Source organism: Bacillus rossius, chromosome 18 (assembly GCF_032445375.1).
Source record: "Bacillus rossius redtenbacheri isolate Brsri chromosome 18, Brsri_v3, whole genome shotgun sequence".
Lineage (NCBI taxonomy): Eukaryota > Metazoa > Arthropoda > Insecta > Phasmatodea > Bacillidae > Bacillus > Bacillus rossius.
The window spans coordinates 4,190,970-4,263,058 of NC_086345.1; the positions used below are offsets into that span (position 1 = coordinate 4,190,970).

General features: G+C 35.9%; 5 protein-coding genes across 5 annotated transcripts; 4 read left to right on the plus strand and 1 right to left on the minus strand.

Moving 5' to 3' along the window:
• The first annotated feature begins 3,697 nt into the window (after window positions 1–3,697).
• Window positions 3,698–7,372, plus strand: LOC134541420 (cuticle protein 16.5-like). Its single transcript, XM_063384862.1, has 2 exons — window positions 3,698–3,761; window positions 6,907–7,372. Exons 1-2 carry the CDS (start codon window positions 3,750–3,752, stop codon window positions 7,246–7,248), a joined length of 354 nt encoding a protein of 117 aa, XP_063240932.1. The 5' UTR covers window positions 3,698–3,749; the 3' UTR covers window positions 7,249–7,372.
• Window positions 7,266–21,203, plus strand: LOC134541354 (cuticle protein 38-like). The gene is made up of 4 exons (XM_063384777.1): window positions 7,266–7,272; window positions 8,624–8,822; window positions 11,514–11,598; window positions 20,919–21,203. The coding sequence occupies exons 1-4, from the start codon at window positions 7,266–7,268 to the stop codon at window positions 21,201–21,203; spliced, it is 576 nt and encodes a 191-aa protein (XP_063240847.1).
• A 5,169-nt stretch (window positions 21,204–26,372) lies between these two features.
• On the plus strand, window positions 26,373–33,011 carry LOC134541355 (cuticle protein 38-like). Its single transcript, XM_063384778.1, has 3 exons — window positions 26,373–26,418; window positions 29,316–29,410; window positions 32,626–33,011. The coding sequence occupies exons 1-3, from the start codon at window positions 26,373–26,375 to the stop codon at window positions 32,854–32,856; spliced, it is 372 nt and encodes a 123-aa protein (XP_063240848.1). The 3' UTR covers window positions 32,857–33,011.
• A 12,608-nt stretch (window positions 33,012–45,619) lies between these two features.
• LOC134541288 (cuticle protein 38-like) lies at window positions 45,620–50,760 on the plus strand. Its single transcript, XM_063384601.1, has 2 exons — window positions 45,620–45,651; window positions 50,427–50,760. The coding sequence occupies exons 1-2, from the start codon at window positions 45,640–45,642 to the stop codon at window positions 50,658–50,660; spliced, it is 246 nt and encodes an 81-aa protein (XP_063240671.1). The 5' UTR covers window positions 45,620–45,639; the 3' UTR covers window positions 50,661–50,760.
• A 13,680-nt stretch (window positions 50,761–64,440) lies between these two features.
• LOC134541228 (cuticle protein 38-like) lies at window positions 64,441–65,955 on the minus strand. The gene is made up of 2 exons (XM_063384492.1): window positions 65,920–65,955; window positions 64,441–64,792 (listed from the first exon to the last, which is right to left on the minus strand). The coding sequence occupies exons 1-2, from the start codon at window positions 65,929–65,931 to the stop codon at window positions 64,541–64,543; spliced, it is 264 nt and encodes an 87-aa protein (XP_063240562.1). The 5' UTR covers window positions 65,932–65,955; the 3' UTR covers window positions 64,441–64,540.
• Window positions 65,956–72,089: the final 6,134 nt, after the last annotated feature.

The following is a 72,089-nucleotide window of genomic DNA, read 5'->3' on the forward strand; positions in this document are numbered from 1 at the left end:
ATAAAAGTGAATAATTTTTATTTTAAAAATAAAAGAATAAATACTTGAAATTATACTAGTAATCACATTTTTAAAATGCAAGAATAATTAACTTTTATTGCCGAAATTGTTGCTGTAATAAGCAATAAAAACCACATTAAATTTTCACTTCACTTTATAAACAGTCGACGAAACAGTTCACGTGTAGATGACTTGTAATTAATTAAAAAAACTGGCGTTTAGCTATAAAGTTTAAATATAATTATGAACAAGTTTTCATATAAATAAAATGTAATCAAATATCTATCATCAATTATATGAATCACCATAATTTTTTAGTCAGTTGTAACATAACCTATTATTAACTGCACTTACCGAAATCGTAACGAAATTAACATTTGATCTGAAACATTCCATTCAAGTTTTATTTTGCAAGTATTTACGGGCCCACCCAACGGATAACGTCACATGTTCGCGCCAAACATGGGTTTCATTTCCCAACGTGCAAGAGTCTCACTTCTATATCTCCCTCCTTGTTCTGTGGAAGGCATCTATCAAAAGTCGACTCTGAGGAATTTACTCGTCTGGAACGATTCCCACCCGCCGCCGCCGCCGGACACTTTCTCGCCCCGAGTCGAACGCTCGGGGGTGCGCGTCACGCGCGCGGACAACAATGGCCGCCCGCGGCGGCGCGTCTGTGTCCCGCGACTCACGCTCTCGCGAGTCACGCGGTGCGTGATTCCGTGAGTCACGTCTCGTCACGCGGGGAGAGAGTCCGAGTTCCACTGACCCCTGATCAGTCACCGATCACTGTCCGCTCGAGCCTGCGAAACCAGGTCTTCAGCGGCTGTCCTACGGTCCCTCCCACTTCATTTACCGTAATTCCTAATCACCAAGGTCACGATCAAGGTCAAAGGTCAAGGTAATCCAAGATGGCCGTCGTGACGTCACCAAATCAAAGATGGCGGAAAACACTACCACCACCACAGCCTGAAGCCTGGCGCAGGACCGGCCAATACATACTACTTAAAATCAAAATATTTCTTATTTACAAAACATTTACTCAGGTGTCCTTGATTCGTAAACAGCTTGAATAAAACTGTTTCAATTATTTCCTTTTGCAGACTTTTTTTTTTAAGTGAAACTTCTTTAGGGCGCGACGAGAGTAAAATTTAAAGGCCGGATTTTAATGCAACGTTTTCTTCAAACATTTTTTGTGAGATTTTGCTGACGATTAAAAGGACAGGGAATAATACGTGGTCAGAGCACTATGAAATATACGTTGCTGGGCTTTTTACTTTTTTTTTGTTCTCCTTCTGGGTGTGATGATTCGTCCCCGGCTCAAAAAAAAACAGAACAGAGGGAGATAGATGAACGACAGATTAAAACTGACAGTGTCCACATGAATTAAATAAATAGATATAGGTATCGTATAGGTATAGTCAACTGTGAATACCTTCAATTTTATATTTGCTACCAGCGCTCTCGCGTTCCTCCTTGTTCAACCAGCAGCGTAGAGAGCACCGTTGAGACAGTCCCTGCATTTCCCGAATACATAGCGCTAATTGTTACGAATTTCATATTTATTTCAGAGATTTGGTGTGCTTCAAATAGACGAATGGTTAGAAAAAAATGTAACACGCGCAAGATTTCTTTATAGTATGACTATTAACAACAGTGAGTATTATTTTATTTTAATAAATCAATATTATTATTGATCAATAATCATTGATATCCTGAGGAGTTATTTTAAAGTGAGTAATAATGTTGTTAATTCCTGTTAACTATTTATTTTATAAAATTGTCTTATTTCTCTCTCTTCCTCAGCTGTTTTACCCATTACAAATATACTTACGACTTGAGGTTTGAATTTTTCCAAAGATGTTTCACATCCATCACATGTATTGAGTTACACGCACTCTTTTTTTCATATATATACTGTTGGTTTTGTTTGACTTCTTATTGTATAAATTTTGGTAACGTTTTTCCATTGATTAATTACAAAATGTCAGAATTGCATTAAAATACTTTTAAGATGCAGCTATTTTTCACATTATGGTATATATATATTATATTCTCTCCGGTCATGTTTTGCTGTTTACTCCTTGACATTTTAATCTTGGTCCACTACTTTTCTTGGTCTTAGGAAAATAAATCTCAACGTTGAGTAAGAATTATTATATTTTCAAATCTTAGAAAATTTTTAATTTCGCTGACCTAATGCAACAAAACGTTATTTTAGTTAATGCTTATATTTTGTCATCCATTTTCAAATCAAAACACAAATTGTTTATCAATAATCAATCGGGATCTTTAAAAAAAACAACATATATATGTATTAGCAATATTTATGGTAAATTATATATACATAAGGAAGGAATACGATAAAAAAAAGGTTTTTTACTCCACCATGGACCGATAGACCGTGGAGGTATTCCTATAAGGAAAGGTGTGTCGCCAGCTGAAAAAGATTGGAAACCACTGGTCTAATGCATACAGAAGTTATAAAATACAGTATGTCAATAAAATAATGTCCCAGTTATAAATTTTAATGGAATTAACTGTAAGCGTTGTAGGATTTAGGTTCAAGGTCACAATTAAAAAGTCTCTCAAACATTTTTAGATAAGCGTATGTGCGAATACTGCTTTGATGTTTTCTCGCTTGCAGCGCCACCTGTGCAGAACGACGACTCCTGAGCGTAAATAGTTTTGTGTTCTGCTATTCGCTAAGAGTGAACCTGTAATTTCAGAATGGATTCTCTCCCCGTGGGAAACTCTTTGTGCGAGGGTGGATGAACGTCGAAGATTTTTTGACGACGACTGGCTGAACCGTAAAATATTGTGCATTTTCACTCTTTTTCAACAGATGCGGAAAAAATGGTAAAGCATTATTTTTTATCATGTTCAGCCATTGAGAGGTCCGCATGGCATTGTAGGGCCATGAAATTTTCGCGAACAAGATTTTCCGACCAGCTGTGTGTTAAAACTTTGTAGCATTGTCTGTGTCTCGTGGTTGGCTGAGGTTGTTCCAGGTGCATGCATGTCTACTGTCGGCGCACCAATCACAGTGAGTCAGTGCGGAAGCAAACTCGTCCTGAATGGCCCGGCCAGACAGGGCGATGGCTTGTCTCGCAGACGGCCGCCAATCACATGGGAGCAATAGCTGACTCAGGCATATCTTGTTGCAGTCTAACGACCGACCAGATTATTTCGCGAAATGTGCATGCCTCTAGGCATTAGTAGAGACCAGGAAAATTCGCGGATTCATTTCACGATATGCTAGAATCCAAACAACTGTACATTTATATTGCTTCTGTGATTGGCTTACAGTTTTTCTGAAGGACTTTCAGCCAATGGAAAACCTTCGACCAAAAAATTATCGAATCACAAGCGTCCCAGTCGACAGGTGTCACGAGTCAATAGCCAATGAGCAGGTGGCATTTGCCTGGGTATGTAGGGGGTTGTGGAGTCTATCCTAGAGGTCATCGAAAGCGCGAATTTTTCCGGTCTCTAGGCATTAGTTATGTGGCCGGTGATCCGGATATGGCTGAGTTATGTAACGGATGTCGGGATTGGTGGAACTGGGGGCAAGGTGCCAACTGTGGCCAACTGCCCGACAAGAAATGAAAGCCGGCCGCTTAGAGGGAGGGGTGGCTGGCGACAGCTTCCCTGCAGACGAGGCTCGCCTATATAAGACGTCCTGCTGTAGCCGGACGTCACAAGTCCCTGCAGGTCGTCCAGTGTAAGGTCTCCCGCACTCACGAGTCAACATGTACAAGCTGGTGAGTGTCTTCAGGGGGCTGCCCAACTACAGAGCGGGGGGAAAAGGAGGGTACCTGTTTTGAAGGGCTATTAATAGGGGCATGCAGATTTCGCGAAAGGATTTCGAGACTAGATGAAAGTTAAAACACTGTAGCATCGTCTGTTTTTCGTGATTGGGCGAGTTGCTACCCAGGTACACATCGATTGTAACAACTCCAATCAGAGTGATTCATCGCGGAAGTAAACGCGTCCTGAGTTTCCTCGGTCAAATAAGGCAACGACTTCTCTCGCTAGACGGCCGCCAATCACAAGGAAGAAACCACAGGTGCGGATACACCTTGATGCAGTCTAATAACTGTTCAGATCTTTTCGCGAAACATGCCTGGCCTAGCTATTAAATAAAAAAAAACCTAAGCAACTTACAGAAATTAGGTTTGTTTTATTTGAATCAGCAAACATTTTCATTTCTTCAAATCAAGTTCTGAATACCAAATAAGGAAGATGGTGGCCATCAGTAGCGATGAATTGATGAACGTGATATCGGTGATATTGATCATTTTTCGGCACATATCGATGGGTATAGTGGGATCCTCCCGAATTTGCATCTTCACTTCTTCCAAGATGTGAGGACGATGTTTTTGGAAACCTTCTCCTTGGGATTATCCCACAGGAAGAAGTGACAAACGCCCATATCCGGTGATTGTGACTTCTTCCTGTGGGGTTACCGTGAGGAGAAGATTTCCAAACATCGTCCTCACACCTTGTAAGAACTGAAGATGCGAATTCAGAATAAAATCACCGCTACACCACTCGAAATGTGCCGACAAGTGGTTGAAGAGTTCCGAAATCGAATTCATCAATGAATCGCTGCAGATGGCCACGATTTTCCTGATTTGATCTTCACAACGTGATTAAAAAATGAGGATGTATAATGATTAAAATAAAACAAATTTCATTTCCGTAAGTAACATTTATTTTTAAATATAGACCTTCAAAACAGATACACGCCTTTTGCTCCATCCTGTATCTTCACGGTCGGTCCAAAAGTCCTGAAACTTCTTAACGGCCGCTAGGGCAAAGTGGGTCGAGTAGAGTGTAACAAAAACTTCAACGCTTAACGACTAACGAAAAGTGCAAAGTGACATTATCAATACCTAATATTTTAGCTGTTAAATTATTTTACTTTAACACAAACTGCCGCAGCAGACGCTCGATGACATGCTAGTATTAAAGACCAACTGCATGCTTAAGCACTTTAAAACTGTTTCACTTATGCATACTTGCAACCTCGTGTACTTGTGAACTTGCATACTTACTCCCTCTCAAACCTCCGCACTTCAGCACACGCATAATTATACACAAACACATACATGTACACTCACTCTTGTACGCTTGTATGCTTGTACACTTATACGTGTGTTTCAAATATCCCTCTATTTGCGAAGTTTCACTTCTAACGCGCGTTTTGGCCAAGCACACTCACCCCTCCGTCCACCGTTACTTTTTGATAGTCGTTCTTCGTTTAGACTCATTTTGGGTTCCAGAGCAGCTACTTAACATGTAGGCCTAAATATCATCAACTTGCTTCCAAAATTCTAACCAATAATTAGCTTTGAACTTTAAGGTTTTACCAAAATTAATAAAAATGATATCATTGGTCTTGCAGATTTTTCGAAGCAGCAATTAAAAATGCTTTTTACGAAATCAATTTTGACTGCGTGAATATTTTTAACTCGTGGATTGTATCAATGTAATACAATTATAAGTCAAGGTTTTTAATTTTTCGAAGGGATAACATAATATCATAGTTTATTAGCTTGTTTTATATTCTCACTCAAGTTTTGTTTTTACAGTCTAAAAGATTTTTACTAAAAAAATATTTTTTGTGAATCTTTAATTTTTATAATTAATAAAGATTAATTGTTACCCGAAGGAAGCATATTATTCGTTCACTGGTATACTTATTTTTTTAAACCAATAATGACTTTTTACCTATGACATGTTTTTCTTGTTTCTTGCACATTTCACTGGAAACTATTCGTTTAAAAGAACGTAATGGAATTGTATTTATACTTCATACGCCACTAATGATTACAATGACAGTAAAAAGAAAAATTTATAAACACACAGCCTCCAGAGAATGAATGATATAACATTATCGAGAGCTTTCAAAACTATAATAATTTTGAATTTTTTGAGATAATCCTAAGTTGGAAAATGGTGGTGCGAGATTATGTGGCTGCTGTAAATTGTGTAATACGTCCTGTATTAGTAAGCGCTATACTGTAAACACAAAATAAATATGTATTCAACCACTGCATAAATACAATCTGTGCTACATTTGTTTGCATTTAACATGTAAATGTTTCATTACGACGCAATGAGCTACTGGAACAGTTTAGCGCATTTATTACGCTGTATTTGTTAGTTACTATTTTAAGTTTTGTTATTTTACTGTGGCATATTTGGAATGGAATAATGTGAAAAAAATGAATTGGTTAGTAATTTTGAAAGGGTTTTAAAATATACTTCACCATTATTTCTATGGAGTAGAAATTTTGCCTCATTTTGTAATTTAAATTATACTTACACTATAAAAACATACACGGTTATATAAAAATAAAGATGTAAGCAATGTTTTTAGTTAAACCGGTCTTTACCAAAGAAACGCAGAATATAATTTGTAAATTCCTATAAGTTTTGTTTAGTAAACATTATAATGTTAAATATCTTTAAAAGCTAAGCAAGTAAAAACAATAAATTGCACATTTTACTTTTTTTATTTAAGCATGTTATAGCCATTTCAATTTAAAATAATTTATAATTTAATTTTGATCGTATTTATTTATCGTTTTTGATTAAAGTAATGATTTCATAAGTTATTATTCCAGATGCTTATATTGCTTATAAAATTAATAAACATTATAAAAAATAGCGTATTTGTTACTGAAAGGGACTGCATTTAATTTTTAAATATAGAATTGATGTTGATGAAAATTAAATTTTTAGCTGAATTTAATTACTTTCATTTGAAAGAATCATAAAGCTATGTTTGGTAATTATATATTAAGAAAATAAACTCGCTAATTTTGTTTTAATAGTTACAGTTGATTATTAGAATGTATTGTGTTGCGAATATCAGACATTAGGCCTTCTCTTGTCCAGGTCATCTTCGCCGCCGTAATGGCCACCGCCGCCGCCGCCCCCAAGCCGGGCTTCCTGGGAGGCGCCGCCTACGCCGCCCCTCTGGCCTACAGCGCGCCGCTGGCCTACGCCGGCCCCGCCTACCACTCGTACGCCGCCCCCGCCTACATAAAGTCGTACGCCGCCCCCGCCTTCATCAAATCTTACGCCGCTCCCACGATCATCAAGTCGTACGCGGCCCCCGCTCTCATCAAGACGACGTACGCCGCCCCCGCGTTCATCAAGACGACTTACGCCGCCCCCGCGCTCATCAAGACCTCGTACGCCGCCCCACTGGCGCTGTCGGCGCACTCCATCTGGTGAAGAAACCAGTAACTGCGATGTCTGGTCACACATCAAGTTGCCTGCGTTAACATCGTTGTCCCTTCTCAACCAGCTTTAATTTTTGTACTGTTCAAGTTTTGTAAGTAAAACATTGTTTATCAAATGTAATTGTTTTCTTTTTCAACAATCCTCACCTCTGAAACTTGCTGATAACAATGTTACGACGCTCGATTGTGTGAGATTGTTGTCAACAAGTCAACAGGTTATTTCTTATTGATAAGGACTGTCAGACGTAACGGTAAATTCACTGACTTTTCTAAAAGTATTTCACCTAAAATAAACGTAATGTTGTTCATATTTTTAGATAACTTTATCTTCATTTAAACCCACGCAATCTTCAGACTTCCGAACACTTATTCTATTTTAACCACGCACGTGAGAAAAAACAAAATGTTCTTACTGAACACTTAGTAAGGTATAATGTTTTAAAACATTTCAATTTTTTTTCCGAGCAATAAAATCAATTAACTAGCTCACAGCCAAAATTTAGTTTAAATTTGAGCTAGTACAATATTATGATATGCAAAAAAAATATTTGATATGTGCACTTAGCCTAAATTTATTGATGATAATTATGGTATTGTGTGTAGCATCAGGAATGATTAATTATGCCAAAAATGAGTGCTGTGCGAATGTCGAAAACTTGAAAATACTAAAAATATATATTCGTTTGCAGAATTATTTCATGTTAGACACTTTAAAGTGGTTGTATTTGTGTGACTGTTATAAGGTGTAGATGTATATATGGTGCACGAGAATAACACATTAAAGAGTTTAAAAATTGTTGATTTAAATATGCACTAATATTACTTAAGAGAATATATTTTAAATTGCAGCTAACAGAGCAGATATGAAGTTGAAACCAAGTTCAGTAAACAAAAACTGTTTGGATTGATAAAATAATTATGTTATTAATTATTTTAAGATATAAGACTAGCACAAAATAATAACCCAGTCTTCATTAATCTTTAATAATAAAACAAAACAATGCTCTGTGTCTTCCACGACGATAAGTGTAACTTCAGGAATACGATGAACATAAAAGGGACTGTGTGACAAAGTTGAAAACCAATAGGGATGATTTAATAATGTTCGCAGGCTTTCACGGCCATTGTCTGAAGTAGCTTGGCTTCTGGGTTGTAGCCGTGTCCTTGGCGAATAATTCACCGACGTTACGTTTCGGTAGACATTGCAGTCGCCATCATCAGGGAGTAGTAGTTACCCAGTAGTAACTGTAGGTGACTGCTCCCTGATGATGGTGACTGCAATGTCGACCGAAACGTCGGGTGAATTATTCGCCAAGGACACGGCTGCATCCCAGAAGCCAAGCTACAATAGGGATGATTCTTGGCAGGGTGTGGAAGAGAGGTGTTCCCCAGAACCAAGGACGCTAAAACACCACAAACACTCGACAAGCGTGGCAAAGAAGGAGGAGGGTTCTGCCTGCTCGGCGAATCAGGACTCGGCCTCGTTGACTGCAGGCTCTCCTCTCCGGTTGGCTGTGAATCCACCAATCAGAAGACAAGCGAGCCTGTGACGGGGAAGGCGATGTCGTAAGTTTCGAACACCTCGGACCAGAGCGCCGGTTGCTATAGAGCTCACGTTTTTCGACACAAGCCACGGTGAAGTATTAAAGGTCGTGCAGGCCAACGCAGGAAGAAGCTTTTAAACTCCGGCCATGAAGACATTCTGACCTTAAACAACGTAAACTCTGAATTATAACACACATTACGGAAGGTATAGCCTTTGCTAGTGCCACAAACAAGTCTTGTCATTAAGATTGTTTACTATGTGTATAACAGGTTGATGTGTAATTAATGTTATTTTACTATCATATTTTTGAGCAGGATTAAATAAATATTTTATAATAGTGACACGGCAGAAAGCAGAGTAATTTTTTTTTACAATGGTAACCATGACCATAATAGTGAGTTTATAGTATTTTTTGGTGTTTTGTTACTAATTTTTTTATATATTTATGTTTATGTTTATTTGCCGGCGCAGAGCATGGATACACTGTATGAGTGCAAGTGGGCTAGTGTAGCCAAAGCCTAGACAGTGATTTTTGCGTGGGTTGGTAACCCTGACAGTGAAGAGCGAGATAGAGGGACAGCGCAAAGTGCCCAGCAAGTGTGTCTGGTCAGAGAGAGAGTCGAAATAAGCGGTGCAGTGCACAATAGTCACGCGCGGAGTCCGTGACAGTAGTGTGGACCACAGTGGTCACGGGCGGAGCTCGTGACAGCAGTGCGGCAATGAATCAGTGGAAATTTTTGAAAATAATATTGCAACAGCGACATGCTTGTTACTTGAAAGTTTTCACCACTGGCCTCAAAACTGTAGGTTAATTTTATTGTCTGTTTTACAATTCTGGTTCAAGTCAAGCCTATCTGTACCATGGAGGACTCTACAAGTTGTGACAACGCCATTTCCGTTAGACTTGGTGTGAAATATACTTTAATCGTCGAGCCGAAGATTTTACAATTATAAATAGTGTAAATTTTGGATGAATGCAGGGAGTTGGTCAGTGAGCGTATTTACAAATAAAAAAAAACCATTTGGGAATAATTAATATTATCAGCTTTATTCAGCTTTAACTGGCGTGGAAAGAGACACGTTTAGCTTTTAATTTTGTACTGCAACTTTTATTTTTTGCACCCATTGACATTTATAAATAAACTGGCTATAATAAATTAATTTCAAAGAATTATATTTATCACATTCTCGGGGGAAATGTTTTGTAGCTCACGGGCATAATCTTGCCATTGTTCCCCATTGGGACAACAGAAAGTGTGCCGCCAATAGTGATTTTCGCCATAATTTAAAATTTAAGTTTGAACCATCATTTTAGCAGGAATTTTATAACCAAACTTTAAACTTGTCTAGCCCACTGTACACTCCCACTTAATTTTTGTTCGGCTAGTTCCTCGAGCCGTTCCCAGCGCCGTATCTGAGTCTTTGCTGATCTTTGCGAGGCTAGCTTCTTGGTCTCGTATTTTTCCCGCCCCAGTGCACGACCGGCGATTGAAATTCACTCCACCTGTCGTGACTAGGACTGTTTGTGGCTGCAGCTTCACAGGACACCTTGTTTCTCAGAGCTTGCCTGAGGCGAGCACTTCCAGTCAGCCTCTGGAGTCAGTTTACCTAACCTCCAGTCACATATCCAGGCTCAGTAGAGCACATTTCCCACTGCCCCTGCAAATGTCCACCCCCCCCCCCTCCGTCACTCTTTTCCACGAATCACCGCCCATAGCATTGACCAGTGCTTAACCCTGGCCAGCGCTGGCCTATCTCAAGTTCTGTACACGAGTTTTCCAACGTACCGCCTCTCACCTCTAGCGGCGGAGTTATCAACTACTCCGAGTCTTGGCCAAACACATCCTGCCCCCTAGCGACTCATGCAACCAACACTTTCCTGCCTTTCTCTTCCGAGCCAGCAGAGCGCTCCACCAGTCTCCTCCATAAGCCCAATGATTTTGAAGTAGTCTCGTGCGGTATGTACGAGTAGACTTCTCTGTTTCGGACACTCCCCAGTAGATCGCGTTGCGATCTGGCACTAACACCAACATCGAGATATCGAAGTCAGTATTTCTCGCTCCCTCCTTCGGACATCGTCGGAACTTTTCGGCCCCGGAAGACGAAGTACCTCCTTCTTCCTCCAAGTTCCTTTAAAATGTTCCAACAAAAAAAATGAAGTCTCGTTGGGGCAGCCTACACACAAAAAATTTTAAATAATTGTAACTTGCAAAAATTCTATAGATCCTCGAAAGTTTGCGGCGTGGACTTCACGTTTCCAAATGTACTGACAGACTGGTCATCGTTAAATCACGTGCACCTCGTAATATTATTTTTTGAAATTGCTCTCACTAAAGTGCTACCAGCTGGTTAATTACATGGCAAATCGCTAGAGACATGCAAAATTCGCGAATTCAATGACCCCCAGGATAGGCTCTACTACACTCTACACACTCGCGCAAATGCCACCTGTTCATTGGCTGCTGACTTGTGAGTCGTCTCGACCGAGTGTCTGTGATTCGACACTTCTATGAGTGAGGGTCTCTAATTGGCCCTCAGTACTCCAGATTAACAGTGAACCAATCGCAGAAGCAGCGCTAAGGTATAATTATTTGAATAGTAGCATATTACGAAATGAATCCGCGAATTTTGCAGGTCTCTACAAGTCGCTGGCCGGCGCGCCGGTGATGCGCGAGGGCGTAAAATTGCGACACGCAATTTTACTCCTGCAGGTTCCAAGCACCCAGTTGCCTGGCCGCTACACAGACGTTCCTCGTAGCAGCAGAAACACCTGGCTTGCTTTGCAACGAGAACTTGGTGCTACACTTTACGAACTGCAGTGCGCTGACAAATTCAGTGAAAATTTTTAACACACCGCTTTGCATTCGCCGGGCGGTGCATTTTGCGGGAAAATTAAATTACGTCTTTAAAAATTTTATGGTGACACTTTTCAGTAAGCACCGTTCTTACGTTAAACACCCGGTTAAACGTACAGCACACCCGGACTAATACACGTCATGTCGTTGATATTTTGCATGACGATTTTTGCGCGGATCTTGCTTCGCGACCGCACGAGCCAAGAGTGACTTCTTTCCGCCTGTCCGCGGCTTGCCCGTCGCCAAGCGCCACTGTCGTGCACCAAAGAAAATAGTTCCAGTCTTTATTGTCTCACACTTATGTAAGCATGCTCAATTATGTATATGTGTGCTGCCCATAGAAAATTAAATCTAAATTAATACTTAAAATCTGGTACCACTAAGAAAATAACTTAAACTTTACAAAAAATATACATTAAAATCTTGGAGTCTATAGAATGTTCTCGTTAGTACGGCAATCATGTTTTGCCAACCTGATAGTCTCAGATAACAATAATACCATTGAATTAAATCATGGCAAATACAAAAGAAAAGTTATTATAAAACTTAACTTAATAATTAAACTGAATAGTTGTTTTATTCGTGTGATCAGTGACACTGGTCACAATCTTTATCTTTGATTTTGTTAATTTCTTTTAAATTAATACTCCGTGTTGCTTTAAACAATGCAAAGGTTTCTTAGTTTTCAATCTTATAATGTAAATGCCATTTTAGGCATTAGGTAGGTGTCAAGCATCTTTTCTTCTGAGAATTTTTGTAAAGATTTATGAAGGCGATTGTAGAAATTTGCCTATTAAATGATTTGAAATAATAGGCTATACAGGTTATTTAAAAAATCTGTACAGCCATTTGTAAAAGAAATTATTTTTAATTTTATGGGTTTTCTTATCATAATAAATTTATTTAACTGTTTTCAATTTAAAGAAAATTTGTGATTTAAATAAATCCACGCATTCTCCTTCGATTTTCTATAGGGATTGATAAGCTCTATACATAAAAATCAATTTCCGTCGTTAGTCTCGGTAAAACTAGAAAACGGCTCGACTGAATTGAATGATTATTTTTTTTTTGTTTTGTCCGCCTTATTACAGGGATGGTTAAGGAAAAATTAATTAGGAAAAATCCAAAGGAACAGCCTAAAAAAAAGAAAAAAATGATTTTGGTAATTTTGTATGGGAATTGCCACTTCGAATCACTTTTGAATGTTTCTATGTTTGTCCTCTATGCATTCATAAACTACTGAGCCAATCTCGATGAAATTTTGCACTCTTGACCTTCAAAAGACAAGGAAGGTCACTGTCTAGGTGAGATTACGATAACTTCTACCCTTAAAGCAGAATATAAGGTTGCGCACGAGTTGTATAGATAGTTGTTACCTGTAAGTATTTTATAGTATTTCTTCTTTGCTATAGTCCGAATAATAATGGAGGGAGGGTGTGACAGAAGAAGATACAGGGGGGAAAGAGTGAGAAAGGGGTAGAGGGCGGGAGAGAGGGAGAGGAAGGGAGTGGGATGTATAAAGAGATAGAGTTAGGTATAGAGAGAGGTATACAGATAGAGATAGAGATATATAGAGAGTTACAGAGAGGTATAAAGATAGAGCGGGATAGAGACCCACTCACACAAACTCTGTTTATGTATACCTACTTTTAAAAATTTGGGGAAAAAAAATTAAAGCGGCATTGCAACGCATGCAGGGCAATAGTTTGTCTCTATATATAAAAATCAGTTGCAGTGCGTTAGTCTCGCAAAAAGTCGAAAATGTATTTTTTGTTCGCCACAATACTGGGGTGGTTTAGGATAAAAGAACACTAGGAAAAACCCATAGAAACAGTCGAATTTATGAAAAAAAAAATCGAAATTGATAATTTTGTATGGGAATTGCACTTCCGGTTACGTGACGGACCTTTGGTTGGAACGCTGCGCCATGCATAAATGTTTTCCTCTGTGTGCTTTTCATTTCGTGCGGTTGTGTGAAATCTATTACATCCTACTGCAAAAGCAGTTGCGACTGTCACAGTGAGACTCACTACGACAGATAGGGTTTCTTGTAATGATTTGCACATGCAGCTCACGTGCTGGTTGGATGTACAATGAAAGTGACCAATTTTAAATATTCCCAGCTGTGTAACCAGCACATCACCGCTGTATCTAATGTGCTTTGAACTTTCAATACTTATAAGTAAACTGTCAGAATTAAAGTGTGTAGTGAAATAAACTAACAATAAAGATATAAATTGTCATTATTGCAGGTGTTGTCAGATTATTTATAGATTTAAAATGACATAATTAACGCATCTACTATCTACTGACAAAAACAATTCCTGTATTTCTGAGTGGTATAAAATTGATATTTTTAATGCAAGTAATAATAAACACATATGTTTGGCTCTAAACAATTAATGTATTCCTTTAAAATTGTATTTGAAGACAAACTGATAAATTATATGTAGGGACTGGAAAAATTCGCGGGTTCAATGACCTGTAGGATGAACTCCATAGCTCTACGTACACTCGGTCAAATGTCACCCACTCACTGGCTGCTGTCTTGTGAGACGTCCCAACGTAGCAGCCTGTGATTCGATAAAGCTATGGTTGGGTGTTACTCATTGGCCCAGAGTCATCCAGGTGAGTTGTGAACTAATAGCAGAGGCAGCACTGAGGTATAACTATTTGTATTTTAGCCTATCGCGAAATGAATTCGCGATTTTTTCCGGTCTCTAATTATAGCTATTCAGTGGTCGAAACAATAACATTAAAGGTAATCGTGCAAAACTAGATGTGACTGTAACTTAAATGTTTAACGTTAATTTGTGAGCCAACTCTTCATTAATATATACGAGCCAATATTGATGACGTGATATGTCTCTTGATATGATAGATGTCATTCGAGACAGAACACACACAAATGCCAAGCGACTAGCTGCTACGCTACGGCAGAGAAGATTCTCTGCTTCCTTCAGACCTCTGGGTAGTCTCTTCGACGGCAGTAACTTAACCGGCAGCTGCAAAAACCAACTACGACTATGGATGCTGGAACGACGTCAGTAATCAGTGATTTCTGTGGCTCCTGAAAAGCCTAAGATGATCTAGCAGGAACCAAGCTCAGTAACACAGTCATCTCATCGCATTCTGAAACGATTGCGACCGACACATTAGACCTATTGGGACGTTGATACTCCCTAATTCTGTTACTATAAAAATCAGAATTACCTACAACTAGCAATTGGCCGATGACTGTTAGCTAAATCGCAGAAGTCACGTGTCTTCATATCTCCCGCGCGGGTCCCGAGTGTTCAGCCAGCCACACGCCACACGCCACAGGAGACGACTTCTTCTGGTGATGGCGTCCTCTATTCTAATTTCGAAGCCCTCCTAAACTTGGTTGGTTGTAGCAATCAAGGCACAACGAAACTATGAGAAGTATTTGCAACTGGAGAGTTTATGAAACTCGTGGAATGATAAAAATGACTATGAAATGTGTGCCTGGTGAATAGATAAGTTTAGAAACGGAATGACAGCTTCAAAGAATATACAGTTGAAAATCGAGAAGTTACCTTCCATCAACGTCTAAACCAAGGTGAAATGGAATGGCTTACATAAAGTTGGCTCCATCCAGTAATGTTTAACTCTATACATTTAAATCAATTATTAATAACATTAAAAAACTGAAATTATTTTGGAATAATAATTCCGACAATATAATAAAAATTGTAAACAGCTGGACTTTTTACACGACTTTTCGGGAAATGGCATGCATTCCCGCCATCAGAAACAAGGAGACTAATGTATATAATTAATTAATCTTGTTCTCTGTGGGTTTATGTTTTCATTTTTATTTATTTATTTGCATTCTGGAGTTTCTTTCCATGACAAAGAGTCAAAACTGAAAAAATGTTTGTACAAAGAATTGTTTTAATTCAAAATTCCTGATTGCATAAATCATTAAAGAACGTAAAAAAATTATGTAAATAAATGTTTTTTGACAATTAACATGCACCACAAAAACTCCTGCCATCAACGTTAACAGGTTGTTTATTCAACACGTTTCAAAGAGCTTTTATAAACATTAAAAGTTCATTCGATAAAATAAAAAATTATTGCGGGCAATCACGTTTCAATTTGTTAAACCAAAACTTAAAAATTACCCAAATAAATCATACAACTAGTGCGTTATATTCTTTCTATAATCACATTGCGACGCTTATTTCAATAACGTCAACCCCCCCCCCCCCCCCGATGCGATGGAAATATAAAAAAAAAACATTTTTCTATTATTAATGGGATTTTTAACGCCCTGTAACTACTATAAATAAATGTTATTGTGTGTACGTGTTCATTTAAAATGAGGCGGAATTCTTAATATGGCTTCCTAACTGGGTCGCCAAACGGCAGACGTAAAGACGGCATGAACATTATTAGCTAGAACATTTAGATAAAGAGGATATCTTGGATACAACACATCCAGGGAGACATATAGGAACAGAAAGGTGGCATAGTAGTTTTAAATTTTTTTTATAGGCTACATTTTCTTAAAATTTTGTACCAATCATCCTCGTTAAGGCAGATATCATAAATTAAGAGATTTAAAAAAAGACTTAAACATAGTTAATTTTAACAGTGTTGTAACGGTTTCAGTCATTTCCGAATATGAATTCAATTTCAAATTCCAATTACATCACTGGGATACTATTATACTTAATGTGCTATGATTATTAGAGAAAGGAAAAATTCACGGGTTCATTTCATGATATGCTATAATCCAAACAACTATATCTTTATATTGCTTCTGTAATTGACTCACAGATTATCTGAAGGACTACGAGCCAATGAAATACCTTCAACCAAAAAAGTATCGAATCGCAAGCGTTCCAGTTGGCAGGTGTCACGACTCAGTAGCCAATGAGCAGGTGGCATTTGCCTGAGTGTGTAGAGGGATTGTGGAGTATATCCTGGAGGTCATCGAAATCGCGAATTTTTTCCAGTCACTAATGTTTATGGAATGCGAAACTGTGAAGGAAAAAAAAAACTATAAAAAATATTATGGCCTGAAATGTGTAACTGGAATGAAGTCTTGTAGTCCATGTCCCTCCTACGCAATTGAAGTTCGTGACATAACCTGGAGAACGGGCAGTAGAAGTAGACGAGTTGGTGCGTGGGAGCGGAGAGTAAAAGCGGACATGCCACATGCCACCGCGCCTTTTTAACATTGGCGGCCGCCCCCCGGGTCTACAGGGGGGGGGGGTAGGGTCTTCCTGCTTGGCCGGCTTCCTTCTGGTAACTGGTACACCGAGTCCCCACCTGAGCGACAGAGTCCACAGCGGCTCGGTATATAACCCCGTGGTCGCTGTCCGACAGACAACACAGTGCCACCTCAGCGCTCCAAGAACCTCTACACTACAGCCACCGATCCATGATGTTCAAGCTGGTAAGCGGCCGCCGAATAAATCACGAGTGATTTACAGTTTAACAATTTCAACAACTTGCAAACTATTCCGCGTTCAATGTGTCCGGATAATTTATTCACTAATTTTTTTATTGACGTGATAACGTCTTATAAATCGATGAACACAGCGGCTGCACGCACGAAAAAAAGCATGACTCATTGTCACGTTCCGCCTGAGCCGAGCGTGCAAGAACAGGCCAACCACCGTGCGAGAAAATCTTCTATAATATCAAACAGGTTAAAGGCGGGCTTTTTAAAAGCAGCCATTTAAAAAAAAATTGATTTATTTTTCCAATTTTGTCATTTCAAATTAACAATTTATTTACATTGATTGGATTTTAATTTATTTATATAACTAATTGCTTGTGAATATATTTAAACAAATTATTTAAATTAAATTTGCAAAAACTGTAAATAATATTAGAAAATTAAAAAGTATGTAATTTTTCATCAATGTTTTCCTTATGACGTTATCACGTAAAATTATCGTCCGTAAACCGACTTTACAGACAACCCCCTTATTAAATTGATTTAATAAATTTACCCTTATTCCTGATACTAGTACTACGCTCCATGTTTTACAATGACAGATTTTTTTGAAATTTTCACGCATAACAAGGTATTTCAAAAATAGTCTGAGGTCGTATGAAATTCCTGAAACTGTATTTAGCTTAAACGTATCAGTGCCGAATGTCAGAACAAAAAACTGTGCTTGTATAAAAAAGAGAATTATTTTTTGGTGCTTGATTATTTAGGCCTAAGTCATAACCATTTATTAAGTTATTTTCCTATAAATATTTTTCAATAGCATTACCACATTTGTTACTTCGGTAAAAATATTCTTAACAGATATTTTACACAAATTATAATTGAGAGCATGTTTTCATTATTATAAAGACTTGCATGAATTTTTATTTATAAAATATCTGTTTCGGAAAATTTACGACGGAACATAAAATGTGAAAGTGCTATCGTTTTCGATTGTGAAATAATTCCTTAAGTTTAAGTAGTGATAAGAAAATGAAACAACCAACCAGGCATATTGGGTCGAGACTTAACATGAAGAGGTAAGCACCGAAATAGTTGCAACATTTGATTGAACGGTTTTAAAACCATTAATAAATAATGTTTTAATAATATATATCTGGATGTGTAAACGCATTATACATAATTAAATAGGGTGTGTGTAGTTAACAGTGGTACGACTGGCTGCTACAAATTGTGTTCGCTGTGAAGTAGTTGCCGTGTATTGTTCAGTATATTTATGAGAATTACTGCAACTGTAATAATATTAACAAAATGCGTTTTTATAGTAAGTTTAAGAAAATCTCTTAAGAGGTATTAGGACTTGCAATCTTGGATTTTACGAAAATTTTATATTATTATAATTTTGGCATGTCAAGCCATAAATCATATCTCCCAGACCTTCTGTACCTTGTTGAAAACACATAGGATCTACTAATAGGCTCTAGTATGTAAGCACCACGAGGGAATAAGTTATTATTTCCCGCGGGTGACTACAACTACTATGGCAATCACACCAGTTCGCAAGTAGTCAATTCTAAGTTCAATGCCATGTTAAACAGGGAAAAAAAATAGCATGGGAGCTTTATTGCAACTGGTATCAAAAATTTTTTAAATTTCAATATGGTGGGGTTTAATACCCCTTAAAAGTCTGATCTCTGCCTTTACGAAGAAATGTTTATAGTATTAAAGATAAAAAATTGTAACAGAGTAGAAACTGTTGAAACCAAGATGTATTCTCTGGGTCCCTACGTCCACACACTAACGTTTCGTTAACATCTCGGGCCGTCAGAATACAACTGGATGCAACGATATGGATCAGTGGTAGGACACTGGTCTTGCACTATACAGAAATCGAGTTCGCAACCTGATCCGGCCATTCTGACATAGATTCTTCCGTGGTTGCCCAAAAATACTATCATTGCTGGAAAATAAAGAAAAACATAAAAGTTCTTAAAACATAACAAACATACATCATACTTATAGCTGAAGTTTCGATAATAGAGCTATTTTAAAATGAAATCTTATACAAAAAATTGGTTGTCTGTAAAGTCGGTTTATGGACGATAGATTAACGTGACATCATAACAAAACATTGATGAAATGATTGCATACTTTTACGAATAAAATCTTTTACGAATAAAATTGAATCATTTTTATTGAATTATTACTATTTTGTATGGATACAAAAAAATGAGTGAAATGAAATCTACAATTTAATTGATAATTTTACTTTTATATGCACTCATTAAATCAAATATGTTTATTACTTTAACGAAGAGATTATTTTACCTATAACTTTTATACATGGTTGCTATTTAATTTCTTCTAGTCTGTGTTATTCTGTTAATAATAGGACGATGATAGGAAAAGTAGGAAACGAATGGGAGTGTTTCAAGTTTAATGTGCCTCGAAAAAGTCAAATCGATGGTTGTTCCAATCGAGTGGAAGAGAGATAGATGCGGCGCACGCGTACAATGAGCGTAACGGGACAATGAGCGTAACGGGACAATGTACGTAACGGGACATTGTGCGTAACGGGACAACGAGTCATCCTTCATCGTGTGTGCAGACGGCGTTCATCGATTTATTAGACGTTGTCACGTCAAAAAAATTAAACGACACAAGTTATAAACGTTGTGCAAAAATTTCAAATATTACCTGCGGACATATAATGATATATTTTTAGGCCTAAACAAACTAACTATACAAATTGAAGGGTGTCAAGAAAGGCCAGAACAAGTAATTTTTCTTTGGGAAAAAAGTGTATGAAAAAAAGCTTCTTAAAATTCAGGCTCGAACAGAAGCATGAAAATTTTAATTTTCCGCACATTTGAAGCCACTTTACTAGCTGAGATGACGCGCTGTCGCAGCACCGACTGTGACATTCAAACGCAGAGGTGTATAGTTAGCCACATGCACTAGCAACCAGAAGTCCACAGAAAAATATTATAGTAAATGCATTTATTTCCTATTTTTTTAAAACCTATCTTCGATTCACTAAACTAAACAGGAAATTTATCACTCACAAATACAAGCTTGTTTTTAAGTACATCTAGTCACTTCAATCTACGTGCGGCATTTATGATTTCAGTAAACATTTAAGAATAGTATAAATTAACAAATAATAACAAGAAATATTACATTAGATTACATAAAATCAAAAGTTAAAAACAGCAATTAATTTAAATATATGATAAAGTATAACATTGTTTAAAAAAAAAACTATGTACAGAACACCCAAAAATTAATATTTAGAGTAGTAGAACAAGTAAATCATTTAAAACCGTATTGGACACCTTACTTCATCAGTAAAATTATTCAGCCAAAGATGGACGCGTTGTATTTTGAAAGTAGTTTTGTTTTGTTTTTAAGTTTTCAGGAAGAATAACTAAAAATTGTGGAAGCAAAAATTCTAAACATCTCTGTGAAATTTTTTTATGAAATAGAGAAAAAAGTAAATATTTTCTGTCTATTGCGTGGAACATAAATATGAAATACATAATTTAACTAATTTTACCTTTGATACATACTCGTTATTGCAGCTATAATATAAAATATTTTAATATCAAATACACTTAAAAAGTTTATAATCTTGTTTGGATGGGTACGTATGTTTTTTTTTAAATGACTCATAGAACATGTTTTTTGAATTGTAATAAGTAGTTTAATTGATGATTTTGCTCATTCCGCCCCAGGTCAGAAGGCCACACTGGTAGGCCTATATGATAAATTTAAAAATAAGATTGAAGTTGGTCTAACGAACTGCGGATGTCTTGACGTGTTCTCAGGTCGTTCTCGCCGCCGTGCTGGCCGCCGCCGCAGCCGCCCCCGCCCCCGCCCCCGGCTTCCTGGGAGGCACCGCCTTCGCCGCCCCTCTGGCCTACAGCGGCCCCCTGGCCTACAGCGCCCCCCTGGCCTACAGCGCCCCCCTGGCCTACGCCGCCCCCGCCTTGCACGCCGCCCCCCTGGCCCTCGCCGCCCCCGCCGTGATCAAGACCACGTACGCCGCCCCCGCCATCGTCAAGACCTACCACGCCGCCCCCCTGGCGCTGTCGGCGCACTCCATCTGGTGATCCGACCACCAACTGCATCGCCGCATCGCTCTGTACATCCGCTCACCGCGCCATCCACCGTTATTGTAACTTTGTTATGTCAATAAACTTCTTGTTCAAATATTTGGTGAGCTGTCGAATTTGTCGATATTCCTTGGTTTATTTTCCCACGAGAACCTGTCACCGGCCTTGCCTAGATAGATAAAGTTATCTCTAACCGTTTATTTAGCGAAAGCCGAGAAAGTTTATTTTCTAATTTTTCACCATTTACAGTTTAAAAAAATTTTGAATTTTGCAACAAAACCAATTTTTTTAAATATAAAATTAGAGCTTTTTTTAATTTTATGATATTATGTCACAAAGTTAGATTTTGTTGAACTGTGTGTGCACATGTCACTCTTACCCAGTCGATATTGGTTACAGTGTGAATGGTAGCATGTAATTATTTTTAATGTGTTCTTTTGTTCATCTAAATATCATTTCGATATTGAAGGAATTAAAGACAGGAAAACACAAGGTACCTAAGGGATTCTGTAAAAAAAATGGCCATAGCTTCTTATATATAAAAGAGAGTGAGTGTCATTAAAGTGCATTTTTCATGATGACATAAGTAAAAAAAAGTGATAAACTAAACTAAAGATGTCAGAATATAACCATATACCAGTAAACTTTGTGCGTGAATGTCTTATGTATTCAGGTGCAATATTTCGTAGTCCTCCGAGCTTAATCTAAAATAAAATGTCACGAAAATTGTAATTTATTTTTAACTTTGATACCTTCCTGACAATACTAAATGACTACATGATTATCTTATTGCATGCTAGAAAATTGATTACCTGAAGAAAGCTAGGGCCAATCCCAAACTATTTTCAAAGAAAGCAATGCAGTAGCGTTTTCGTCATTATTGGGCCGATCATAACCAACTATTATTGGGCTTTAATATTTGAACTAGTTATCACGCGGTTACCAGGCCATTGATAAATTGTTTAAATTAGTATCTAAATGTACACATAGGCACAATGTATTTCTTATGGGAATACGGCTTGATGGCTTGTTGGCTTGCCAGTCGTGAGGATTCGGCCATGTTCGGGCATTTCCGCCGCTCGTTTTCTATGATCGGGAACTACCTATCTCTAGTTATAGTCTAGATTTAAGAGTGAGGGGAGTTAGTCATGGCGCCAATCGCTGCCATGGCTGGCCAATCCCCTCCTAGCACATGATGCATGCGACCCTCTCCTTGCATGGCTAATCCCAGCATGACTAGGCGTATAGGCTTCGGCCTGAGACGCACCTAGGTGCCTCCCTAACCCGGACCCCTCCAAAATACACTTAGTTTTTTAGTTAGGTTAGAAAAAAAATTAATCGGGAACTCGTCGACCATGACTGGACACTTTCGTCTTTAATATCCGCAATTCTACGGATGGTTCACTGGTTGCAAAATAGAGTGCTCTAGTGTCGCCTGCTAGTTAGTTAACCTGCTTGGTGATTAGGAAAAAAAATATCTCTGAAAAAAGAAAAACAATCTTGTAAAAATACAGGCTATTTATTTACAATATAATTCTTTTATGTTTAAAAAAGAAGATATTAAAAGTAAGATGTAAACATGCTAAGGCTCTAGCAATCCAATTATGGAATAGATTTATATTGTTTTACTCATTACCCATTAAATTTCTGAATTTCGCACTAAAAATAAGTACATAATTAGGAAAAGGACAGTAAAAAATGTAACTTTATTAAAATATCTATCAAACAATTTTAATTATATATATATGCATATGCATGCTTACATGGGCCTATATTTTATTGATTTTCATGCATGTGTTAAGAGACCTGAGTTTCAGCTAAAAGATCAAACTTGTCTACAAACTCAACTGTGAGAAATGGCACATCACGTTATTTCAGCTTCCTGTTTACGAAAATGAAGTCAGCTGAATTTCATTGCTAGGCAGCTAGTATGGAAAATATGTTGGTGATGAGAATAAGAAAGGCCCATTTATGTGAAACACAGTGTTAATTTTTCGAGCGTTTGACGCCACTCCAGGGGCTGAGAGAACGTGCTATCAGCGCCGGCAGTGACGTCAGACGCCACGTAGGAAACAATGGACGACCCGTGCGCAGATATTGCCGAGTCAGCCACACGCACCAGCAACCACCAGTTGCCAAACAAGTAGTGGTCATTTTGTAAACAATTTTGACGTGGCAACGTCTAATAAATCGATGAACGCCGGCTGCACGCACGAAAAAGAATGACTCATTGTCCCGTTACGCACATTGTACGCTTGCGCCGTATCTATCTCTCTTCCACTCGATTGGAACAACCATCGATTTGACATTTTCGAGGCACATTAAACTTGAAACACTCCCATTCGTTTCCTACTTTTCCTGTCATCGTCCTATCCTTAACAGAATAACACAGATTGGAAGAAGTTAAATAGCAAACATGTATAAAAGTTATATTTAAAATAATCTGTTCGTTAAAGTAATAAACACATTTGAATTAATGAGTGCAAATAAAAGTAAATTTATCAATTAAATTTTAGATTTAATTTCACTCCTTCTTTGTATTCATACAAAATAGTGATAATTCAATACAAATGATTCAATTTTATTCATAAAATTATGCAATCATTTCATCAATGTTTTGTTATGACGTTGACACGTTAAACTATCGTCCGTAAACCGACTTTACAAACAACCCCTTTTTTATTTAATTTTTTCGCAATTTTTTTGTTAAATTTTTGTAAAAATAATTTTTGCCCTCGACACGTTCGAACCAAGGACTTTAAACTATACGGCGTTAGTTATTTTTCACTACATATAATTTCATTCCTCATTTTAGTTCACTGTTTGAACCTGTCGAGTGAAAAAAAAATTATAAAACTATTTAACTATAAATTATTGTATACAATATAACAACACGGAATTCATAGTACTCAGCATCGTTCCTGCATTATAAATTGTAGTACCAGATGTATAAATCCAGCAACTTCACAAATGTAAATTTTAGCGAATATTTTTACAGTACCATTTTGACGAGCATACTCACTACGAGCAAGAACTCTACACAAGGCAGCTGATCGACTGAAAAGTAAATTTTCATGCTATGGAAGCCGTATTTGGTGTACATTATGATTACTAGAGAGCCAAGTACAAGCATTTAGGCTAAGCGTCTCCGAACCACGAGGCAACTCTTTTTCGATACTTCGAGCATTCCTTTTAACCAAGTAAAACCAATTACAAGCTTAAAGAACGATAGTCTTCGTACCAAAAGGCCTTTTTTACGATACTTAACATATTTTTTCAACCAGATCATGTACAATACCAGGCTTAAAGGACACGCGTCTTCGAACCAAGAGGAATTCTTCGTCGATACTTAGTACTCCCTTCAACTAAGTCATGCACGTCAGGCATATAGGCAAAACGTATTAGAACCACCAGACATTCTTCGTCAATAGTTGTCAAACATTTCAATCAAGTAGAAACCAATTGCAAACGTATATGTCAAGTTTATCCAAACCACGAGGCCCTATTCGTTGATACTTGGCTTTCGATAACAGACATATAAATCAAGCTTATCCACACCACGAATCATTCTTTTTCTATACTTGTTACACCTTTCAAACAAACATGAACTTTTTTTCAAGCAGGACAGACCATATTCTCCCTAACTGCCAGATCTGCAGTATGGGTATAACCTATTACAAGCATATAAACCAACTAACTTTGCTTGTTATAAGATTGCTATAGGATCAGGAATCCTGAAAACATTTTACTCTTTCTACATGACCAAGAGGTGCTGCACCATTAAACCTTCAGTACTGACTTCAGACTTGACTACATACATTTAACGAAAAGGAGGTACATTCGAACACACATTCAACTTGGTATAGGATACAATCCACCAGATACATTAGAATACAATAGGATGCGATTAAAAGAATGCAATAAGTTTTGGTTCTAATAGTTACAATTGCTGCAGCTTGCTACAACTACACCAACTGATTTCTATTGCATTTTGCACGAACTGGTCCCAATGGCTAAAATGGATTAATTATTGTTTTCTCAATTTTTGTAAACCATCGGAGAGGATTTTTAGCAGCCTTAAAATAGAAGGTATGTTACAAGAAATCAATATTGAGCTAGAAATTAAATAACGAGAAAAAAACAATAATTATTTAATCCACTCTTCAGGATTTATCCCTTCCCCGAGAAAGAAATTAATTGACATAACGTAAACACTAATAACCATATTTCTAACTCTGATACTCATATTAAAAAATGTAATCATCTTATTTTGAACACCAAGACTCATATTTCAAATGATAATCATACTTCAAACCCTTAATCATCATATTTCGAACTCTAAGACCCTTATTATTGAAATAAAAATCCTTTTATTTTAAACTCTAATCCTCTTATTTCGGACTCTTAAGTTTTTTTTGAACTCTAAGTCTCTTTTTTTAAAATAATTTTCAACATATATCGAACTCTGATCCTTATATTTCTAACTATAATACTCATATTTCTAACTCTGACAGCAAATTTCAAATTATAATCCTAATATTTTCACCACTAATGCTCATATTCAAAGAACTTATGCTCATACTTAGATCACTTATTCACATATTCCAAACACTAATACTGTATTTTCAAACTTTTATACTTGAAACACTATGTCATATAGTTCAAACACTAATCATTATATTTATAACACTAAACTAACTTTTTCTAACACCAATTCACTTATTTCAAAAACTTATCTTCACATTTCAATCACTTATTCCTATATTCCCAACAATAATCCAGTTTTCAAAGTAAAATATAAGACATAATTTAAAACTGTTGGAAAAAAATTTAAACGTTCACGGTTCAGCTTCTTATTTGACTAAAAAACACATAAATATAGACTAACAACATAGGAAAAATTACAGACGTCTTGTCACCATCTGTCGATGGTAAATTTGACAGAATAAAAATACCTGGGAGCACTAAAAACCAGAAATCATTCTAGATATAAATAACTACCCAAAAATTCAAACTTATTCGGACAGAAGCAAAAATTGAAGGATAAGTAAGGCAAAGGAATTATTAGAGAAACAAGTTTCATATAATTACCCAGACTATGACCATTTCAGTTTCCAAGGACACTGGTAGCTGTTCCAGTCCACCGACTCTTTCAAGTTCATCGAAATGCTTGAAGAATCGTTTACATGCATGGACGACATCGTGGTGCGTGGTGAGTTGATAATATGCCAAGGTGAAAAAAAAAAATTGCTTGTCTGTAAAGTCGGTTTACGGACGATAATTTAACGTGACAAAGTCATAACAAAACATTGATGAAATGATTGCATACTTTTATGAATAAAATTGAATCATTTTTATTGAATTATCACTATTTTGTATGGATAAAAAGAAGGAGTGAAATGAAATCTACAATTTAATTGATACATTTACTTTTATTTGCACTCATTAATTCAAATATGTTTATTACTTTAACGAAGAGATTATTTTAACTATAACTTTTATACATGTTTGCTATTTAACTTCTTCCAAGCTATGTTATTCTGTTAAGGATAGGACGATGATAGTAAAAGTAGGAATCTAATGGGAGTGTTTCAAGAATGATGTGAAGGAAAATGTCTTACCCAACACCAAGATGCAGTCAAAAATAATATATTTGCGCCACGGACTCTGCAGCAATGCTAGGATAAACGGGTTAGCAAAGAGCAATGAAAATGTTACATTGAAATGCATGAAAACAGAATTACGCCACGGTCTCGGTCGCAATGCTACGAGGTTCAGGTAAGCAAAGAGCAATATAAAATGAGCTTAATGGGACACAGCGAAACGGGACAATGTGCGAAACGGGACACTTTTTCGGGCGTGCAGCCGGCGTTCATCGATTTATTAGACGCCACGTCAAAATCATTGATACAGAGTATAAGATGAAAGTAACCTTCTTTCTCTTATGGAGCAACTCGTGCAGGGATGATATTCTGGTATCTGGCGATGATGTGTATGTCGATGGAGACTACAGGATTCGGTTTTCCGAACAGAAGGAACTGATGGAGAGTGGGAGTTGGGATACCGATGTCCAAACTATAATTCCCTCCAAGTCATGGAAGCGTTGGTTGACTCGCTCACGATGCTTGCCCTGCATGAATTTCGTCAGAATGGCCAACTTGAAGCAAATATGATCATATAGATAAATTGGACAGATAACTGCATGTTTGGACTAGAAGGGGTTGGCACGAAGTGGTTTGAGCTTGTTTATTCGCAGCTAGAGACGCTTCACGACAAACAAGGTGGCCAAGGGCTTTGTGGTGGTGAGTCATTCTGTGGAGGGAAGAGGGTGGTGAGACATACACTCATTGGAATTGATGATATCCATTATAGGGATTAATGGGATTTTTAATTGATACGTAGTACACAGGTAAAGGGGTGGTCACAGCAGGTGGTGATGTGTCATACGGTATTGTGGAGAGGGTGTGCGTCATACATTATGAGCAATGGGTTCTTAATTGATACGTAGTGACATAGGTACAGGGCGGGCACATCAGGTGGTGATGAGTCATAGGGTTTTGTGGAGAGGAGGTTTGTCATACAATATGAGCAATGGGTTCTTAATTGATACGTAGTGACATTGGTAAAGGAGGGGGGGCACAGCAGGTGGTTGAGACATAGGGTTTTGTGAGGAGGGTGTGTGTCATGTATTAGGAGCAATGGGTTCTTAATTGACTGATGTTGGGGGGTACAGGGGTTTACTTATTATGACTGATGGGTTTTCAATTAGTCTATTGTGTGTGCAAGACATACTTGCTCACCCTCCTTACTAAAGTGGTATTCCCATTAGTTCATGATTGATAAATATGCATGATGTCCGAGAGATGAAGACACTAGAATGTCAAACGACTTCATGGGTTCGATACTCCGCATATTTTCTCAGATTTTCAGAATATTTGACTTGAACAATTAAAAGGGATGAAATAAAATTTTTCTCTAAAGTACGCATTATTAATTAACTACATTAAGCTCTAAAAATATCAAAACACTTTCGGAAGGAGTAAAAATTAACATTTTCGTTGTTTGTGTGTATACTCAACGATACAGTAGAATAACTTAGAGCTGTGTTGAATAAACACATGTACGCATGTGTAAATTTTTCAATCGCAGAGTCAAACCATATACATTGTGCTTTTACACTTTTGGAGTATTTATACTTGAGCTCAAGGGTAAAAACACTCCAATATATGTAGGTGTAAATTTACACTTACATTAGTGGTAACTCTGCTGCCATATACAACCAGTGTAAAATTATCAAATTTTTTAACAGTGTACTAATGCACTATGAGTATATGTATTAATTGTTATTAGCTCGTGGTGGGTGTTTCGAAGCTAGAAGATAGTTAGCTAAAAAATCATAACTGTAGAAAGGTTTGTTTGCCGGAAGTTTAAAGTTTTAAGTAACTCGTTTGGCATAATCGCTAAAACTCTTAACCCCATTAAATCTATTTATTTTACAAATATATAAAATTTAATTTTGCAAATAATATATGTGCGTTAATTTAGTTAACAAGCACATCTGTTCCAAATTTCATAAATAATCAGTTCAATAGTAAGTACGTGATTGAGCGACAAACATCCGAACTTTCACATTTGCACATGCTGTTTGAAGGATTTATAATTTATCAAGTATATTTGTAGGTTGGTATATCAGTCAGGTAAATATTTACAGCTATATATGTGTATATCAAATGTGGCCATGTGGTTACAATCAAACGAAAGACATGAATGCTAGTAACCGCAGCCATGGAACATATTTTAAAAGAGGTGGGATATTTTAAGAATATTAAAGTGATGTGGGAGTGGAGTTTTACAATAATTCCTTTCAGGCCCTAATGCATAGGTATGGAATTAATCATTACTCTAGTTATTTTGTAACTGATGTGCCCCAATACATAAATGAGTTACACGTTATGATTTTGACAAAGAAAGTAAAAAGTGAACCTGCAAGCTCTAACCCATTTATAAGTTCTATGCTCTACACGCAACTCCCGAAACTCCCCAGTGATGCAATGAACGGGGCAGTGCAAGTGGTGTGAGCTAACTGAGTGTGGGCTGGCGACCATCCAGGGTGCGGTGTTACTTCACTGAGGGCGTATATAAGCCGCTGGCCGCGAGGACACAGGCACTCCCGTCTGCTCCACTCAGGCAACATGTACAAGCTGGTGAGTAGCTACGCATAGCACGCCGATAGTACATAGTGGTATTTTCCCTCTATTTCAGCAAATAATCACTTCTCAACTTACTAAAGCACAATCTGTATACGTGTAAATAGATGTGTGCATGTGTGTTCCCTATGGTCTCCAAAACGGCTGGACCGAGTTTGATGAAATTTTCAGTCTTCAGATTAGCACAGCGGGTGATCCTGTGAATTTTAGTAGCGATCGCATTAACAGAAACTTTTTTTTTTTGGCAATTTTGTGTCATATTTTTAATACAAATTAATACAAAACTGTATTTTTCATTGTTTTTAACATTTACGATTAAGAGCGATATAAGGGTCGCTAGTCTATTAAAAGAAAGCCTGAATGTTTCTTCCTAAAATGAATGATCTAATGACTATTTTATTTTTATCATTTACAATTATCAAATAATATACTATAATTTTTCGGGCCTGATATTATTTAAGTAGGAAAAATTAAATTTGTATATGAAATATTATGCCAAAACATAACATTTATTGTAAAAATCAACATCGAAAGACGCCATAGAATGTAAAACACATGTTTCTCAGAAAAATTTGCTGCATATTGTGTATAGGTACGTAGTTTTTATTTAATGAATATTTCATTGCGATAACTCTACTGAAAGTCAAGTGTGTGTGTGTGTGTGTGTGTGTAAAAAATAATATTTTTAATGGCTAAGGTCAAATTAGTTAAAAAAAAAGCAATTTTAGTTCTGAACTTATAATATAATTTTTGCTATTTACAAAATACCTAAACAAGAAAAAAAACTTGGTTAAAAACTTTCAATATTTGAAAGACTACATTCATAATTTTTTTTGCACGAAATAAAATTCTTTATTTAATCTTGTTGGGAGCGAAAGTTTATTGCCAAATGAAACTTACTTCTGGTGTTACTTTGACTAATTGCTAATTTCTCAAACATCCCTAATTTTTCTCATAATTCAGACTACTTTTCTAGAAGCACCAAAGTGAGCCTACAGTAATACTTTGCCATTAATCTTGAACGTAGTAGCTAACGTTTCCCTTAAATGGTTTTTCCATAGTAAAAATTAATTAAAGGGTGTATTATTTCAATACATATTTTATTTCACATTCATATTCACAACCCTTGAACCGTGGCTTTCTATACTTCTGTAACCTATGTTCTTAAAAAAAATTTTCAATATGAGTCTAAATTTGACCGAAAATATTAGGCTGAAGTTCAATACGAAAATATAAGTTGACGACACATTCACAACTTACGGTCTAAATTGTTCCCCTTGGCTGGAGTACACATGTGAACCTTAAGCTGAACTGCTAGTTAATAAAAAAAATTCGATTAAATTTTGAGATAAAAAACTAAGCTCTGGGAATAGTGTGATGCAAAAAAGGTTATACTAAAATTGTTACTGTTGTAAAATGATTTCATTGAAATAATTAGGAAAAATGGTGCACATTTCACTTTCAAATTGTAATGGTTGTTCGAAGCAAATTATTTAAATTAAATAAATATATAATATATCCAAAAACACTCAAAAATGTTTTACTTAAATTAATCAAACAATATCCAAAATCTTAATTTTCCATTAAAAATATGTTAGCTGTTATTTTTAGTAAACTGTTCAGCTCAAATTATAATGATTATACCAGAGAACCACTTTAGATCACTAGAAGTATACATTCTTTTAATAATATCTTTTCATGAGAAATCGGCGGCTAAATTTTATGTTTGAAGTCAGACTCACCGGAATATATTTAACTTTGTGTTTTATGCATCTGTGAATATTATATTTTCAACTCGAATCGAATTAAGAATTAAATATCACAATATTCAGGAATATCAAATTTGTTTCGAACCTATTTTTAACATACACTGAATTTATTTTCATGATTCAACACAGCAGTCAAAGAAATATTTTTCAAAAATACAGAAAGTTAAAACGAGATGATTAATTATTTAACCATAATAAAGAGGTGTAAAATGTAGAGAATTTAGAGAACATATCAGTCATGCAATAAAAAATTAATTTTAAAAATAGTTTTGTTTATTAAATAAATATATACTTAAAATAGTTAGTTAAGTAAAATTTTAAAACAATTACACCTATTTGTTAAACATGAAAAGAGTTTGTAAATGTTACAGAAAGAAAAACTACATTTATCAGGTATTCATCATAGACTCATATATCCTTATTTTTTTTTAAAAACTGTTTTGGTGAATGAGTCCTACATAGTGTAAGGATATCTATTGGTAACAAATAATTATATATATATAATTGGAAATGTCTACTAGAATACCAAATTATTCACGAATATCGTATATTATTAAAGTACACTCAGACCGTTATTAAGTTTATTTTTCTCTGAAATATCAAAAGCCACACACTCACTCTGTTTCTTAAGAAAATATAACACCCAAAATATTTTAATGCGGTAGTTTAGTGACTGAATTGCCTGAACAAATAATAACACATTGCACTTGTAGAACTGCTAAGTGCCATCTGGAAGTAACAACATTGTGTACGTTAATTTCAATTACAACGAAGTATTGAGCATCTGCCCATATAGATGTTTGTTAGTTAAGTTCTGTAGCTGTCTGAAAACAATTTCATGGACATAAGTTATTGCTGGTGACCATCAATTATTTTTAATAATTATTCCCCATGGTAATAATCATTCAAAGAACTAATGCAGAGTGCTCTAAAAATGACGGTATAAACAAGTTAAAGTTTATGAAATACAAACATTATCTTAAAAAAATTCTGTGGAATAATAACGTACCATTTAATGGTATAGTAATAGTCCATCTACTGAAGACATTTAAGACTTATCAGTAGGGGCATTCAGATTTCGCGAAAAGATTTCCAGACCAGATGAAAGTTAAAACACTGTAGCACCGTTTTTGTTTCGTGATTGGGAGAGATTCTCCCAGGTACATATCGATGGTAACAACACCCATCACAGTGATTCAGTGCGGAAGTAAACGTGTCCTCTGAGTGGCTCGGTCAAACAAGGCGACGACTTCTCTCGCAGACGGCCGCCAATCACAAGGAAGAAACAACAGGTGCGAATATACCTTGTTGCAGTCTAATAAGTGTTCAGATCTTTTCGCGAAAAATGCCTGCCCCTTCTTATAAGGAATTCTTTATAAATTATATTCCTACATTACAATAGGAATGGTGAGAGTGCAGAGTGGTTGGTGTTGCGGCCGACAGGTGGTGCTGGTGCTCGCCCTGGCGGCCTGCGGCGTGACCGCCGCCCCCGGCAACCTGCTGGCCGCCCCCCTGGCCTACGCCGCCCCCGCTCCGCTGGTGACGGCGCACAGCTCGCAGGTGGTGGCGCAGAGGTTCCACGGCGTCGCCGCCCCCCTGGTGGCGCCCGCCCCCCTCGCCTACGCCGCCCCCTTCCACGTGGCCGCCCCCGCCGCCGCCTACCTTCTCAAGTGAGGCGGCGACACAGCACATCCACCACTCGTGTGCACAGCCCTACATCTCACCTCTTATACCTCTTATACCTCTTATACCTTTTGTACAATAAATAATCAAACAAAAAATTATTTTATTACTTTCCTGAATAAAATTACACTTATTTCAAACTGAAACCAATTCGTTTTTTATTTAACCATGAAAAATACTATTGTTTGGTAATTTTTTTTAATGTTTTAATTTTGTGACCGATGTTAAATGTTCTAGTAATTGCGTAAATTTTGATAAAAGTATTTTACATTCAAATTATTTGACAAAACCACTCGATTTAGACTATAGAGAGGGAGAAAAATATCTGTATCTCAAAACCAAACGAACTCAAGTCACAATAATTATATAACCAAACTGGAACGTAAAATAGTGTTTCTTTTAACTCTAATGTATTTTCCATGGACCTCTATATGCTTGCGGGTTGAAACAAAGAAATTTTTTATTCTCTTCTCGGTGACGGACTTAATCCTTCACCCAACGGTAAAAAGCATTGTAACTGCATTGAAGTTTATCTGGCTCAACTAATGCTTTAGACACGTGCTCTTATAACGCCCCCTAAATTAGTTTAAATATTTTTTGAAAAGGATTAGGTGTAATGGTTCTATAGTTAACCAAAGTTTAAGATGTAATCTATACTAATACAAGATGTAACCAAACCAACTACGTTGTCATTAACTTGACTGTAAATTAAAGGAAGGCTTCATTGTCCAATGTCTTCACTTCAAATTCAAATCGAAATTTCGGAAGTTAATTGCCTATAATGTGCAATAAAACGTAAACGACTTCAACTATTCAAGTAGAGAAAATGAATAGCACCGATGGTTACCCGACTCGTGCACGCAACGTACAACTGATGTACCCGTACTTCGCTACGGCAGTCTACAGGCAGATCACTCTTGCGCCGCTCATAATACATGCCCCTCGTTGTGGGTACGCCACTGCCGCGCGATGCCCGTTGCTATGGAGACGCAGAAGGCATGAACAATGCAAAATACTGTTCTCATGCAGACAAAGTACCCACTGTTGCCTGGTTTTAACCACCCATTAGATCTAATTTTCGGAAAATGTCATCCTGCGTAACATAAGGAACATTAGGGGCAGGCATATTTCGCGAAAAAATCTGCTCGGCGTCGGCGGTCCCTCTCCCACCCTCCCCCTACCCCTGCCCGCTACCGTCACACCTCCCCCTCCAACTCCCGCCACACCTCCCCCTCCACCCCCCACTACCACCACACCTCCCCCTCCCACTCCCGCCACACCACCCCTTCCCACTACCACCACACCTCCCCCTCCACCCCCCACCACCACCACACCTCCCCCTCCCACTACCACTTGCAAAATTTCAACGGTGATGAGGACTGCACTAACAATGAAATAGCCGTTGCCATAGAGACGAATGAAGCATCAACAAAGCAACAGCCGTTGCCATGGTGATTTCCTACCAAAAACTGGAAATAAAAAAAAATTTAGGGGTGGACTACCCCTAACATTTAGGGGGATGAAAAATAGATGTTGGCCGATTCTCATAGATACCGGATAAGCACAAAAAATTTCATCAAAATCGGTCAAGCCGTTTCGGAGGAGTATGGCAACGAAAACTGTGACACGAGAATTTTATATATAAGATTAAAAAGAGGAAAGATTTGTTTGTTTGTATTGAATAGGCTCCGAAACTACTGGACCGATTTGAAAAATTATTTTTCCATTAGAAGCCTACATTATTCCTGATGAACATAGGCTACTTTTTACTACGTTATTTATTAACCACATTATTTAAGCAACATATTTTATTTTTTCTATTATTGTAATTCAGTAACTAGCAACTGTCCGTCGTCGTCGTGTCTCTCTTGACGCTCGCGGTCCCACCACCGCCTGCCCCTGCTCCCGCGCCACGCCCACACACCGCTCGGCAGCTAGGCAGCAGCATTTCACCTAAGCGTCACTGCGGTGCGGGAGGGGAGTCAATGTCACAAAATAAAGTGCCAGTCGGCTCCCTACGCAGCGGTTGTGTGCGATTTCGTATATTTGTCCTTGAAAATATTTTTAATTTTTTATAATTTTTCAATCACCACTTCATATACAGGCTAATTCCTGTTCAACACTTCGTCTGTTTTTGTTTTATAAGTTCACGCGCATGACATAATTGATTTAAATATAAAAGATAGACAGAGATGGAGTGATATATATATATATATATATATATATATATATATATATATAGAGAGAGAGAGAGTGAGATAGAGAGAGACAGAGATATATTGAGAAAGAGCGAGGTATAGAGAATGAAATGGATTAGATTAAGATCCTATATATAGATGTATAGAGCTATATAGAGATTTTATATAGAAGAGATAGAGATAGTGTGATTCATATATGTATACTAGCCGAACCCGCCCACTTCGCTGGACGTGAAATAAGGTAACTGCATTGAAGGCAAATAATTAAGTAATGACTGTTATACGCAAGACCCCATTAAAATTGTATAGTAGTTTTGTAGAACACCGCGTACAAACAGACAGACAGAAAAAGAACTACTGTTTTACTATAGTAAGATAGATAGATAGATTATTCTTACATGTTCGCATTCATGCAGTATATTAAAAATCAGTATGCATAGCCCTATACCTATAACTACACGCAGCTGCTGCCCACGACTTTTTCCGCATGGAATTTTGTATTATCTTGCACTATTTAGAAATTTAAACATTATAACAAAACAGTTGATACAGTTGTAGTAGTTTTCTTATGTTTACAAATGATAATTTTTCTCACCTCTATTTCAGTCTTTGCAATAAATATATGTTACTACCTAAATTTTGGGTAAATATGTTTCTACTTTCAAATGTAATGTCGCGAAGACACTTCCTAAAATTTCTTTGTAAACCACATTTACTGTTTTCCCGTCTTGAGCTGGAATGTAAAGATTGTCTGCATTACTGACCCGCGAGCAAGCCATATACATCTGGCCGTGTGACAAACAATCAGACCTTAAGTCGACACCAGCTGCCTTAAGGCTCTGACCCTGAGAATTATTTATTGTCATCGCGAAACAAACTGCTATTGAAACTGTGTGCGCTTGAACCCTAACGGGAAGTTATTCGGGATGATCGGTATGCGTGGTATAAAAACAGTTTCACCTGAGCCACATCCAGTAAGAATCTCAGCTTTGATTATATTTCGTTGTAGAGCAGTTTACTTTAAGTCGGGTTCCATTGCACAATTTTGGGGAAGTAAGGTTCCTCAGAAGCATTATTGGAACACCGACATTGAGAACAATTTCGTGAACAGGAAGACCACTTGCAGTGAGAGAACTCAGCTGGATAATTAGTGACGTCGTCCTGATTAAGGACGCTGTTAAAGTATGTGTAAACCACTTCAGCCCCATTCAATTTTTTCATTTGATGGCAGCAGCTTGGTCATTTCTTGGAGTGAATATGGCACGTTCACATAACCACGTATGTTCCTGATGTTGTATGTTTGACAGATCCCCGAATACCGAACGTATGAGTTTGTCTCCCGAAGATAAGACTCTGCCGAGTATTTCTGGAAGCGTCACCTGACCGTGTTGCTCAGGGAGGGCACCTGTATTCTGTCCACAGCTTCAACTGCTTTTTTATTCGCCATCGTGCATTCATCCCAAACGATTAGAGAGCAATCTTGTAACACTTTTGTCATATCACAATTTCTTGTTATCGAACATGTTGGTGATTCATTGGTGTCTTTATGAGAGCAGATTTTCATGAAATAAATCATTCCACGATAAAAGCTGTTTATTTAATTTAATTAAGCGGACGGGTTCGCCCCAAGGAGAAAATTGACGCGTTGTGACCTCGTGGACATAGATAAATGACACACACTCACTATTTATGTGTCTATGAAACATTCCAAAATTAACAACTACTTACAAATGAAAATTTAGTTAAATAAATAAACATTTTCCAGTGAACCAAATTGTGAATCTAAACCTTCCTCGAATCCCCGTGAACTCACACAAAAAATTTCATCAAAATCGGTCCAGCCGTCTAGGAGGAGTTCAGTGACATACACACGCACACAAGATATATATATAAAGATGTAGATGTAAAGAGATATATAGCCATAGAGAGATACATAATATATAAAGATGTATATAGAGATAATTATATTTTTAGAGAGATGGATAAAGGAATTGTACCTATATGTGTAACTACTTCAAACATATTACTAGAGACCTGCAAAATTCGCGGCTTCATTCGGTGATAGGTTAGAATTGAAACACATATACCTCTTAGATAATTTTGCTATTGGCTTACTGTTCATCTGGACGAATCTCAACCAGTTATAAACCCTCAAACAAAGAAGGATCGAATCACAGACAAACCAGCTGAGACGTCTTACAAGTCGGCAGCCAATGACCTTGCGTTATTTGCCCGAGTGTACAGGGGTATGTGCAATCTATCCTGAAGGCCATCGAAACCGCGAATTTTGCAGGTCTCTACATATTACAAAACAAAACTGATTGAGGCATTGCAATGCATGCCGAGCATTAGCTAGATAATGGAATCTTTTCAATATTAGTTATCTCTTATTTTTCTGCTTTTTTCTATAGTGTATTATAGAGTCTAGATTACATACAGATCACCAACTTTATATATATATATGCCTATATAGGTTAATAATTATACACTGGCAGAACAACGTCTGTCGGGATCTGAAAGTGATATAAATTATTTTTCACACTTGACATTCAAATCAAGAAGACAATTACTAACTACATCTGATTTCGAAAAAGGTCCCCTTCACCCTGTGTTCAATCCGGGCAACACCGGGTACTGCAGCTAGTAGCAATAAAACTAAAATTACCATATTTAAAATTGTCTCCTTAGGCAGTTAGGTTTATGTATGAAGCAACGAAAACCAAGCAAGTTTATATTAAAAATTTGAAATTTAGAACCTAAATTTCATTCTTAGTCTTGTTCATCGAGTATTTCAGTACTCGCCAGTTATGTGATGACATCTAACCCCGGTTAAATAAAACTCACGCATTCTCATGTTGTTTAAGTTGCAAATTAATTTATAATAAGAAACTCGGACATAAAATTTAACATAGAATTCTCAAATGTAAACCTCATCGTGATTAATAAACAGATAAATATAACAGTTGCTTTACATCACCAACATTTCTGGTTGCGAATCACGTCTATACTATCTGCGCCCACCACAATAATTCACTGCCGGAATCGTAAACTTTGCTTGCTGCCATCAAACGCAGATAGCAATTAGTAGCAAGGAACAACCGGATATTTTAAACTATTAGAAACGGCTCCGATAAAACCCTTGCTTTGTACCTGATTTTAAACCAGATATTTTATTTTAAAAAATACACATACGTACTTTTAAAATTGAGTAAACAATTAACAATTTATAACTTTTTCGCTCATGTTAGAAGTTAAACTTGTTTGGCATTACTAAAATACTCACCTGAAACTTTTTAAAACACATATTTAAACACTAAGGTTACGTTATATATTTGTTTTTATTTGAAAGGCTGAAGTAAGTATCAATAATTCCCACAAAAAAACACACTTTAACCGTATTATGCTGAGTCAACCAAATTATTGTTTTATTGCTAGCTTAAAACCCGCTACGCTCTCGCATAATTATAGAGCATTTATAAAATCTTACTATTCAAATAAAAGGTTATGTTTATTTGTATATGATTGGACATTCTGGTTCGAGAGAAGCCGGAGGCGATGTCCGCAAATCTTGGCATTTGACGTAACTTCCGCCATCTTGGTGTAAAATTTCCTGAAAATTCTTAAAAAAAATTACTCAAACTTCCTATAAATCTCCTTATTTCGAGGAAATATTCACGTTTTGAGGGGAAATTTACCATTTTCTCCCCCCACAAAAACCAAGAACTCGGAATTCAAAATTCCTTAAAAGATTGTTGTCTTAAAAAAACGAAAATACCTAAAAGCGGCTTCAACTCCTTATCGACAAGCTGCCCTAAGCCATAGACCTTGACTTTGACCTTGACCATAAACTTGAAATTCTTCCATTTTTGACCAAACAATTCCAGAAAAATTCCCAAACATATAAAAACAAATTAATTCTAATTTTTAGTTACTTAATCCATCTTGGTCTCAGGTTCGATTCCTGGTGAGAGTAAACATGTTATTTATCAATAAAAATTTAAAAATACTTAGTTGTAATTTAGGTACAATTTTAATAAAAAGATCTATCCACCATTTGGAAAATTGTCTGCCATTTCAAAAACCGTAATTTTTAAGATAGGCAATCAGAGAAAATTTAAATTTTGTAAAAAATTAATACTTAATTAAATTATTATAGTGAAATTAATTAAAAAAGTACTGGGTTCGAACCCGCTGAGGGGAAAAATGACGACAGATCCTTCCTTCATGGAAGCCACCAACAGACTGACCTCCCACCACTAATACCAAGGCAGATATTTTATCAGCCAGTATGACATCATGGTGGCCATATTGTTTTAAATAATCGATTCAAGGAACATGAGTGCCACTTAGTACTCACACCTTCTGCTGGATGGCGCTCTTGCCATATTAGTTTAATTTTTAAAAACTACAGAGCAGGATAATTTATTGCCAGACTGTCAGATGTCGTGACAACCACCATTTTGTTGGCTGTTTTTGCTGCCAACTTGAAATTCTAAATAACTTATTTATAAGTTCGGTGAAAATTCCAAAATTCATCCAAATATCACTTTTTAATATAATGTTTGACTCGATGGATTACACTGCTTGGTTGGATACCTGAGCAATAAAAATTGTCATATTTAGATTAAAAAATATATTATTTAGTAAAAATTAATAAAAAAATCACAGGTTTGAGAAATTAAACACCAAAAGTACAAATAAAAAAGTTATTATATAATTTATATTCCACTGCAAGCTAATTACTAGCGTTTCTCGATTCCTGCAGTTTTCCTATAAGACGAAGCGAGTCCTTTGCATGTGTTTTTAGGCCAGTTATAAATTACTGTCGATTAACCAGGCACGTCAAATCAGTGTTCACCCACACACAATTATTTTACCACGCATGTCTAGTTAGTGGCCAGACACATCTGTTCAGGGGCCAGGATGGCACGTCCAGTAGGTGGTAAGGCACGTCCAATTGGTGGTAAGGCACATCCAGTAATAAACCAATGGTACAATTCTTATATACTTAAAATATGTTTAAAACTGGTCATGTACAAAGTCATGCGCATAGGCCACGGGGCCAATCATGTTATGACTACAGACTTGACGATCCACAATCAACGAAACGGGAAACATATTTGGAAGAACGTTCAACAAAAAGGAAGCAAATTTAAAGAAACCATATTTGGAAGCACTTTTGACAAATAGGAAGCACATTCGGAAGCAAAATTGAAAAGACGAAGAAAATATAGAAGCTTATTCTACAAAAAGGAAGTACATTTTGATGCACATTCGACAAAAAAGAAGCACACTTGGAAGCACAATCAAAAAAGGAATAGCATTTGAAAGCTAATTCATAAAAGGAAACAGAATAAAAAAGGAAGCACACTTAGATGGACATTCGACAAAAACGAACACACAATTACATTCACAATACAGGTTTGGTTACATCAACACATGGTTTTATGTCAGGTGAACGTGGAGGCAAGCAATAAAGTGCTTTGTCGTCTTGACCATTTAGACCAATCCCATGGTCAGGAACTTCGTACAAAGAGATTCTAATGTGGAACGCAGGTTGAAGTTAAATAACTGATTCACTCTTACCAAACTGCAGAACAAAATTTGTCTTACGCTCAGGAGTCGCTATTTTGCTTAGGTTTGCGATGCGAGCGAGAATACAACAAAGCAGTACTCGCGCATGCGTTTATCTAAAACTGTTGGAGTTACAATTTAATTGTGACCTTGAAAATATATTTCGATGTAAGTCTTTTTAATCGAGTCGCTTTTCAAGTACCAATATTTCTGGTTGCGAATCACGTCTATACTTTCTGCGCCCACCACTAGAATTCACTGACTGAATCGTAAACTTTGCTTGTTGCCACCAAACGCAGATAGCAATTAGTAGCAAGGAACAACAGGATATTTTAAACAATTAGAAACGGCTCTGATAAAACCCTTGCTTTGGACCTGATTTTAAACCAAAAATTTTATTTTATAAATACACATATGTACTTGTAAAATTTTGTAGTTATAAAACTTTAACTTTTCCCTCATGTTAGAAGTTAAACTTTTTTGGCATTACTAAAATACTCACCTGAAACTTTTTAAAACACATATTCAAACACTAAGGTTATGTCTGTATATTTGTTTTTACTTGAAAGACTGAAATCAGTATAAATTATTCCCACAAAAAAACACGTTAAGCGTATTATGCTCCGTCAACAAAATTATTAGGTATTATTATATTGCTAACTTAAAACTCGCGATGCTCTCGCACAATTTTAGAGAATTTCTATAATATTACTAATTAAATAAAATGTTGTGTTGATTACTATATGATAGGGCATACTGGCACTTGTTCTGATGCGTGAAGCCGGAGCAGATGTCCGCAAATATTGGATTTTGGCGTCACATCTGCCATATTGGTGGCTAAATTTGGCTTATTCTCTGTGAATTCATGTTTTCAATCTAATTTCTTATTTGTATTATTGTTTCTTTATAGATGGAAAACAGTGCAGAACTGCAATGACATAATTCTCAAAAGTATAAAATATAAATTCCGCTGAAGTACTTGTGTGATTAGCGCCAGAAATTTTGGTACTCGAAAAGTAAATATATTATCTATTACTACAATACTTCCGCTCGGTTTTAATTAAAAGAATTATATATAAAATTTCGTTTCCGAATTTCGTACAAGTTTATTTCCATCACGAATAACATGAGAACACATGAATTTACACATTGCAAATAATATGTGGCCTAATTATAATCAAAGATATGAGCTAGCTGTATGCCAAATCTCATTTCAATCCGTTCAGCGGTTTGGGCGCTATTGAGTAACAAATATACACACAAACTTTCACATTTACAAAATTAGTGTGATAATTAATTTTCCAGTTTGTATGTTTTCTGCCTCATAAAGGCAGCCACACACGAACACTCCCGTTCAAAGTTCAGTTTTCTGAGTCCGAAGTGACAGTTTGGACCATCCTGAAGCCTTCACCACACACGATAAGTCTTGTGGTTGCTGTTGCTGTTGGATATATTAATTAATTCATCGTAGAATATGGAAGAGACTTTAGATTTTGCAATTGCAGTTGCACTTTAGGTCAGAAAAAGAGAGACGATAGAAAAGTATTCAATAAGTATAAACAAATATGGACTGACGGACTGATTGTATGGGCTGCCGGTTTGGACTGGCAAGACTTTGTTACCACACACGGCAGTTCAGTTCCAACTGGCGCACGGCGCAGATAATGATGACAGACATTACCCTGCAAGAACAATTACGTCATGTCGTCGTATCTGTTAACTGGCCATAGAATATCATTGTCTCCAGGCAGTCCGCCCGAGGACTTACCCTTTTCCTTGTCCTCTGGCCAATCGCAGCTCTCTAATGAATTTCTCTGCCCTGGAATCCGCACAGTCGCACTTACTTGGCTATACGTGTTGAATTAAATCCTTCATTATGTTAAAATTATACTATTACCTGAATATCATTTATTGGTGGAAACGAAATTATTGTTTGTTGAAATACAGAATGCCCATAAAGAAAGTCCTGTATTCAATGCTATATTATAAGAGATATAATTAAAGTATTAACAAAAAAATCAAATAACTAATTGTAGGTAAACTAACCTGGTTTTTCTTACAAATGTTCAATATGTGTACCTTTAGCTATAAGGCATTAATCCAACCTAAATTCAAATACCACCCAAACTTTGGTTAATACGCCCGGAGTACTGGAAGCAATAGCATCTTCAAATCCATGTCTGAACTCTGGCAGAACTCATTAGTTAGCGGGGGAACATATCCACGATAATTTATAAATCCCCAAAGGAAAAAAATAATGATCTCATGGTGTTATGTCAGGTGAACGTGGAGGCAAGCAAAAAAGAGCTGTGTCGTCTCGACCATTACGACCAATCCCACGGCCAGGGACTTAAACGTTCAACCACTCTCGCACAAAGAGATTCCAATGTGGAACGCAGGTTGAAGTTAAATAACTGATTCACTGTTAGTAAACTGCAGAACAGAAATAGCTTTACGCTCAGGAATCGTTCATTTGCGCAGGTGGCGCTGCAAGCGAGAACATAACAAAACCTACTGTTTTAGTTGATATTTAATTGTGACCTTAACCTTTTACCCGCCACCCCAAGATCCCCCCCAAAAATTATTTATTTTCCTGCGAATTATGTTTACCTAATGTTTCATTAAGAAATGAAAATTGATACATAACAAGAAAAAACAACTTTTCTATTTATTTTGCTATGTTCCAGAAGTGGATAATTGGCAGGAAGTGTTTATACAAAAATCGTCAATTGGTTTTTAAAATATATGTATTACTATATAAACCCATTACAATGTATATCCATAACAATATAAAATATCTATTTCCCAAAATTTGAAAAATATAAAAAAACAACTTGGAAACTTTTTTTTAATGGAAATACGGGGTAACACCCAAGATCAATGCTTCTTTTGAGTTTGATGTGTCAACAGTGCAACAACATATCTTTTACACGTGAAGCCATATCAATAATGTATATTATTACACTTTCAGTCCATGGAAATATATAAAACACTCAATATGGATCCTCTTCTTGCAGTCATTGCATTGGTACTTCGTATTGGAGATACAATAAGCACATTTTCCATGTGATGCCGAAATCAAGTAATGCCCATCTGATTTTCGTTGAGAAGGAGGTATACGAGGCTTTGGCTCAACTCTAGGCCCCTCCTTTCGAGGAGAAATTCGCAGGAGGGCCATTGTAATCTGAACAATAAATTTTTTTGATTAGGTAAATGTAAAGTAAAAAAAATAGAAAAACAAATAGAAAAAAACTAAACGTACCTGTCGCCGAAAGGAAAGATGGTCCAGATGTAAACACGATGGTTTGGAGTGAAGCTCTTTGTGAACAATCCAGGCAGCAACAACAGACATGTTGAGCGCGTTGGAGAACAAGTTCCACCACCACTTTTTTTAAACGCAATTTTGGCCGGTAAGATCCCAACAATCTATCCATAACATCAACTCCACCCATTCCATAGTTATATTGCCTCAGGAGATGAGTTTGATCAATTGCAACTCTTGTTCTTTTGTTCATGAACTCAAAAAACAGGTCTATAGGCTCAAGGGATATCAATTTAGGAAATTTATCACCGAGTTTCGCTTGATTTTCAGAAGGAAGTACATAACTGAAGCTTTTAGTTTTTTGTCAGTTTGGTTTTTCCGGGATATGTTTACCTTTCACTTCAGGTTTTGGATTAGCTTTTCTTTTGCAATTTCTTTTAGGAGCAGGCAACTATTTACTAGTTGAAGGAAATGATTCTTGCTGCGTTTCATTGGACACAGATGTACATGATTTTATAAATAAACTTACTTGTCCACAAACGTCAGTCGGCTCTACTTCTCCCAAATTGTTGTCATCAATGTCTTCATTATCCGTCAATCGTTCATTTTCTTCTGGAAATAACTGACACAAGTCGTATTCTTCATAGGAATTGTCAGTGATGTCAGAATCATTCAAAGAATTCAAGAGGTCAAGTGCGTCATTCACTGTACGAAACACTGTTTCACTCGCCATAAAAGCCCTCACACGCACAGAGGTAACATAAAAATACTGCAATGACAGCAAATGATTTTATAACACAGCTCTTAGACAGTTGAAAGAAAACTAAGTAAGAGCAGACTGAGTTCCGCTGCAGGTAGTAACTCGCATGAATGGCATGTGATGATGTGTACGGTTTGAAGCTGCGCTGAGGCGCAAGTAGAAACATGCGAAGTAGGCGTGCGTTGACGCATATAAGTAAAGTGGTCCGCAATAACCAGACCCGCCAATGTTCCACTTCTGGAACATCTAAACGTCTGGAACACCAGTGATATAAGTAAAAGTTATAATTGAATACTCGTACGTGGAATCATTTCTTTTACTCTTCCTAAGGCACCCGAAGCTTTCTAAATAGATAATAGATTTTTATTATAGCAAAATAAAAATAAAAACAATAAAGAGTGCGCACCGCATCTGATTTTGCCATTTTGAGAAATTGCTTACCTTTATGAAATGCATCATATGTCACTAAATAAAATCTGTAAATTGAAAATGGACTTTGTTTAACTAGGAAAAAATTATGTCATGAAATATTTTAATTTTGTTGTAGAAAAAAAATGTCTCAAAATCATGTTCTATAAGTGGAACAATGGCAGGTAAAAGGTTTTAAACCAACACTCCACAATGCTTACACTCAATACTGTTAAAATTTATAACCTGTTGATTTTTAATGTACATGCTGTATAGTTACAATTATCACTGTTTCAATTTTTATTTTCAATTGGTAACAACACACGTGATATGTTTTATGTCACAGCGAGAAGAGTGAATGAATTCAGGAATATTTCCAAGCTCTCAACTCAATGCTGGCCTAGCGTCACCCGAATCTCCCCAGTGATGCAATGAACGGGGCAGTGCAAGTGGTGTGAGCTAACTGAGTGTGGGCTGGCGACCATCCAGGGTGCGGTGTTACTTCACTGAGGGCGTATATAAGCCCCTGACGGCGAGGACAGAGGCACTCCCGTCTGCTCCACTCAGGCAACATGTACAAGCTGGTGAGTAGCTACGCAGCGTACACGCTTGTGTACAGTGGTGCAAATGCTACATCGAGAGGCTTTAAGTTTGTCCACGTAGCATTCTGGACGTAGTGAAGTATACGTCTTTGGTAGAGACGTGCAAAATTCGCGGTTTCGATGGCCTTCAGGATAGACTGCACATACCCCTGTACACTCGGGCAAATAACGCAAGTTCATTGGCTGCTGACTTGTAAGTCGTCTCAGCTGGTTTGTCTTTGATTGGATCCTTCTTTGGTTGAGGGTTTATAACTGGTCGAGATTCGTCCAGATTAACAGTAAGCCAATAGCAAAATTATCTAAGAGGTATATGTGTTTGAATTCTAGCCTATCACCGAATGAATCCGCGAATTTTTCAGGTCTCTAGTCATTGGACGTTTTCTCGGACTCATCAGTTCTGAAACGCAGTACCAGAGCTACCCATTGCCAATCGTCACTTGAAAATCATCTCACGGTGTTTTATTCACGAACAAGGACATTTACAAAGAACATCTGTGGCAGCAAGATTACGTAGACCATTACTACTGAATTTAGAAACTGTCAAAATGGATAATATTTGCATCAAAATGTTACAATATTGCACAGTGACTTGATTTAGATTTGTCGTCTACATTTGCCATGTCGAGATTATTTCAAATTTATCGCAAGTTGGTTAAGGTCGATAGTGACACTGTTATTTATTCGCTAGTATGCAGTCAGCTTGAACAGAGCCAGTCAGCTATATGTAAGCTTGTGCCAGCCAGCAAGTCAAACTTGTGTCAGTTTACAACAAAATGTATGCGTGGAGACAAGTTTACTTGATTCACACTTGCAGTCTTGTTGTAGCAGCCCTTCTGCAAGTTTAATAGGTGATCAGAGTAGGATAGTTGTTATACTGTTCATAAAGAAGTGTTACATCACAACAATTTACATTAGCTTGAACCTCACAGAAAATAACATTGTTTGAATATAGACTTAATGGTCTTAGACGTTTCGATGCATAAATCCATTATGTCAATGGTGGAACGTATACATAAAAATCATTCTTTATAAAATATTTAAAGTATCGTGAAAAGAAAAACAACCAATTGCATGAGATGACTTCATAAACATAAAAAATGCGTTTGATATATTCTTCTTCGGTGATATATGTATTTAAATTTTAACAGACACGAAAATTGCCGTGGTGCTGTATAAACTACTTCCAGACTAATACATAAATAAATGTATGAGAACTCTCGGTCGATTTTGTTAAAGGTTAATATAAGACGAAGGAGGTAAAAATTGGGCAAACATTTTTGAACAGAAGAAACTAAAAATTCATTAGAGTTTAATTTTTAGTATAAGAATAATTCATCGGTTTATAATTACTTAATCTCTTAATAGTAGCAAAAAAATTTGAGTGAAAAGTTTTTCAACACATTAGCTTTAAGTGTAAGGTATGGAAAATATATGTTTAACGAAAAATATTCTCTTTGTAGGAACAGTTTCATGTCCGTTCAAAGATTTTATTCCTTTATACTTTATACTTTGTGTTTTGAGAAGTTAATAAGCTTATCATTTTAAGTGTGGCTGACTTATATCTAGTATGAATTGGCCATGTATCAAAATGCATGTACTATGTTTTAAACTTGGTTAAAGGTAAATTAAGGTTTTAACGTCTTACAACTACGCAGAGGCTTGAGACTACAAAAGCCCCAAGTTTGAAGTGAGTTCCAAAACCATTTGCCTACCAACACAGAGACAACTCAAATTGTGGTTATTTCCGGGAGTTGGGAATGTCTTCAAGTCCCTTTACACAACAGCGAGACAAGTTAACGATTACAGCCTTAGAGGAAATGAAAACTTTGAGCTTTAACATACTGCTAAGTAAAAAAAATATCTGAAATCAAACGTTTGGCAAACGAAATATAGCATTACCAAACCTGCGGTCGTGTAGCACAGTGATTCCCATCAGAAGTCATGTGGGCAGGACATCTTGAACTGGACTGACTCGACCAGAGTTCTTGCAAGATGGTCTCCATGGCGAGAGAGACCGACCGTTTGGTTACCCACGATAGAATCTATTAACATATGCTTAAATAAATCAGTGTGTTTTTTTACTGTTGCGTTCAAAATAAAGGACCTCTGAGAATACTATTACCTGTAGTGTGGCCGAAATGTTTGGGCAGTGCCAATTATCTGAGCCAATTTATCGGTAAAAACTATATAAACGTGGACAAATCGTCTCGATGTTTTAAGACACTCCAAAATTAGCTAACTTAAAATAAGGGCAATTATTTTTCTTTGAATTTGTTTAAAATACACATCTTAAAAAGGCATATATAAATTGATAGTTATTGTTTATAAGTATGTTGCAAAAAATTATTTCCACGAAGAAACTGAATTGAATGCAAAGTACTATAAAATGTACTATCTTGATTTGATATGTGCTGTGACAAGAGATAGAACGTGGTACACAATGACCGTGTAGAGTTATAAGCCGTTGTGAATGAGTGATTATCGCTCTCTCATCAGCCTGTCGTAAAGATAATGTGACTGAGGACCACTTCGCATGAAAAGGTGCAGTAAGAGATGAAGCATAAGCCTGCTTCCGTTTGAAAACCTGTCGAGAGAACACAGCGGTATGCCTAACACACTTTTAAGGGTGAACGATATAAATCGAAATACGCTATCTTGGTCTCAACAGATTTTGGGTAGTTACAATATTTTAACGTTTAAATTTTCAAAATATGTATTCGTTGAAGCATGGTATCCATACAACTGAATGGAATACACGAAGATAAACGATACCGGTTGCTAAAAATATATTTTCACTTTAAAGTCACTGGTGTTTAATATTACGATACTTTACTTTTTATATTGTAATAATGTCAACATATTATTTGTTGTATTCTTTGACAAAACTTATTTCGTGCTCTCTGCCTAATCAAAAACCAAATTTCAAAATTAAACTCTAAATAATTATTGTGGTGTATATCAACTTAAACTTATCTGGCATATTTCGGTTATACTTCTTTCAAATACTGTTAGTAAGAAAGCGATGACGCAGAGACATGCGAAATTCGCGGATACATTCGGTGATAGGCTAGAATTCAAACACATATACCTCTTAGATAATTTTGCTATTGGCTTACTGTTCTTCTGGACGAATCTCAACCAGTTATAAACCCTCAACCAAAGAAGGATCGAATCACAGACAAACCAGCTGAGACGACTCACAAGTCGGCAGCCAATGAACTTGCGTTATTTGCCCGAGTGTACAGGGGAATGTGCAGTCTATCCTGAAGGCCATCGAAACCGCGAATTTTGCAGATCTCTAGCGATGAGTAAAAATCCTTACCTTATAAATGTGTTTGGCCCTCGACATCTAGATGTTTGAGTCGGTGACCAGCGACGATGCGAGAATGGAGTTTTGACGTAATTCAGAGGGTCAGGAAACGAAAGTACTCCTAGAAAACCCACGTAATCACGACCTCGTCTGCCGGTTTTTGCGAAGAAACCGGGTTCGACCTCGCCGGTAATCGAAACCCGATCGCCTGAATGTGAGGCGAGTTGTCTGACGACTCGAACGTCATTGCCCGAGCAGACAAGAGTAACATCCCGAACACAGTGATGCGGTGCAACTAGAGTTTTTCCTCGGTAGATAGATGCAAAAATAGACAGTTCCTACAGTCGCATTTTATTCTATAAACTTGAACATTTTAAAACTAATATAAATCAGTGCTTGCGAATACATTGAGTTCACTTCTTTGGCGAGCATCAATAAATCGGGTTCAGCATATTTGCCAGAGTTCTTAGCGATTTTTAGATTTACAGCGGCACAAATCATTAATGTTTAATGTTTTTGAGTGTCCGTCAAAACTTATTATTTTCTAAGGTCAGAATAGGAAAATATGATACTGACTCAGAGATATTAACTCAACAATTTTTAGGTTTTGCGTAACTTTCTAGTTTTTATTGACTCAACGCATAAATACTCCTAAAATTCTTAAAAATTTAAAGAGTTGTTGTATTAAAAATAGCGGGACATGCTTGAAAGCAAACAAAATTTCGCCAGAAACCTAGAAATTATGTTGAATCTTCTCCGTAAGTAAAATGTGTCCAGCTTAAAGATCAGAATACTGCATAAAAATATTTGAGGCTTTGTTTGTTAAATATATACTTAAAATAAATTTAATAAAAGTGAATTGTACGAAAAAAATACACAAGAGATATTTATGATATACATATATGCAAATACTGTTTAAGTTCATTAATTTTTTTAAAAATATCCAGAGAATATGTTTTATTGCTAAGTGTTTATAGTTTCTCACATAAAATCAATCAATTAAACAGAATCCCGTGATTAAATTAAAACATATATATACTTTCTAAACTAGAAAAAAAATCTCACTACATACAATTAGCTCAGCACATAGTATATAAAAAAAATTACCGATAACAATATTAATTTGTAATTATTTTAAGTCCTTCATTCATGACACGAACTGCATAGAAGTTAACGTCAGTAAATTCTGTTTTTAAACTGTTCTAAGCAACAAGGCACTAGAATAGAGAGATCAAATATGTAGGCATAATGCAAGGGTTTAAGTTAATGGGAATTAATTATTAAAGTCATAGTATGTAAAAATATATTTTGAAATAAGTATGGTAACAAATAAGGAAAACAATATATATCCCACTGTAGAGAGATTTAAAAAAAATTTGCACTGCTACTTAGAGGACGATATGATTGACGTGTATAATTGCAGAGTGGTTGTTGTTGCGGCCGACAGGTGGTGCTGGCGCTCGCCCTGGCGGCCTGCGGCGTGACCGCCGCCCCCGGCAACCTGCTGGCCGCCCCCCTGGCCTACGCCGCCGCCCCCCTGGCCTACGCCGCCCCCGCTCCGCTGGTGACGGCGCACAGCTCGCAGGTGGTGGCGCAAAGGTTCCACGGCGTCGCCGCCCCCCTCGCCTACGCCGCCCCCTTCCACGTGGCCGCCCCCGCCGCCGCCTACCTGCTCAAGTGAGGCGGCGACACAGCACAACCACCACTCGTGTGCACAGCCCTACATCTCACCTCTTATACCTCTTATACCTTTTGTACAATAAAGCAAATATGAACAACAATTTGGTTTTTAGTTTTAATTAATTACACACTGTCAGAATAATTAGACAATAATTTCCTAACAACACAAAACTAAGAACAAATTATACGACATGTATTTTTATATAAGCATGACACCAAAATATTGCTGTGAAAAGTACATGAAGGTTTTATTTTACGTCACTGAAACCCACTCTTTTCTGTACAAATCTAACTAACAAAAGTATAAAAATCAGAAAAGGCATAGAATATGCGTACAAAAAAAACCGGGTTTTAGAAACATACAATTGTTTGAGAAACTAACTATTTAAATAAGACACCTACTATTCTTTTAAAGTTGTCTAGATTATCTAAAGAGTTACAACACATTAATGTAACGTTTTCCAGTAAAATTCGTCATGTGCATGAAAACGTATGCAATAAAATAATTCTAATTTTATGTAATAACACAACGTACCATTTTTTCTGCATATGAACAGTCTTGCTAAAACCAATACAAACACAAATTAATAAAATACAGCATTTGGATTTTTTGTTTTTATTTGACGCATTTATACAACAATTTTAAATAAATTCTATGTGAGCGAGTCTTTATAAGTCCTCGTCAGTAATGTGTAAACAATATAACATCGCTAACGAGCAAATACATGTGTTGTCATGTTGCAAATAAAATAATGATATAGGTTACATGCTATATAATGTTGTTTATTGCGTAGTTTATAAATGCGGCCTTAGATAATCCATATGTAGAGACCGGAAAAATTCGCGAATTCATTTCACAATAGGCTAAAATACAAATAATTATACCTCAGTGCTGCCTCTGTTATTGGTTCACAACACACGTAGATGACTCTGGGCCAATGAGAAACACCCAACCAACGCTTTATCGAATCACAGGCTGCTACGTTGGGACGTCTCACAAGACAGCAGCCAATGAGTGGGTGACATTTGACCGAGTGTACGTAGAGCTATGGAGTTCATCCTACGTGTAATTGAACCCGCAAATTTTACCGGTCTCTATCCATATGGAATTGCGTTGCGTTGTTTAATGCCTAGCGTGATGAATATTCGTTTTTCAAGTGCGTACTTTATCTCCTCTCCTCTGCCTGTTCGTAAACGTTCAATGCCACCATTACTCACAGATGGCCGCACAAATAGAGACAACATTTTAATTAGAAACAGCTCCGATAAAAGCTAAAAAACTTGAAAACTTACTTAATCCCGGATATAGACCTGATTTTCGACAAGGAATTTTTTTAAACACTGCCCATCTTGTTAAAATCCACTAACCAGTTTATATAAATACATTTCTGCTCACCAAAGAAGACTATTGATTATTCCAAAATATAGAACAGTAGTTGTACTATTATTATAATACATTTACAAATTAATTCACCATCCTTTCCTAATAAACATAATTATTTTATTTTAAGTAAAAAAAATTAAATGCCTGAATAGAATGAAATAATTGACTGGATGGATAAATGTATTTAATAATATTATTGTAATAAAATGAACATAAAATGTATTCATATATATTTGCTTCAAAACCAATTTGTATAATCTAATAAAATGTAATTTAATTTAAAAAAAAGAAAATTTTTGCTCTAGTCACGAGGTTTTTTACCACGTTATAAACCACTCCTTGAGCCTATCAAATGTCGTTCTACCTCTGCGATATCGGGACAGTTAGGGTTTGGGATTGAGACTATGTATTATCAAAAGTGTCATTCCAATTTTCTTACGTTTTCAACTTGGAATTACTTTTAAACAATACTATTTTAGTTTACAAAGTATATTTCAGGGCAGTTTTTTTTACCGAATTTTCTTTCTGATAAAGTTTTTACCAGTAGTGAGGCCAATAGGGAATGCCACAAAGGACTGAAGCTAAATGTAATCTTGATTTTGGTTACAGGATGAAAGACAATAAAGACAATAAAAGTAACAGTAAATACTGGAAGTAAACCATAAAAGCTTTATTATAAATATATTATATATTATTTTAAACCACGAAATACAACATAGATATAACACAATATTTCAACAGGAGTATTTTTTGTTGTTGAGTATTACTTAAATATTTATTTTCTTTTTTTTTGTAATTTTTTTTTTACAAAAACGTCTGAAACATATCGGATATGTGGTTATGATAACTAGGGCCCCATTAAGATAACCTTCACATTAACGTGACACTTATTTCATTAGTTATAAATATGACTGTTTTCAACTAATGTCACGATGTTACTAGGTTTGACGTTACAGTCCAAAGGTAATATATATATATATATATATATATATATATATATATATATATATATATAGATTTTGTCACACAAATGAAATTTATTTCTGCCAAGGTATATTTCACATGCCATAAAACATGAGAAGAAAGCTCCCCTGAAACGGTGCTGTCACTCCATGTCAGCTAGGAAGGTGAAGACACTCCCCATGCTACAAAAAGCCAACAGGGTTTCACATAGGGTACCATGTGGCCGGTAACAGGCAACCGCACTAACGGTGGTAAACTATGTATTACAGCGTAACAATGCTGAAACTTAAAAAATATGAACCAAATTGAAAAGTTACTTCATGGCGAGGTTACAAGAAGAAGGTCGTTCTGACCTTGGCAATATACCAAGAAGGACATAGATAATAGCTTAGGTAGAATGTACCTACAGCACAAGGCGGTTATGCACTAAAGTAAAGAAATAATTATTAAATGAACAGAACAAAAATTAATTATCTTGATTTTTTCTTTAAATCATCAAATATTTTTTAAAAGTACTTTTTATACATAGAATCTTGAGGTTAGGTTCAAACCCTTTAAAGATAATAGTAAATAAAAAATTAGGTACAATGATGTATTGATGTTACAATTTAAGCATAGTGTCATCACACTACTATAAAATAAAACGTTAAAACATCTTAATTTAAGACATAAAAAATACGTTAAACAAAAAATTTAAAATAGAGGAAACAGTTAACCAAAAAAAAAAAGGAAAAAAATATAAACAAAGTTGAGAATATGCTACACCACATATGTGCAGTGACACACACTCCTCCCCGTAAAGCCCACCACTGAAGGTAGGTTGTAATAGTACCCTAAACCTATACCTAGGTACCCAAAACAAAGAAAAATTAACACTCAAATAATAATTTAATTTACATCACAAAATTGCCTTACTCCAAAGTGGAGGAAGAAGCTAAATGGATTAAACGTGTATCTGCAGGTATAGAAGGTGAAGTATTATAGGAAGGGGTTTTATTGGACCGAAACTTCCACCAAATTATAAGACTAATAATCAGGATAAAAGTGAAAGCGAAGGATGATATGGATATGACAACAACTTTAAAATATGAGTAGGATTTCACATGCTGATGTGGACGTCAAATGAAAAGGAGTACCTTTATAGTTGTGATAGTAACAAGTTATTGATATCATACAATGGAATTGTGAAGTGATAATTTTGTAAATTTTAAAAATGTTAACTGACTGAAATTTAAACTAAATTTGGAAATGTGTACTGAAGGTAGAATTAAATTTAAATGTAGGGAAGAGCTAACCGAACCAAATGTTCTGAAATTAAGATGTCACAATGTGATAGAATTACAAATAAAACCACTACCAAATGGTGAATGGTGAAAGAGTCAATGGAAAAGTTACTAGCAAAAATCCATAGTGAGTTAGATATTTGGAAAATTGAAGATGTAAAGACATGACAGACTTACCATAAAATTAAAATTATAGTTTGCCAAGAAAAATGTTAAATTCACAACTATTCACATGATGATAAAAAAGGGAAACAGTAGGACACAAAGTAATACCATATTTTATACAACCAGAAAATATATATGATTTGATGGGCCCTAATAGTTTTCAATCGGAACTAACCAAAAGGGTATTGTGCATTTTAAGTAACAAATAATGATTTAATTTAAAGATAAAAAAAGGAATGGCAAATATATCATAACATTGAAAACTGCTATCCTTATTAGCCAGGGGTACATTAGCAACTTTATTTAAAGAATAATTTTAATATATACGACAGCTTGGACTGTACTGAGACCATAAAATATGTAAAGATTTTCAAATGAAATAGGAGACAAATTTGCAAAGGTAAAAAAAAATTAAATGCTGAATTATGCCTAACAGATAAATGAAAACATTGAGCTGTAATAAAATAGAACTAAATTTTCCATGAACACTAATTTCTATGGCTTTTCTTATAACAGAAAGTTCCAAATGTGTACTAGAGAGAGATACAATAATACTGAACAAAAAAGAATGATTCAAATCTACTTTCCAAATCACTAACATGATTTTGTCTTCAACTTCGTGCATGGAAACATTTAAAAGTTTATGACATGTATTGTGGTTGTGTAAATAATGTTCTGCTGTTTTATTAATAATTTTGTGTTATTAAATCATCGTTCTTCTTAGCCCTTTACAAAGATCATAAGATTTAAAACACTGGTTAAATTTCGTCTTGTCTTTCGGTTACTTGTTTAAAACGTTGTTCCAAACTGGCTAGATAACAGCTGTCAAGGGTTCCAAACACGGTTTTTAAAATTTTAACACCAAAATTAAAAAATATCTCGTCGGATGCATCATGAATTTTACTGACGTAAAAGGGAAGTTAAAGCCCAAGTCTCAGATTTGTTGATAGATACTAACCACGGCCAGGCCGATATTAAGATAATGGTCATTTTATTGTTGTTGTGTATATTATATTTTAAAATTTTGAAAATACTTAATGCAACTGGATAGAAATAGTTTCTGAATATTTTGGTTGCATAGTATAAGCAAAAATGTTTATTAAAATATTTGAAAGTATTCAATGAAAAAAGTTTGTTATATAATAAGTTTCTAGAAGTTTCCACAATTTGCTAGAATGTTCCAAAAGTGATAGAAATGTTCTTAAATAAATATAAACTTCAAAATACTGTTGCGTCTGCAAGCCGAGCAGAATGATATTTGTTTCAAAGTAAATCCATCTTGTATCGAATCAAGGTTTGTTAGAATTTTATATGTTATTCAGAACTTTACATTTATTTTCAATCACCATTTATCAAGAATATATGTGTTGCTACCTAGGACATAGCGAATGTATGTGATACGTTAACAATCAAAAAAGCTTCAGTATAAAAAATTCCAATACTTAAAATCTTGCAGCAAGAATTTTGTCGGTTATTCTCTCTCTACGGGATTTGGAGCAAAAAAGGGAAGTGCCAAAAACTAATTTCATTTAAGTTTGATTCTTCCGTAAGCTACAGGCTTTGAGGATTAATGCTGAACATGAAAAATTCTTTAAATGGGTGTCCAATTTTTTTCCCTCGTGGCTTGATATCTTAAATACTCTATTTGCAAAACTATCTCCAGTGATTTTATAAATGCAGATTATCTTTGGGTATAACTCCAGAGAGTTTTTCCAGCACTATCCTCCTTTCGTGAAACAAAAGCTGTGGAATTTACATTTATATTTTTATATCTTCTATCTTATTTTTTTTGGATTTGGTGCATTAAACATATTATAATAAATTAGATAGGTATATATGCCTTAGCTAAATGACTAAATTGTGTTCAAAATCCGGTTCTAAATATAAGTATTTCTATTAAATCAGTGTTTCTAATAAGTTTTGAAGATCTAACAGGCTCTGCAATCATAAAATTATTGAAAACCAATTCCATTGTCTTAAAGTTTTACTAATTTCTGCAAGTGGTGGCTATTCCACGAAGTTAAATTTGCGAAGTAAAAGTTATGAAATTGTAAGTAAATATTATGTGATAGAAATTTATAAATAATAACATGAAATTATTTTTGTTAATGCAAGCAAAATATTATTTCTTAAAAGTGTTTAAAAAAACTTTTATATATGGGTTTAAAAAAGTACACATCCTTTAAGGAATTTTTAACTGTGTAACAACAAACAGAAATGAAACACCTTTGATAGAAAAGTGTTAACTAAGCTTTGAAAAGTATTTATAAGAATAGTTATTTAAAGTTTGAATCACTATAAATTAAATTTTTGTTGATTGTAGGAATATATAACTGGAAACTTACTCAGAAATACATGCTATATAAAATAAATATATGGTATATAATGTTTTTATACAGTTTATTTGCTACTTATATTTACATTACTAATAAAATCACCACACTTAATGTCCGTTCAAAAATCACTAAGTATCTGTTAAGTCAATAGTTGCCACTCCTCACTGGAGCTGGGCTCAACAGTGGTTCGCCCCTTAAGCTATGGCCACACATGGCGCTATGCTCGCTATGTTCGCTACGTTCGTTACGTTACGCGAGTAAAATAAACCCATATGCATCTCAGCTTTCACCGGCCACACAAAGCTCTGTTAGCTATGTCCTTTATGCTCACTATCTTGGTGACTTCACCAGGTCTTTGGTTCTCTGCTATTTTTTCAAACGTCGCTGACTTCGCGCATGCGCAGATAAACAAAAACCATCTGCTGAATTGCGCTGTACTTTAGTGTTTGGTTTAAACTAGTATCATGTCAACGGAATTTTTTTTGAAGGAGTACGAAAAATCCATGTTTATGAATAAATCGATAGAAGAATATATAAAGCAGAATATGCGGGATAATGCCTTGTATTAAATTTCAAGGGATTGATATCAAACTGAGTTGTTATTATTCTGCAATAATACATTAATTTGGCTTCATCCTCACGCAACTGCTTCACAAAATGATGAAATCATCCGAATATATTTTTTATTAACTTCATGAAACCATTAATATTTACATTTACATACTGTTGGATCCAGCAGAATATTATCATGGTAGGAATCATCACTCGAATCCCACACCATGCGTATATCCGACATCGCAAACAAGACTATACTCTGTGGCCACCTGGCGCACCGAACATAGCGAACATCGCGAACATAGCGTAGCTTTCTGCGTGGCCTCGGCTTGACCCCGCACCTGTCCACACACACACAGTCTCGCGCCACTTGGTCACACACGCTCGGTCCCGTGTCTTTGCATCGCGCTGCTAGCCCAACACGCGCTTCAGCCCACTCGCCTGTTGTAACTCCCGTTGAAGCCGGCGTCGCCGCTTTTATAACCGCCGGGCATCTTTCTGGAACTGACTGGAGTGGTTGTGACGTGTCGCGTCATCCCGGGCCGAACAGACGCTTGAAACGTCAAGAACATCGGCACTTATTCACGCAACTCCACGCGGAATTACCAGGCCGAGAAAGGTGGACGCGAGGGCCGGGCTGTCCTAATCCCCTAAGGTATGGCATGACGTCAGTGGCCACGTGTCACTTTCTTGTCTTACGCGTTCGTAACAATATCACTAGATGTTAGACAAACAGTTTAGCTTGTATACTTATAATGTACAGTGATATGGCCTAACAGAGTCCTTTTTTTTTGGGTTCAGATCCAAAATGTGAATTTAAAAAAAAAAATACGATTTATAATCTAAATTATAAAATACAAGAATAAAACACTAAATGAGCAAAAACACAAAAACATAAACCTGTAAAAAAAAGTTTCTAGCTAAAATATTTGTATTAAAAAAATTATAATTTATATGTTTTGCTTAAAAAAAAAAGGTTTGTCACAAATTTTTGCAGAGGGCATACCGAGAGCACTACAACTGGTGGCCAACACTTCTTCAATGGAACGTCTCAGTGTTTGAATTCCTCTATTTTACTTTTATTTTAATTTTCTTAGAATCTTTATCTCCTAACATCACATACAGTTATAAAGAGCTCCGCCTACCCGGACACACACACGGTAAGCAAAGCTTCAGGAAAAACAACGCGATTTGATAACTGCTCGAGATATCCGAATGGGGTTTGCTTTCAAAAAGCATTTGAGAGTTCGCTGAGGGCCGAAAAGTACTTTCGATTTCGGATTAAGTTTTTAAAATGTAACTTTAAAAGAGTTAAAATTGCTAAAACGCATGTTTTCAGAGTAATTTTTAGGCGTAAAACAACCGGTACAGATTCTTGAAAGCACTTAAGGGACTTGCATTACACCTTTATCTTCATTTCTCCGCCGTGTAATGTTACGGTCGCCGCTCGTACGCACGACGAGAAGACTGCGCGCCAGTCCAGAGGAGACACCGCGCTAGAAGCACCAGCGAGCGTCGCGCTTATCATCCCGCCTCGCCTGACACACATACGCCCCTGACGGACATGTTACGACCTGTTCCCGCCCGCTACCCATCAAGGTGTCGTCACGCAGCTCCGCGTAAACAAAGCCGTTGTTTTCATTCCAGCGAAGCAGTCCCCCTGCTAGCACACGCAGATGGCACTACTCGTTGCGTAACGGCGGGTTGCGTCCGTGCTTTCTTCCGTCACGAGTCCCGGATCACGCCGGGCCTGCCCGAGCTGAATGAGCAAGTGATCCTCGCAACAAACTTTCTTCCGTCGCCGCCGCCGATGACACAACGGCGATGTCGCAGCCCTGGTCGCGCCTTTCCCGATCGACGGACCTTGAAAACAGAAGGTCGCGCGAGCCGTTATACTTCATGGTTCAGCCGAGTAACAGGCGTTTTGCCTATAGGCGGTTTGCCTAAACATGAATTTGTTACGGCGATTTGCCTAAAGTCATTTCGCCTAAAGGCGTTTTGCCTAACGTCGAATTGCCTAACGGCATTTTGCCTAACAATTTTGCAAAAAATTACCAGAAACACACAAGAATGACCAAATTAGGAAATATGAAAACAAAATAAATTATCCATCCGAGATTTATTTATTTTAATTTTCGTGTAACGGTGTTGTATATATTTTATCGTTTCTTAACATGATGCAAGTACTTCAGTATTTCTTACTCCTTTCGTACTACATTATAACCTGCTTTCCTAGAGAAACATTATTTCGCGCCAACACATTCTACTATGCTCTTATTGACGCTTCAAATCATTCTTAAAGCAAAATCTTACTAATATTATAAAGCTGAAGAGTTTGTTTGTTTGTTTGTTTGTTTGAACGCGCTAATCTCAGGAACCACTGGTCCGATTTGAAAAAAATTTTCAGTGTTGGATAGTACATTTATCGAGGAAGGCTATATATTATCAATAACATTAGGGATCCTTACTAAAAGTCCAATTTAGAATCAACTGCCATGGAGGGTGTTAGATACAACATGCAGTACACGTACGAAGTGTGTGTTGACAATGCCGCAGGCGCTAGAAGTTTATTTCTTATTGCCTATTAACATTGTTGCCACGCACTAGATGCATTATCATTCTTAATTTTCCCATGCAAGTAATAAACAATCGTGTGATATTAGCAACAAAGCAATCAGTACCCTCATAAGAGTTCAATTAGTATTTAAAAACTTTTTATCACTTTAAATCGCAAACCTAAACTATTGTTTTTTTCTCCTCTCTCTGTGTTTAATTAGATTTTTTTCTTTTACTAGAATTATTTTTATTATTTTTAATTAATTTTCATTTTTCGGACCATCAATAATTTTCCTCTCCCGTTACAATTCTGACAAGGACATGTGTGTGTGTATATATATATATATAAAGCGAAATACCACTCACTGACTCACTCATCACGAGATCTCTAAAACTATACACCCAATTGACTTTAAATTTAGCATAGTTACTCATTTTGTGATGAAGACGTTCACTAAGAACGGATTCTGCGGAAATCCGATCCCAAGGGGAGTTTCGGGGGCGTAATATATCAAAATTTCCAGTTTTTGGTAGGAAATCTCCATGGCAACGGATGTTGTTTTGTTGATGCTTCATTCGTCTCTATGGCAATGACTATTTCATTGTTAGTGCAGTCCTCATCACCGTTGAAATTTTGCGGGTACTTTAAATATCAAAAATTGCCCTTTTTTCAAGTATATATATTTTACAGACTTGAAACTTCACAGTAATGTTCCTTATGTTACGCAGGATGACATTTTCCGAAAATTAGATCCCATGGGTGGTAAAATCCAGGCAATAGTGCGTACTTTGTCTGCATGAGAACAGGATTTTGCATTGTTCATGCCTTCTGCGTCTCCATGGTAACGGGCATCGCACGGCAGTGGCGTACCCACAAGGAGGGGCATGTATAATGAGCGGCGCAAGAGTAATCTGCCTGTAGACTGTCGTAGCGAAGTACGGGTACATTAGTTTTACGTTGCTTGCACGAGTCGGGAAACCATCGGTGCTATTCATTTTCTCTCCGGTACATTATACAGCATTGTAATAAATTTTCACTGAATTTTTTTTATTTAGCATTACTGTAAATGGGAGATGTGACTTAACTTTTTCCCATTAGTATAGCCGTACGAAGCCGGGTCGGGCAGCTTATATAAAATATAACCATCTCTGTTAAGTCTTAAGTCAACATATGATTACCACATGACCCATAATAATCCCCACGCAACAATCATAAACCATTCTTCTTGTTTACGTTAGTAATATATGTTAGTATACAAATAAATATTTATTCTGAATTCTTATTTAAAAGCTTAAAACCATCTTTATCGTTACGCTACAGTACAAACCCATGACTCAGAGGGCAAACCACGATTTAACAATTAATGTATTTGCCAAATAAACTATCTACTGTGTGAAATGGAACTATTTGGTACCACTAACCACAAAATAAATATATTTAATACACCGTTTTCTTAAATTAAGTTTTTTAAGTTTTAGGGCTGACTTTTTTGTAATGGTTTGAATAAAAAAGTTAGTTAAAAAATTCGTATCGGCAATGTGGCTGTCTGTGTGTGTTGCCAAGTAAACATGAAACATCTAAACTGAAGCAATCCAGAATGTGTAAACTTCTATAGATATAGGTATAAGCGGTATGTTTTATTTTTTAATAAATTATAAAATTTTGAGAAAATCATTGACCACAAACCCGTATTTGGAGTTAGTTGGTTATTATTGATACGATATTCAAAAAAAAATATTTATTTTGTTGAAGTTTAGTTTGTTAATGTAAGTTATAAAATAACATTTGAAAGTTACATTTATACGTATTAAGAACGTATTTAAATGTTACATAGGGGAATAAAATACAATGACTTTTAAAAGTTTAACATACATCCAATCGTAGGCAATCAATTTGATATAGTTATTTTATAAATGTTTTGACTAGTAATAAATGCTCGTGTGCTTTGTTGTTTTATCTAGTAACGTTTTGAAACAATATTTACAAGTTAGTTTACTCATGTTTTATTATTATAACAATTTTACTATTAATCTCATCATACACTTGGTTAAGTTAAATTACAGTAAACATTTTTATTATTTGTTTTTCTTTCTTAAAGTTTACATGACACTACTAAAGAAGAAACCTTGACGTTGCTACTACATGTGTGTCTAATATTCGTGTTCTATCTATAAGTAGCTTCGGACTAAGAAAGTTGCTGCAGCCTAAAAATAAATAATAGTGTCAATTATGGAGACACACAAAAGATTTGCAGCCTGGGTATTATCCTCATTTAATAGAAAAGAAGCTTAAAATTATTTGTGTTTTTCCATGGAAAACATACTGAATTAAAATTTAGAGACACAGAAAACCACTGCACATTGGCTAAAAGTTACATTTTCATGACTGATTATAGCATAAAGTTTTATGTATAGTTGTAGCATCCTTCAATTAGGTTATTTTCCAGATACGTTAGTATATTATTTATCAGATGAAAAAAGTGTAAACATGTTATACTTAATTTTTGTGAAGTCTGTTTTAAAGGCTTCAATATGCTCTGATGCATATTGTATAGGGTTACGTAGGCCTACGATGTGTCAAATGTTGTACACGTTTAAGGACATTTTCAACTGTCTGGTTAAGTCCTAGATACAAAACAGTTTCCAATTTCACTTATAAGTTAATTGCTATGATTTACAAATATATATTTTATTAAATCTCACCAATAACTTAAATAAATGAAACTGTTGATTGACTAATTCAAGTAAATGGACTGTACGCAAAGGAAAGAATATGTTTGTAAAAAGGTTTGTTTAAAATATGACTTTAGTTTAGTTAATGTTCTTACATGTGTGAGCATTAATAATATCCTGAAATTAGTTAAAAAACATTCTGGAAATGGCAGGTATTTTATTCCCTCCTCTCCCCGCCCACCCAACAATTCTATGAAGATGAATTTATAAATTACTTTTTCTAAGTAAATTTGGAAATTAATGTTAATTTTAAATGTTAAAGAACATAAAGTTAAAGAAAATTTCTGATCCACGAACATACCATTTATTAAATTCATTTTTTAATATTCACTAATGGGCCAACATGGTAACTTCTGCCAGTCAGAAGGCAGTTAGTTAATAACAAAGCTGCTAAGATGACAATTGGCAGTAAAACATTTTATATATTTTTGATAGGTAAAGCATTTTCATAAGGAGTGTCATAACATCGTTTCTTTTTTTGGCAACCATTCGAACATTATTTTGGGGGTGGTGATAAATGTTTTTCAGACTATAATGTTCAAAAGTTTATAAAGCTGCGTATATGAAGGCCTTATCCATGGCTGAAAAAATAGGTATATTAAAAGTTGCTTTAAAATTTTGTTATGACATTTCAATAAATCAATTTTTTTTCCAGGATATTTTCACTACAATTAAGATAACTTTGTCCCACCAATACACTTAGTACATCACCCGTCTGTCCAATATCTTGATGACTTTGGTTCATGGCTGTAGCAGATTCTACATGCATACGCATTAGATGTTATACTTACTCCTTTTTTATTTAAAACAGTAAAATATTTTGAAATTTACTGTACAAAAGTATTTACCCTTATTTTGCAATTGTTGAATGATACATTTTATAAAGCATGCAAGCCATTGTGCTAACATGCACCACCTTGCGTCAAGTTAAATGCACATAAGAAAAGTGTAATTACTTGCTATGCCTAAAAAAACTGTTGTCTAACAACAAAACAACCTGCAAAATTACCATTATTATCCGGAAACAGTCTATAATACAAATAAGCATGTACTCTTATGACCTTTGCCATTACATCACAGTATATTTGACATACCCTTAATGACTAAAGTGCTTTGATGAGAACCTTAAATATATTTTACTCAATCATGTGCGACATATAGAATAATTAACTTCAGGCAGCAGCTAATAAACGCATGACGACTTCATTATGCACATTTTTGTAGAGTCTAGCGTGGGATCAGAAACAATTTTTACTCTACATATCTCCATGGGTATCTACATAGACCTGTAAAGGTCTGGCGATGGACGATTTCAACCGAATACACCAGACACCAAACCAACCAGCTTCTTGGAGTTGTGCGATAACGCTGCGCCGTTGCTATGCCAGTCTCAAGATAACTGCATTTATATTGTATTTCATAAATATTAACTTAAACATATGTATAATAACAAAATATTTCTTTTCTCTTAGCGAAAATATTTATTTAACTTATCGAACGTTTTTGTAAAAATATAATTTCAGAACTGCAAATTTTCTAAAAAACAAATATTCGCAAGATAATAAAGTACGTAAACGATTTTGATAAATACCAAACAGATAAAAAAGTATGTAGTATCATGCTTAGAAACTTAATTTTATTTTTTACTTAAGTATTCACTTGTGTTAATGGCATTGAGCTGTCAAGTAATGGTTTATAAAAGGAGAGTGGAAAAAAATATATACTGATATAAAGCAAATTGAGATGTAAAACAATTAGAGAATAAAGGTTAAACAATTATAAATGAATAAAAATATAAATATATAGGTTAAAGAATATTTATTGTATAAAAGTTATAAGAGGTATAAGAGGTCAGATGGACACGAGTGGTGGATGGATGTGAGGGCGGCCGTGCTGTGTCGCCGCCTCACTTGAGCAGGTAGGCGGCGGCGGGGGCGGCCACGTGGAAGGGGGCGGCGTAGGCGAGGGGGGCGGGCGCCACCAGGGGGGCGGCGACGCCATGGAACCTCTGCGCCACCACCTGCGAGCTGTGCGCCGTCACCAGCGGAGCGGGGGCGGCGTAGGCCAGGGGGGCGGCGGCGTAGGCCAGGGGGGCGGCCAGCAGGTTGCCGGGGGCGGCGGTCACGCCGCAGGCCGCCAGGGCGAGCACCAGCACCACCTGTCGGCCGCAACACCAACCACAATGTCGGAACTCACCAATCTTATTAAATATCAATGAAGAAACACTGCGGCGTTATTAAGTATCTACCTTAATTAATTTAGAAATACACCTATCATTAACTTCTATAAATTGTTCCTGTCACTAAACTACTTTATTTCTTATCTTGGAGATCACCAACTGGGCTTAATACTGAGCCAAAATAATTCATAAACCTCTTGTTTGTTATATGTTACGAGAAATACTGTTCAATGTTTAAAGGTGCCAAAATAATTTAAGGGTATTTAAAACACTTTACCCTCTCAGCTTTGTTAATATTTCGTTTTTAAGATGTATTAAATGCACCCAATGGCACATCATGCCAACTGGTAAAAATTAATACATATTTTAAAATAATATATTGTATTTCTTAAAATAAAGTAAATATATTTAGATATGGAAAAAGCTTTAATTTTAAATGTGAAAATATTTAACTAAAATATATGGTTTTTATTCAGTTCTAAATATGTATTATATTTATAGCAGCTTTTTAAAATATTCTCTAATATAAAAAAAAGAAATATATTTCAAAAGAAAACGTATTGGGGCGAAAAAGTTAAGAGTATTAAAGTACTTTTTGTAGCTAAAAACGACAGTAAGCAAGTATTTAAAAGTATTAATATCATCTGCATGTACAGTGATTCTTTTTTTTGTTTGTATATTGAATTAATTTATATATATGTCGTTGGTAAAATATTTCTTAAAATATAATTGTGGAATTATATATATAATCTCGTTTTAAATCTATACTTGAAACTAAAAATATATATTTTTTAAGTAAACACTAAATTATGTACCATTAAAATCTTTAAATGTGTTTTTTCTGTATGAAATAATTATTTGTAAACTGTTTACAAAATCTGAATAATATTTTATTGATTTTTTTTTTCGTTTTAGTTTTTCTCTCAACTAACTGATATAATTGTATTAATTAATTTTGGTCTTTAATATTTGTGATTAACAATGAAATTTATACAAATTTGAAGACAAAAATTAGGAAAAAATATCAGCAGTTTCGTAAGTGTGACTTGTAGCAAGTAGTTGTTTTGTACAGAAATGTAGTTTAGGTGCGCTGCGTAGCTACTCACCAGCTTGTACATGTTGCCTGAGTGCGTGGAGCAGACGGGAGTGCCTGTGTCCTCGCGGCCAGGGGCTTATATACGCCCTCAGTGAAGTAACACCGCACCCTGGATGGTCGCCAGCCCACACTCAGTTAGCTCACACCACTTGCACTGCCCCGTTCATTGCATTGCATCACTGGGAGTTTCGGGAGGCGCTAAGTCGTAAACTAAACCCATTTACTGTAAAATATTGTTTCTTTAACAAAAAAAATGGTAGTAGCAATAAATACAATTTTGGTGAATTTTTGCATTTAAAATGTTCGGGATTTTATATAACGTATTGGGTTTCATTTTTATTTCATTCAATTTAGAAAAAAACAATATTTTATGTTGTTTTTTTAATTTTTAGATTTGTTTTTATCATTATTTTCGGGTAATCTCGGCATTTTTGATCTTCACATGTAAGAAACCGTTTTAATTTTCTCGTTAGTAACGTGGACGCCACCACTTTGGTTTCAAACAGCTTGATTCTATAATAACAAGGGAATTACAATCAGAACCATTCGTGTAACGACAGGTATCAAGTGACATAAAAAAAATATTCTTCATGATACCTTTAAGTTGCGCTTTCAACCCGTGCCCTTTTCGACTTAAAAAGGTGTATTTAGTTCATATGGGGACACCGGTGGGTGGTGGGGGATTCGGGGATTAGAGACGGCCATCTTGGATTACGTCACTTCCGGCGGCCATCTTGTATTTGACTTTGACCGGTTACCCCATGGATTACGTCACTTCCGGCAGCCATCTTGGATTACGTAACTTCTGGCGGTCATCTTGGATTTGATATTGACCTTTGACCCCGGGGGCCATCTTTGATTCCGCCATATTGTTTTATAGAACATTCCACCGAATTATGACATCACGTCCACTATCTCGAAAATCCTCAAATATAAACTAGAAAATCGGGAAAAAGTTTCAAGCCGCAACGCTGAGACTTCGTTGTAAATAGTTTCCTTTTTTGTATATCTTTTCAGTTTTTTTATATCGTTTCCGTTTAGGTTATACCTTTATAATTTTCTTTTCTTGAGGATTTTATGTCGTGAAAATCCTGGCTTTATTTCAATAAATATGATTTTACCTACAAATTGTTTATTATTTTAACATAACACCTGCATTATTAAGGTAATCCTATTTAAATATGTCTCTGAGAAATGAAAATATATACACAAACATTAAAAATATCTGCTTCCATGCAGCTTTTTAACACGAGTACGCAAACATTTTACTGCTTAGAAGATACGTCAATAAAAATATTGTTTGTAAGTGAGGACTCTGAAAATTTTCTGGTCCTGAACGGTGTAGTTTTGAGTAAATAAATTAAATTAACTAAATATTATTTTTTATAATCATTACTATAACCAGCGCATCCGCAACGATGAGACAATTCTTTTGATATATGATAACATATATCACAGACTATACATAAAAAAATCATAAATGTTTATATCTTTAGAAAAAATGGCCGTCTTAAAGAAAATGACTGTGGATTTTTTTATTTGTTGGTATATAAGGCTCATACAAACACTGTTGGGAAATTATAAACACACCCCGACATACATTGCATGTCTTTAAGAATTAATGGTGGTCACAACAAGAAAATGACTGAGGATTTTGTGGATTTTGTGATTTATTTTAGCATAATTTGTGAACTTTTTTGGTATATTAGGGTTATAACAACACTTGAAGGAAATATAAACTTGACCTTACATACACTAACATACTTTAGAAACCTACACCCGATGACGACATCCATCAGATTAAATCAAGATGGCGGTCTCCACTAAACAAGTTGGTGGTCTTCACTAAACAAGATTGCTGCCTCCAGCAGACTATAATGCATGGGTAGGAGTGGGAAGCTCAACGAAGAAGGCATCGTAACGAAAAGTGCAACGCATATGAGTGAGGAGCTCGATGACGATGTCATCAAGTTTTTAAATTAAAATTTTATTAATTAATTTTTATTAATTTTTAAAACTTTTTCCCGATTTTCTAGTTAATATTTGAGAATTTTCAAGATGTTGGAGGTGACATCATAATTCGGTGGAATGTTCTAGAAAACAATATGGCGGAACTTTCTAGTAAACAAAATGGCGGAATCAAAGATGACCTCCGGGATTAAAGGTCAAAGTCAAATCCAAGATGGCCGCCGGAAGTGACGTAATCCAAGGTGGCCGCCGGAAGTGTCGTAATCGAAGATGGCCGCCTCGAATCTCTGAATCCCCCACCACCCACCGGTGTCCCCATATGAACTAAATACACCTACTCGACTTCAAAAGTAATCTTGAAATTACACGAAGACGAGTATTCGGGCCTGTTGAAAATTCTTTGTTACGTGTAGGCTTACTTGTTGCTACCAGCAACCTTAATGGATTACACCCAACTGAATGACACAAATAAAATTTAAGAATCTGTCAACTTTGTAACTGCCTTTAACAAAGAATTTATTTAAAATATTCAATTTCTTCGTTTGCACGATCATACAAAACATTATAATTCAAATAGATGTTCATATTGTCACAAACATGGTGATGAAAATTTTCTGTAAAACTGAAAAAACAAAAATAATTTTAAAAAAATTAATTGTTTGGAACGATAAAATTAATTAATATAATTCTCAGTGCATGTTAACAATAATGTACCTAACACAGCTTTTGTTTAAATGCACTCTGCCAAACTATTTACTTAATTGATGATACATCCTATAATTCACAGAGTCGAACCACACATTTGAGAATGTATCGTCTATTATAAGGAATGAGCAAACATTTCATTTATAAGAGGCCATGGAATAATAAATCTGTACAAGGCTCAATGAATATGACGGTTTGAGAATAGGGTCGAAGATGAAGCAGAAGAAGGAGGGTAACATGGAGCTAGGGAAAGAAAAAATAATTACAAAACATTAACTTTAATACAACCGAGAATAATGGATGAAGTAGAAGAAGGGAATTAACAATAAAATAAGAAATTGTTTAAAAGGAAGAATAAACTGGTGCTTGTACGAAAAAAAAGCAGAATAGAGGATAAACATGAATATATGCAAATGAAGATGTACAAATATAAAATTTTGTGATTTAACAGAAACAATTAAGATCAGAAAAACAAATGTAGTATAAATAGGAAACAGTTAAAAAGAAGATAAATTCAATTTATTCAAGCACATGTTTCAAACAATTAATTACAAATGGTAGTTAGTGAAAATAAGAAAAAAAAGATGGCAAAATGGTAGCAGGAAACAAGAAATAAAAATAAGCCACAGAACAAGCTGTATTTAGAGAAACAAGTCGAAAGAGATCAGAATGTGTGACCGAAAGAAGGTACCTAACTTTAAAATAATGAATATATAAGATGATCAAAATAGAATATGAAAATATTATGAAAATGAAGATTGGACGTATACACGATGTTTCCGCACGGGAATCCTTTTCACAGCCGAGAGAGCCAAACGTCCGATCGTGCATCTTCGTATTTTTTTTCATTGTAAATAAAAATGGCGGTGTTGATTAAAGGATACTAACGGTCAATTAGGTTAGGTTAGCTACATTATAAATACTTTAATCATCGTGGATGGTTGATTTGGTTAGGATAGCTACATAAAAGATACGGGAAAAAAGCATGAACTTCGGGGAACTTTGGGTTTTGGCTCTCTCCTCTGTGAAAAGAAGGCTTTCCATTTCCGCACCCACCGCTAGAATGCGTTACCAGAGCAGCTACCTCGACTATTGAAAAATATGATTTTCAAAGTAAAATTTAAAACTATATAATAAAACGTCTACGATACAAGCGAAAAAAAAAGCCTTGAAATAATACCCAACCCCGGTTTTGGCCCTGATTTTTGCGACGGAATTTGACTTAAATACTGCCCATTTTGTTAAAATTCATTAATCATTAACACTATAAATTTATATTAAGCTTTGTAAAACTGTTGTTGGTGCCATCCACCACATATTGGCAGCACCGTGGTTACATATTTCCATTACATGTGACTTCCGTTCATTTTAACGAAATTATTCCTACCAAATGCCCCAAATGCCGTAAACCGAGAGCTAAGTTACACGTAAAACAAAAGAAATAAGGTGATTTTTCGGTTAAATACTTTAAAATAAGAAACGAAATTACATTAATTGCCTGAATGTTAACTTAAAATATTGAACGAATTTCAATTACACTGTTTGATTTCTACCTTAAATTTACAAGAACGCTGGTTACAAATTATCCCTGAATCTTCTTAAGTTTAAGGTATTTACTAAATTCCCATTTCAAACATTAATTCCTAAGGTTTTTATTGCTTGAGCCTAATTACAAATTATTCATTACAAACTTGTTAAGTCTACTTAAATAACACTTTTATTTCCTCCACATATGTTACTGTATTCCTAACGAAAAAATAACTTGGAAATGAAGATCTGGGCGTAATTCCTACGTAGCTATAGTTGCACACAGAACAAGTTGATATATGTTACCTACTCGCATTTCAAAAGACATGGTTTCGATTTTAGTTTGAGTTATCCTTAAATGTGTTCCTTTTAAGTTTCCCCAAATAAACAAGCAAACAAACAAACTCTAGAATAGTTCATTACCGCTTGACGGTGTTTTGGTTTGAGAGGATCTAGCCGGAGAGCTCACCGACGTTTCGGTTAACATTGCATTCGCCATCTTCGGGTGATCAGTCTGCTTTGAGTGATTGCATCTGTTACAATGATGTAAACGAAATGAAAAATAATAAAACATAAAAAGAAATCAGGCTTGATCAAACACGAGTTTGAAACCGAATCCTTGGGAATGCGAGTCCAGTGTGTTAGCACTGTTTTTATTTAAAATTTGATACAATTTTATTTATATTCATGTGCGACATCTTAGATCTTATTGTACGGCATTTGGTAGATGTAATTTTGAAAATGGAACGGCAGTTGCTTGGAACGGACATGTATAAACATGATACGGCCATGTGGCAACGCCAAACGGAAAAGTTTTACTATAAGCTCTTAATTAACTAATTTCAACAAATTAGCATTATTTAAATAAAATTTCTTGTCGAAATTAGTACTTGCTTCGCTTTAATATTAACCGTTCCGTTATATAATTTAACCTTTTGGTTCTGCAAATCGATGTAGTTGCTCCGGGAGTGAATTCTAGCGGCGAGTGCGGAAACGTTTGATTCACGTCCAGAAATGTAGTCGAAAGCCCAATTTTCGTATATTTACCACACTCGGCTTTATTTTTTTAGAGAATTCTACGTTCCAATTTAATATTTAAGTAAGTTTTATATATTTTATATATTTGTACTTGTAATTTACTTTAAATACAAATTTTTATTCAATTATATTTTTATTTATTCATGTAACGATACTACAATTTATACGATATTTTTCTTTATACATTATATTGAATTTCAATAAATTGGCATAGAAGCTTTCTTTCATGAGTGCTAAATTTCCAGGTTAATTAAGTGAATAATGTTAAAGTGTAAATTAAAGGTATAATAAATTATTACTATTATTATTAAATAACCAGACCACGCGTCAAGCAGAGTGACTGTACCCGGGCCTCCACTCCAGCACATCACGATGGGGAAGGGGGGGGGGGGGCTGAATTGTATCCCCTTGGAAAGAGCACCTTTCATACTTTTGATGGCGGTAGTTTAGCTGGGTAGAAACTAGAAAGGTACACTTTCCGATTTCTTAAAATGCATATTAATTTCTGCTTTAAAATACTGAAAGTTATCCCCTTGGAGAGGAAACCTTTCCAGTTTGCGACATGGTTGTGCTCGCTCAAAACATCCTGAAAGATATCCCCTCTGGAAACATATCCCATAATGACTGCCAGACAAGTGATGTAAACATATCCCATAATGACTGCCAGACAAGTGATGTAAACATATCCCATAATGACTGCCAGACAAGTGATGTATCGATACAGGCCAGGTGAAAGAATGGCATGAAAAAAAACCTTATCTACAATTTTACATTTGATAAATGTTAATTTATTAGCTCCATATAACATTTCAAAGAGGTTAGGTTAGGTAAGGTTAGGTAAGGTATTCTGTGGACACCCCTACCAGCGCTACCTAGCATGAAACTGAGGAACTAGGTGCTTGTATCGATACATTACTTGTCTGGCAGCCATTTTGGGATATG

Coding starts and splice junctions, on each gene's coding strand:
- LOC134541354 (XM_063384777.1), top strand. Junction 8,823..11,513: donor GTGACGGGGAAGGCGATGTC/GTAAGTTTCGAA, acceptor TTACTCCTGCAG/GTTCCAAGCACCCAGTTGCC. Junction 11,599..20,918: donor TGCTTTGCAACGAGAACTTG/GTGCTACACTTT, acceptor ACGTGTTCTCAG/GTCGTTCTCGCCGCCGTGCT.
- LOC134541355 (XM_063384778.1), top strand. CDS start 26,373: ATGCTTGAAGAATCGTTTACATGCATGGACGACATCGTGGTGCGTG. Junction 26,419..29,315: donor GGACGACATCGTGGTGCGTG/GTGAGTTGATAA, acceptor GCGACCATCCAG/GGTGCGGTGTTACTTCACTG. Junction 29,411..32,625: donor CAGGCAACATGTACAAGCTG/GTGAGTAGCTAC, acceptor TGCGGCCGACAG/GTGGTGCTGGTGCTCGCCCT.